The 72,089-nt window shown below is 37.8% G+C and overlaps 1 protein-coding gene and 1 long non-coding RNA gene across 2 annotated transcripts in view; one reads left to right on the top strand and one right to left on the bottom strand.

The window, feature by feature from the left end:
• The window catches only part of LOC311436514, a 21,634-nt gene extending 5,472 nt beyond the window's left edge, over nt 1–16,162 (bottom strand). Inside the window, exon 1 of the long non-coding RNA XR_014692905.1 lies at nt 15,170–16,162. This is a non-coding gene — a long non-coding RNA (uncharacterized lncRNA). The remainder of the gene's footprint in view (nt 1–15,169) is intronic.
• Nucleotides 16,163–26,565: 10,403 nt separating this feature from the next.
• Nucleotides 26,566–54,083, top strand: PPP1R3A (protein phosphatase 1 regulatory subunit 3A; the record flags this gene model as incomplete). The annotated part of the gene is made up of 4 exons (XM_084499994.1): nt 26,566–27,359; nt 48,548–48,606; nt 48,717–48,853; nt 51,136–54,083. The coding sequence occupies 4 exons, from the start codon at nt 26,566–26,568 to the stop codon at nt 53,686–53,688; spliced, it is 3,543 nt and encodes a 1,180-aa protein (XP_084356120.1). The 3' UTR covers nt 53,689–54,083.
• Nucleotides 54,084–72,089: the final 18,006 nt, after the last annotated feature.

Here is a 72,089-nt window from a genome sequence, read left to right as displayed (position 1 = left end):
CACGTTCCGGGAACAACAACTGTTACCGGGGCAGGGAAGAGCTGACCAGGTGCGAGCCGCGCCCTGGCAGCGCGCAGCGGGGCGCGCAGCGGGGGAAGAGCGGCGCTTTGGTGCCACCGCGTGGCTCACGGAGGAGCAGGGCTGAGGGGGGGCCGCCCCCCCCCCCCGGCCCATTCCCGGTGTTTAATTACTCCTCGCGAGGCCGTGTTGTTTCCAGGATGAGGCTGTGCGAGACGCACAGGGAGAGCTTCCAGGATTCTATAGCACTTAACATGAAAATTCTTTGTTTTTCGTGTAGAATTACATAAAACTTTGAAGAGCTGGGCTTGATAATGCCAGAGGAGGAGATGTGCTAGCTGCCGGTAATTGGATTTCAGCTTTACTTCAGCTGTAGCTGAAGTGCAGATTGGGTCATTGTGCAGCCCTCAGATAACGCTCCGCTCTCTATCTGCATGCAGATGTGCCACTACCAGCAGTCACAGTTTTGAGTGGAATTTGGGGTGGTTCACGATCCCTGGAACGCAGCACGTTGAAGTCTTATGTCTCCCTCCTCCCCTCTATTCCCCTCCCACCCCTCCTATTCCAAAATCCATCTGCTTCTTTTTTGCAGACCAGATATTCACAGGGTGCACCTCCCAGAATCATTGGGTGCTGCGTTTCTTGTAACACTTTCACAGACATAACAGGAATCTTACATAACCAGAGAACCCAGAGCAAATTAAGGGTAAACTTTTTGACTTCTGGAATTGGAAGAGTCTTGAAGTTAATCAGGTGTGTGACACCTCATAAGTATTTCATCTGGAAGCCTCAAGCCAAATTTGGAGAGCCTCAAGCCAATTTTTTTATTTCAATAAAAAAATGGCCAAATGAAGTTCAATGGAGGAGCTAGGAGCAAACATAATGCTTGCTGGGGAAGGAAGAGTGGCCACTACTTTTATTAAACCTTTCTACAAAGAGTAGCAAAAGCTTCTCATGGTGCAGTCATTTACCTATTTGGCCTAGATCTTTCCTGCCCTTCCTGGCAATTAGTGTCAAGGCACAGTATCAGCTATCTCTTCATGGTTAGAGTTTGCAGAAAATACTGTTGTCAACTGGGGGCCTTGAATACTCTTTCTTACAGAGTCTATTTTTGGATCTTCAGAGTTGAAATATGAAATGTGGGTTCCTACAGCTGAAAACATACTTCAAGAGCTGTTTTGTGTGTGCAGATATTTACAATGCTAAGTGGTGATACTCCAGGCTGCCTTGCTGCTTTTCCTAGTGATTTGTTAGGCTCTTCTTTTTTTTTTTTTTTTTTTTTTTTTGGGGGTGGGGGGGGGCGGAGTGGGGTGAAGGGGTGGGGAACAGAATTCTTAAGGCTAAATCCAACAGTACCTAGAAAAACTTGCAGTGAGTTCAGTGGCAAATTCCATTTGTGGCCAGGAAATTCTGATCGCATTGAACCCAATGGCAAAAGTTTTTTTCCTAGTGTTTTCAAGAGTGTAAGAGCTCCTCTCTATCCTTTGTTTATAGAAAACTGCTCAGAGAGAGTGATAAGTGTTATAGCATTTCAAAGTTACTTCTGGAAATAAATTGACCAGAAATTCATAGGTGTTACTTATGTTTAGTATGTTTGTGTGTATAATTTCAACATACAAATCACTTTTGAGACTAAAGAAAAGGCCTTTACATAAAGGGCTCTACTCCTAAGGTTAAAATATATGGTAGTATAAAGATTATGTCTTCTCAATCCATGTGTACATTTTTAGTTTACGAACAAAGACACTTATATATATATTTATCAATAGGAAAGTGCATTAAAAGATTCGTATTGAAAACAAAATGCAAACACTGCAAGCCATGCAAGAAAGACACTGGTACCATGTATTTCCTCCAAGTGAAAAGTGAGAATCCATAGTATTTTGGAATTCAGTGACGACCCATCTTGTATATCAGTACATCTCCACACTACTTAGAGTTGGCATTAGCTGAGTCACTTGCTACTTTCAGTTACAGCTCCCTCATAGAGAAGGTATATTAGAAAAATCAATAGAGAAATCAATACATTTTACCCAAGTTATCAGATGTGCCCCAGATGCTTAAGTTGTTAAATAGCATTTGATTCAAATAAAATGTATCTCACACCCTTTGTATTGAAGTGAGAGTTGGCATATATTTCTCTTCTCTCTCCTCTCCATTCCCAGTTGAGTAGCATTTGCACTCTGGCACCAATTTATGTGGAATTTCAATGTGTGTTTGAAATAAAATTGATTAGCATTTTCTCTCCTGAAGAACTGTCTTAAGATCATCCCAAAAATTATAGGAAATTAGGTTGTATAAAAAAGCTTTTTAGTTTTATTTCCCAAATAAAGAAATAATGCAACATAATGAAAGACTGTGCAAGAGAGAGCTGCTCTAGGAGTACTTTAAAAAAGCAACAGTCAGTGAAGTGGAAAAATGAGGGAACAAAGATTGGATTTCACAGTAAACTGTTTCCATTGGATTTCATCTCTAGATATTACACTGATATTTTATATGCATACAAATTATATTCCAAGGGAACACTACAGGGTAAATTAACAGTGCATTGCACATAGATTAGACATGCAAATTACAAAAATGGGAGGTAAGTATGTAGAAAATGTATCCTTAAATCAGCATGTACTTAATTCATTAACAAACAGGAACACCGGGGAAGCATTTTAAGACATACTACATTTTTCAGGAAGACACATAGCTTTTAGCAAAGATGTTGGTAGTACTCTTCTCAAATTCCCTCACAACAGCATTGTTTTGCAAGCTAATTCTTAAAGTAATATGTGAAAAGAAAATGATTTCTTGGTGTTAGCAGAACCCAGTATCTGCAGGTTAGAATAACACTTCAGTACATATCTAGTGAACTTCCAGTCGGGTGGGAGATTCAGCTGTTTCCAAAGCTTAACAATGACCAAAGAAACCTACTGCAAACTGCAATGGTAAACTTTGCTGACAGATTGTGTGACTAAGATTTGAAGGAATGAGAACAATGACAAGATGCAAGTCTGGGGGAAAGAAGGAGGTTATCCACATGTGTACTTTACCAGTGCAGTATAGATCGCATCTATTTAAGCAGACTTGGATTCACCAAGTGTAATTGAAGTGATGTAGCTAGCAGGTAAGTCTGGTATTTTTACTCCATTGGAGTAACCAGAAATTTCATCTTGAGTAAGTTAACTAGCACTGATGACTTTTGAGATCATGTATTCAATGCATACTAGTAGCCTATCTTAACCAGTTTATCTGAATGATCTTCACTACTTCACCACCATGGTTGCTAGAAGATATCAAGAGCTGGCTCATATCTGTGTATCACATCTGTATTTGTACTTTCAGTGAGAGCTCTTTGGGCATCTTGCAACTCCTCACTTACTTTGTAAAAGTAAAGATTAAGATGTCAGTTCAGAAGTCAAACATTTTAGAGGAAAAGGCTAAGAAAATGGCAGTGCAAAGTTTTCACTGCAGTGTCATACAGCTCTATGATAGTATAAAACTACTTTTTCAGCTGTATTGAAACAAATGGTGAAAAAATGTTCTGAGAGAAAGCTAAGGACTCATCATGTCTGAGCAGTTAGACTGCTGTTGACACAGAATGGCAGCACCATCCAGTATCTTGTTTCAGATATAGCTGATACACAAAAGGATTGTTTCCCCTGCTTCAGTCTTTTCTGTTGGTTTTGTGTCACTTGCCTCCATCATGGACACCAATATCAGGCACAATTTTGGATACCAGAATACTATTGATTCACCCAGACACAACCAGAACTTCAAAAAGATTGACCTAGCACCCTCTTCCTTCAAAACTGTTGCCAACCAGCCTTCTGCCTCTGAAAATATCTCATTTTGAGATGAATGTCACTGCTGAGAGGTCTGAAGAGCATGATTGCACATGCTTTAATTAAAGGTCTTGGGTCTGACAGGCTGTGACATTATCTAATATACAGCTTTTCCTTCAGAGCTGCAGATCACTGTTTTGTGAACTAGTACTTTTTCTGAGCACTGTCTCCAGTTTCCCAACTTGTGCCATTGACACGATGGACCCAAAGTAATGACAAAACTTCAGAGGAGCAATCATATGGTGTCATTTCAAGATTCTGTCCAGATCTGAAACATCTCCAAAATGCTGGGACAACAAACAACTGCGAGCTGATCTTCGCTGAACCAAGGCTAAAGCATTTTGAATCCTTTTATTCAAAGTAATTTTGTTGGCACTTTTAGGAAAAAGAAAATGGGTTGTTTCAAGTGTCAGATCATATATTTTGCCAAAAAGTCGAGTATGTTGAATAAATCTCTTCCATACAGTTAAGAAAGTATACAGTTCTACACAGTGGGTACTTCAAACCCTTTATTGAGTCTGCTTCTCCTATGAATCACAGAACATAAAAATTCATAAAAGAATATTTGAAATAAATGTCTTCACTCACGTAGCCACCAAGGACCAGACTTTGTGTCATCACTGACATAAACCCTTCAGTAAAATCTTGGACTGTTATGTTGCAAAGAATGAAGATTTGCATATGCACTTTGCTTGAAAGAGTCAATGTAAACTCATCTTAGGTATTTTTTAAGATACTTTGGAGAAGCCTGCCATCCTGCAGTCAAATGGGTAATTTTGCTTTTCAGAGCATCTGATGTAATAGCAGTTTTCAGGGGAAAATAATTTACTTTTAAAAAGCAATTTTCTTTTATTTATTTATTTATTTTTGGTAGAATTAAATTCTTGTTTCTTCTTTCAGTATTTGTCCCCTGTAATCTACTATTTAAAGCACAGGATAAATTCACAGCAACATCCACTTGCCGTGCTAGGCAATATTTCTTCTTTGATCTTTCAAGTGAGAGGATTCTATTGAAGCACAGTTAGAAAAATTAACCTTTCCAGTTGCTTTTCACATGTATACATCAAACTGCCATTCTAGGGAACAATTCATTGGCCTGGCCTGTTGGAACTTGGAAACTTGTCTCTGCTTTTGTTTGCTAACAGATTACTTTGTTAATTCCAAAGGTTTAGCAAGCACCTTGTTTTTCCAACAGAATTTCATTCATCCATTCTTGTTCTATATGAATAGATTTCTTCTGGTCACTGAGAGATAGGACTTTGCTTTCACATTCATACATTTTCCCCTGGCTAATTATTTGAAATGTTTGACACCCCAGATGTACAAACAGTCATTGGTCTCTGTGGAGTTTGTTGGGCTGCACATTGGTGATGGATTTAAAAAATGCACTTGGACATGTATTGAATCCATAAAAGAATGGATGCACACTGCATATAGTCGGGCCTGAACTCTACTGCACTTATAGTCATTCACATTAGCACAAAAATCTGAATTGACTTCCGAAAGTTAAAGATCAATCTGTTAAAGATCATGCTCCTAAAGAAAAAAAAAAAATAATTTGACAAATGTAATTCCAGTTTGTATTTTCAGATTTATCATGATTTTTTTTTTTTTTGGGGGGGGGGGGAAGAAGGTGAGGAGTGGGGAGGGATGATTGGTGGTGGTGGTGTTTTAATTTTCTGTTGCTTAGATTCAGGTCCCTGGAAGATTAGAAGATTGTCTTCAAAGTGGTCTGTTTTGATTGCAGTCTGAAACAAGCAAAGAGGGAAGAGAATCAGAAAATGGACAAGAATGAGTGAGCATCTGGGTTTGTGAGTACATTTGTGAAACATCTGAGAGGCAGAGGAAGATCTCTTCTCCAGTCCCTGATCTACTGTGTATTCAGAACTAACAGTGAAGGACATGCTGCAGCAGAGATTGCTTTTCAAATTTCTGTCCATGCAGGAAGCTGCTCCTTGCCTTTGGATTGTAAGAACATATAATATCTGGTTGAGCTTTTGTTGCATAGCTTGGCAATGGGAGAAGGAACAGCTTCAGGGGGGAGATCAGCATTCCTGAGGAATATCCCATTACCTGTTGAGTAGTGCATGTTACTCTAAACTGAGGTTCAAATCTTCTAGAAATAGGAAGAATGCAGTTATAGGCTTTGAAATCAGTAGAACCCAAATTTTGACTTCACATTTAAATAGATATACACTAAAAATTATATTGTTTCCCCAGCTTTAAGATACATCAGGTTTACCTAAGCCTCTATGCTTCTTATGCGGAGTAGTCATCAAGCTGGCTGCTGAATTATTTCCTTATAAGATCATTTAACTTCAAAACTTCATACTATACAGGTCACATGTTCTGGTGATATTCAGAAGGGAATTGTCACTTTCAGACAACTAATATCAGTCATTCTTCTATCTATATTTGGATTGCAGGCTCAGGAAAGTGTGATGGCAGTTATTAACTGCTCTCAAGAAATCCACTTGCAAGATGGATTTATTTCTTGATTAATGATGGAGATTATTCAAGTATTAATTCCAGTTTTTTATATCACAAACTTGATATCATCCTTGTTCTCTCCACCCTTAAAATTACTATGATTACTCTAATTGTTAGAAAGCTATTATTTGATTCAGATTTGCAAAGTAATTATCAGCTAGTAGCACATCTGCCATTTCTTACTAAATTTTGGTATGTATTGTTGTATCTCAATTAACAAAAGATCTACTAACTGAAGCATTGCTACATGAATTCTAGTAAGTCTTTCAAGCATGACATAAATTTTGTACTGATTGATTCTGACTTACTGTGTGCAGTTTAATTTGTTGCTTTGCATTTCAGAACTGTTCTGTGAACCCAGTGCTTGATGGTTTTTACAGTGATTTTCTAGTCTGCAGCAATCAGATGTACATGTAAAGGTTTTAACTGATGGAGCATCCTTTATGACATTGTTTTTACTCTTGCTTTGTGAGATGTATTCTCATTACCTTCTTTCTTTGATTGTGTCACAGGCTACAGGGATTAAATAGAATTATAGTTTTTAATCTCATCTTTGAGAATGTACTACTAACATAATGGGATAATTATCTCCACATGTCTAGCTTCTCTTTCATGAATATGAGGAACAGTGGAGGCAGCAAACATATCAGATATTAATACTGGAGCATCATTGATTTGCTTTTTACTCAAACCATACTTATATAAAGTTATTCAACTTGTTACAAAATTATAAACAATTTAAGAATTACAATATTTTGAGCATTTGTAAATATGTAAACATGCTTGTGTGCATGTAAACATACATGTATACCACAAATGTCTGTTAGTGTTTCTATATTAAACAATTTCAATAACGCACTACTACACTCTTTAAGAAGCATCTTGTACTGAAAAAAAGTACAAGTATACTAACAGTATAGTCTATAGTATACAAGTACGCAAACATACAAGTATACTAATAGTTCAGTTGATGTGTCATGCTTTTTTCTTAACACTGTAAACACTTCAGGGCTATGAAGTTCAGATTTTTTTTTTTTTTTTTTTTTTGTGAAAATACTTTCATGATCCTTTTTAGAAACTATTATCAGGCAAAACCCATTTCAAAACATCTGCAGACTTTTCTCAAACTCCTTCTGCTGTCTCCAGATTTAGAACAATCTCTGCTTACAATGGTTTTCTTTTGCGACTTCTAATTTCAGTAATTTATCTTACGGGTGGTACAAATAACTATAGCCATGAAAATACTATTAGAAAGTTAGAAAGAAAATTATTTTAATTTGGGGAACCATATCTAAGCTGTGAAGAGTGGAGTATATTCTGCTTTGTTTGTATGTAATGGCTGCTTATTTAGATACTTTTACTGTACTTGGTATTTACATGTACCATTATACCAGAAATCCTAGCATTCTGTATCAGAATTACTAAATAATTCTAAAAGTCTTGAACAGACTGGATTGTGATCCACAGCTTTGGTATTTTATGGAAGAGGAACAAAGAAGGATGATAAAATTTTCTCCCATAGTGGAACTGTATATACTGGCCTATAGAGATATTGTTTTATTTTAATTGATATATGGACTTATTTTTTTAAAGCGCAGTAGAGTATACTAGTTATATATTTTGATTTTTAATATGCATGTTTAAAAAGATGGAACCATATTTTATTTTTAATAATTCTGGTCTGAGCACATGTAGTTAATTCTAATCTGTTTACAGTACAAAAATGCATACATATCTGTCAACATCAACACTAGAAGACTAGAGTATTGCTCAGAGTAGAATGCTGTAGCACTAATTATTTCCTTTTAGACTTGCTGTGGAATTGGCTTCTACAACAGCAAATTGCAAACTGCTCAAATTACATGTTAAATCACTTTATTTAGGGTGAAATCCAGTTGTTATTTCTATTTCTCACATTCAAAATTCTGTTGTGTCAGTAGAGTAATTCTGTGAAAGAGGAACCATGCTTTCCTGTGCATAGAGACCTGGACTTCCCTAAGCCAGCATGGGGAAAGCTCTTGGGTGTCAGGATTCTTTAATTTCATAGTACTGCACAACATTCAAGATCTGCAGCTTCTGTTACAAATTGGGTGGCCTTGGGGGTCCCTTCCTTCTCTCAAGCTGTAAAATCAAATATATACAAGCTGATACCTAGGGATTTACTTCTTGTGATTGTGACTTTGTTAAGAATTGTATATTTACTAAAGCTTTCTCTTGCACACACTTGGACTATGTGGAAGCATGAAAACATTTTCCCAGCAGGCAGATTAATGCCTTTTGTCTTACTAATGAAAATGGGGAAGCTGTTCTGTTGCCATTCACTGCTTAATGTCTCCTTCTTCAAAATGAACCTAGTACTCTGTAAAAGAAGCTCATTAAACTGGCTGTTGATAAGTTTCCAGCCTCAGTCTGAAGCACAGTTACCAGGATATTTTTCACTATAACTTCAGACTTATTGGATATTTTTTCCTGATGCTGAGGATGTCCCCATTCCCTTTCTATTCTTTTACTTACAGAGAGGTAGCCATTAAAATAAACAAACAAACAAACAACAACAACAACAACAACAAAAAACAGCTGGCCAAACACTTTGGCTTGTTTCTACCTGTTAAGATGGTCCTTCTCAGCTCCAGGCATGCCAGAACTTAGAAGGACTAACATGTCACAAGTGTAGTATAAACCATGCACTGTCTTCAAAGAACCCAAGGAGGTAAGCTCTATGTGCTGAAAGCACAATATTAAATCAAATGGTAAAACTGCCTAAGATGCTATAGAAACTGTTGAAAGCTCCAAGAGGTTTTTTGAAGAGCTGACAGCTCTATCTGAAGACAAAATTTAACAGAACTTCCCAGGAGCAAGTCCTTTAACTGAGGCTTTGTTTGCTGAGCTATGAGGTTGACTCAAATCTACTACATACTCTGCTGAGAAGTCTATTAGGCACACAGGAAAACTGGTATGGTATAATCTTACAATAGAAATAAAGTCTGCAAGCATTTCTCTGGAGCTTGGATGCACCTGGTCCAAGCAAGTCCATGTTGAGAAAAAGGTTCAAAGCTCGGTTTATAGTACAAAAATTATGCATTTTAAGCCATGTCCACATGACCCATTTGGCAGAAACCCATACCTTAATAACAAGGATGGAATTATATTTGTAAGCAATTATCACTGTTTGGCATATAATATAGATAATGGATGTTACAATTGTTGCATATTGGTAACATACCCAGGCCGGATAACATAAACTCGGGAAGGTTCTAGTTAAAGCTACACTTCAGAGAAATTCAATGATTTGGGTACAGGAGAGCACATTTAAATGACACCAAGCTGGGGGGAAGTGTTGATCTGATGGAAGGTAGGAAGGCCCTGCAGATGGACCTGGACAGGATGGGTTGATTGGCAGAGGCCAATGGGATGAAGTTCAATAAGGCTAAGTGTTGGTTCTTGCACTTTGGCCAAAACACCCCCATGCAGCACTACAGGCTTGGGGGAGAGTGGCTTGAGAGCTATGCAGAGGAAGATCTGGTGGTGCTAATCAATGTTTGCCTGAGCATGAGCCAGCAGTGTACCCAGGTGGCCAAGAAGGACGACGGCATCTTGGCTTGTGTCAGGAATAGTGCAGCCAGCAGGACCAGGGAGGTGATCATCCTCCTGTACTCTGCTCTGGTGAGGCCGCACCTTGAGTACTGAGTTCAGCTTTGGGCCCCTCACTACAAGAAGGACGTTGAGGCCCTGGAGTGTGTCCAGAGAAGGGCTACAGAGCTGGTGAAGGGCCTGGAACAGAAGTCCTATGAGGAACAGCTGAGGGAAGTGGGATTGTATAGTTTGGAGAAGAAGAAGCTCAGAGGTGACCTTGTTGCTCTCTCCAACAAGGAAGCTGTGGGGAGCTGGGGCTTGGCCTCTTCTCACAGATAACTAGTGACAGGACTAGAGAGAATGGCCTCAAGTTGCACCAGGGAGATTCAGGTTGGAAATTAGGAAACATTTCTTCTCAGAAAGAATAGCCAGTCATTGGAACAGGTTACCCACAGAGGTGGTAGAGTCACCATCCCTGGGGGTGTTTAAGGAAAGGCTGGACATGTTGCTTAGGGATGACCATGATTTAGTGGGTGACCTTGGTAGTAGGGTGATGGCTGGACCAGATGATCTTGAAAGTCTTTTCCAACCTTAATGATTCTATGATTCTACGAATCAACCACAGCTGTGTCCTATAGTGAGATACCATCTAGTTAATTGTGATTGGAGTATTCTCACAATTTGAGCTTACACTCGCTGACTCTCCAAGAGACTTTCAATATTTCCTTTTTTTTTTTTTTTTTTTCCCTGACATGGTGTCCCTATAGGCCAAACCTGACATACCATCATGGATATGTATCCAAGCCCCACCAGGCTGGAAGAAGTGTTTGTGCTTTGCAGCCTCCAAAGGGGAATTGTCTTCCATGAACTGTTTCAGGGAGTGCAAGAAATGGATAACTGCTGGGTGAGCATAAATTACGGTGCATAGGTGTGAGTGGCTATACAGTTTAGAGGCTTCTTTTTCTACAGAGCTTTTGTTTGTGCCTCTGGGCAGGTTATGGTTATTTTCCATATGAAAGAAGATAAGTCTAAGTCGTAAGTTGTGCTGCACAGCAAATGTATCAGAAATTAAACTTTATGCTAACTTTCCGGGCTTTATAGGCTTAGATACATTACTGAACTTTTAAAATAAATATTTGTATAAGCTGGTGAAGATCAACTGCAAAATGAATGTTATTATTTGCCTTGATATGATTACCCATAAACTGTTGTTAATAAAAGGTTCTTATGCTCAGGCCTAGTTTTTTTACCAGTCATCATTAAGATGCAGTTTATTGAAAATGTTAGGAAATATATGATTCAAACATAACTCCATTATGCAGAAGTCACTTTCTTTAGTGCAAAAAAGAAGAGAGAAATTGCACTATTTATTTATGAGAGCATATGTGACCTCCATTCCAGCTATTTATGTCGTATACTGGCATTTCATCTGTGTACTCTCAAAGTAGATCAGCTTTAAAAAGATGACCTCTGTCTTATTTATGGGCAGAACAGAGGTGACAATAGTCAAAATGCTGAGATTATGATTTCCTGACATTTTTATCAACCTCGGTAATGCATTTCAGCTGGAGAATGCTGAAGTTGACAATATGTAATTTTTGAATACTGTGTTAATATAATATTTTCTGTAATTCAGCATTTGTAACTGTTGTTTTCACTTCTAAGGGAGTCTTTTACACCACGTACTGCTGCAGACATTCCTGCACAAGCGTATAATTCATCCATTTAATTTTCAAGAACATTTCTGTCTTCTCATTAAATGGTAATTTCCTGTATCAGAAATTTAATGTCCTCTCTAATTGTAGGGTGATCAAAATCAGAAAATTATGTATTTTTATATGCTAAGTGGAATTTGGGTTTTGGAATTCATGTAAAATATATAACTTGATTTGTTTCTCATTGCTTTTAAATTTTGAATTCAGGTTGTTTGCAAATTAGTACTTTGACATTTTCATCACAAAATGACATACTAACCCTACCCCTTCAGCTGTGATGAAAAACATTATTAAGATCACAATGTCAGGCTTTCACAGGCTAGGGAAAGAAATTGGCATCTTGTCTAAATTGTGCTTTCCTAACTTGGCCCTTACCTCAGTTGAAGGCATTACTGTATGGTCTTTAATTATATGAAAAGTCTATTTTTTTCTTGCCTTATTTAATATCCAAAGTAGATCTATTTTGTTGATGAATTAGAATTGCATAATGAAGAAATACTGGGTTTTGTTGAGGAACTTGGAAGGTATTTAGCAAACTGGGTTAGGGATTCCAGGAAGAAAAATGATTGTCTACTTTATAGCAGTTGAAGTTTACCTTGAAGAGATGAATTCCTCTCTTTCATCTGTTACAATATTTCTGGACAAGCTAAATCAAACTTTTCACAGATGGTCTGGTTTCCTTGTTGCTTGAGTTCATTGCAAACGTTCTGAACACTCAGAGCTAAAAACCAGGGCACTGGGAGCTGGGCTTTGAGCATTTGAGTGTTATAGAAGGATTTCACAAATGTGATGTCCAAAGCGAGCATGTACATTTGACCTCAGTCTTTTTAAGTCTATGTTTCAAGACACTCCTCATCTCTCAGGGCATTTAAAAGTAGATTGTGTTATGGCTTTGAAAGATAATAAAAAAAATAGTGAATGGATATTTTGTCTCTAGGTCAGTGTTTAAACTATGCACAGTATGTAAGCCACAGATACACATTGAATGATGGGGAGAAAAAAATAGTTGTTCATTACATGAGTAGAATCTTCCTCCACTGGGGCATGCAGGTGCTATACAAAGAAGCAAAATTTAAAACAAATTGGAAAAAAACAAAACAAACAAACAAACAAACAAACAAAAAAACGTAAGAAAGTATACTGATAACTACATAATCAGACTGGAAATATCTAAGATGGGAGTTCCCAGGCTACGGTATGTGTACTACTAGTGGTATGAAAACTATTTCAAAGTGATTTTCAAATAAGACCTGAGCATCTAGGCAGAAGAATGTTTGCACGTAAATTCCTGGTATTGCATTTCCACAGGAAACTGGGGCACAGATCTGGAAGCATGTGTATGGTTTAATACATGCTTCAGTTCCATCACCATCACTAATGTGGTAAAATGCAGTTCTCTTTCCAAAACAAACTAATTAGGTTATTCTAAGCTTAAAGGATGTCCTGTTAAGCAACAGGCCACATTAGTTCAAAGCAAATTACTATGTTATATGCTCATTCCTCTCCTCCAACTGTTGTTTAGCATGGAAAATTAAGTTAAATGGCATTGTGTCCTTCTAGGAATATCCTCAGGTGCACTTCACAAGCTTTTGCCAAGTGAGCTAATGGAGCAAGTGAGAACAGGAGTAGCTTGTTGTCTTGTGTAATTTTAAAATAATTTGCTGACAGCTAAAGAATTAAGTATTGCATTCCATCCCAGGCATCCTAGCATATGAACTAGTAGGCAGAGACTTTTCACCTGCTACTCCTTAAACCTGCCCTGACTTTTCTTATCACTAGCTTTCATTTTCATCTGATTAAAATTGCCTGGCATTCACAGTTTGTATTCCTCAGACTTCTCAGAGGTCCTGCCTCCCTGCTCAGTGAATCTAGGCTCATTGTCTCAACACCAGTTATTTCCTTCCTTTCCAGTCTTGCTAGCTGGCCACCCCTGAACTCCACCTTCCCCAGTCATTTTCCAAGTCTCAAGTTTTGTACGCATGTTAGGGCTCTGTATGACATCCTCACAACAGAGATTTTAAAAATTTACTACTCAAATTCACATTTTCAGTGAACAAATATTTCAAAGCAAGATTTTCTGAAAGTTTATAACTTAGCAAAAGCTGGATATTTTCACTGGAATGATTGCTATGCTTTCCTGATTAAAAAGTTCTCCATTAGCAAATTTTCTGTGCTGCTCCTATAATACATGCCCATGAGTCTGCTCATTTCCACTCTCATTGCCCATGTAGTTCTCAAAGAATTGAAACATTTCAGATGAAATTTAGAAAAGGAAATAAAGAAAAAAGGAAACAGAAACAAAATCAGCTGAAGGCAAATGTTTTAAAATACAGCCATATGTTAAGCAACTGAAAATAAAATAACCATCCATAAAACTAGAAGCACCTTTAATCAAAGTAGTGAACTTCCATATAATATAAGTCCTTTCAACATGCATCTCAAGCAGCCTTAAGTATAAAACTACTTTCTGTGCTTTAAAATGTCCAGTTTAATATAATTTTCCTGTTACAATGAGGTTGCTGGGTAGATATATACATAAAACAAATATATTTAAGTGAGTGCTTTATATCATCATATACTCTACAACTATGTAAGCACCCAAGTCAATATATATGACTATGTAAACTAAAAGCATAGATATAAGCTTGAGCAATTTCACATAGTTGACATTATCTGAAGAATGAAAATTTCTTAAATGGATTGTACCCAACTAATGGGCAAAGTAGTAATTAGTCATGCTGTCATTAACTAATCATTTAAGCAGGTTAATTGACATGTGGCCATGCATTTGAGAACCAGACTTGAACTTAAATACATATTAAAAATAATATTGCAATCCTATTTCACTTGAAATATTTATTGATCTGAACATTTATTCAAAAAGAAGCAAGTATACATTTAATTGATAAAAATATATAAATGTATAATGATTCTTGGATCAATACAATATGTTGGAAATAATAGTGCCAAGTGAGTCCAAGACAATGTATAAAATTAAAAGATTAGAAGAATAACTCACTTAGTATTTCCAACAGTGTGATAGGTTACAGGTAGCATTTCCAAGACATTCACAACTGACAAAGGAAAAAAGTATTAATGCTTCCTATTCAATATGATATAAATGTAATGTATGGGTGTGCATGTTTGATCATATAGTTATACATATGCATGCATACAATCTAATTTGAAACTAATAGAGCTGCAGTATACAACAATATGATTAATACAGAACAATTTAAAAATAATTTTATTGGGCAATTAGTGCTAATGGATTTACTCATACTTCATAATCTATGCACTGTCATTGACTAGTAGAATTATTAAAACCAGCATTAATTGCTATCGTTTCAAAGCTAATACTCTTAGGTAGCAATTATTGGTAATCACTGGCTTACATGACTGAGTAAGCACATTTGCTGTCTTCAAACATATACGAACATTCAAAACTGTGCAATATATATTAATATATTGTGTCTTGACAGGGTCCCAAACAAAGCTGCCCATGAAGTTACTGCACTTCAAGTACTTTCTAGTACTTACAGATGTGTCTGAATGCTTAACTTCACTGCAGCTTCTAAGAAGAGAAGAAAACAGAATTAGGCAATGCCTGTTGAATATTTAGGAAAATATTCTGCTGCATTGCTGAAGTAGAAGGAGATCCATAAAACCAGTCCACAGAAATGCTCTGTCGTTTATTAGGCTGTAGTGGAGGTAAAAACTTCCCCATGATTAAATCACTGTTTGCATTCCATTTTTGGTATTCTGGCATAAACTGCAGTCTGTCAGCATACAATATTTTCCAAAGAGGATCCAGAAAATAATGTGTTTGGTAAAACAAACTTGGTGCTGGGTAGGAGGGATAATGTCCCCATGGCATGAAATTATTCACAGTAAGGCAATGCTCTAGCTCCTTTTGATATCCTCGCTTTCGTGACCGTCGACGTTGCCTGAAGTCCCCATGAACAAAGTCATTTAAGTTTGATGGGTGGATACTCCAGTAGTTTCCCTTGCCATCCTCACATCTCCCGACTTTGATGAAACAATCATTTAGTGAAAGGTTGTGCCTTACACTGTTTCTCCAGCCTTGACTTTTGTTCCTGTAGAAAGGAAAGTTATCTTCAATATACTTGTAGATAGCAGCTAAATTCAATTTATTTGTAGGGGAAGAAAGAATTGCCTTTGCAATTAAGGCTATGTAAGACAGGGGTGGTTTTTCCAGAAATCTTCCTTCATCCATTTGCACAGAAAGACCATTTTTGGTGCATATATGAGAGCTGGAAATTCGTGGTGGAATCCTCTGAACCACTTTTCTTTCTTCTCCTCCTACAGTATGGATGGATGGACTTCCTTCATTATTTTGAGAAAGGTCTTCAGTCATTATAGCAGCATGAAGTATAGCATTTATTTTATTTCAAATGTTCTGATATTTTACTGCAAGTAGTCAGTTGAATATTGGTCTGCTGAATATGAGCAGCGGGAGAAAAGGAAGCAGGACTTTAAATATGCTGCTCTCACGTACCCAGATTCCTATTTTATACTTTGTTAAGTCAACATCCTTAACAATGAAAACAGAACTGCCAATGTTTACAAAAGTCAAGGTACGAGTCCTAGCTGAATGAAAAAAATATAAAATAATTATACTATGTTAAGTATGAAGATAAACAGACCATGACGTTAGCCTTTTACTTCAGTATAATCTGAGAAAACACCCTTCAGTGTTCCCCATTGAAACATAATGATTAATGAAAAAATGGTTGTGGCTAGATAGCGTTGTGAAAGGATTAGACCCTCCACTGATACGCAGAACAAATTGAAATCAACATGTTGGTTCCTGTGTTGTACACCTAGTCAAGCATGTTGTATTTAGTACAATAAACATTTGCTTTACGCCCTAAAAGAAAGTACTGTGTGACACTTGCTATCAAATTTGGTAGCTACAGGATACCTATTCTTGGTGAAATTGAATGAAATACACACACACACACAACCAAATTACTCCCCATTTATTTTCTTAACTTTCTGTTCCCAACTGTGCAACTAGTTTTCAAGCTGAGTATGCATGTGACTGCTCCTACTGACCCAAGAAACCACTTGAGGGAGCAAGTACTACTCAGAGCAAGAGAGTACTGTGCCCTGGGACTCCAAATGCTTGAACTATCACTTGAACTTTGACATAGCCCTCAGAGTCCTGAGCTCTGACACTATTAAGGACAACATAATCATCTAATGTGATTAGTCAAGGAAATTAATTAAACATGTTTAAATATGTTCTAAAGCAAAACAAAACAAAATGGCTTTGAAAGCTTTGAAAGCCTTGAAAGACAAACTTGCTCCTCAAGGGAATTTTTCTCTCTGGTATTGTATTCTTTTGGGTCACTTTTGATGTGTATGATATGTATTCTCAAATGAGATCAGAGTTTTAAGGCATCAACAGCAGCCTTGAAGATTCAGTCTTATGAAAATGAAGTTGATGTTATTCAGAATCACTGAATCACAGAATTGAAGAGGTTGCAAGGGACCTCGAGAGATCATTGGGTCCAACCCCCCTGCCAAAGCAGGTTCCTTAGAGCCGGCTGCCAAGGTAGGCGGCCAGACAGTCCTTGAATATTTCCAGAGAAGAAGATATTCCACAACCTCCCTGGGCAGCCTGTTCCAGTGCTCTGTCACCTTCACCGTGAAGTTCTTTTGCATGTTGGTGCGGAACTTCCTGTGCTCCATTTTGTGGCCATTACCTCTTGTCCTGTCCCCACAAACCACTGAAAAGAGGTTGGCCAAATCCCTCTGTCTCCCACACCTCAGGTGTTTATACACATTTATGAGATCCCCTCTCAGTCTTCTTTTCTCCAGGCTGAACAGACCCAGGTCTCTCAGCCTTCTCTCATAGGGAAGATGTTCCAGACCCCACATCATCTTTGCCCATCTCCAATGGACTCTTTCCAGGAGATCCCTGTCTTTCTTTTACTGGGGAGCCCAGAACTGGAGACAGTACTCCAGGTGAGGCCTGACCAGGGCAGAGTAGAGGGGGAGGATCATCTCCCTTGACCTGCTGGCCACGCTCCTTTTAATGCACACACACCAGTATCCCATTGTCCCTCTTGGCCACAAGGGCACACTGCTGGCTCATGGTCAACCTGTCATCCACCAGAACCCCCTGGTCCTTCTCCTCAGAGCTCCTCTCCAGCAGGTCACCCTCCAGCCTGTACTGATACTTCGGGTTGTCCCTTCCCAGGTGCAGGACTCTTATTTAACTTCGTTTGGTTTCTTCCTGTCCATCCCTCCAGCCTGTCCAGGTCTCACTGAATGGCAGCACAGCCTTCTGGCGTGTCAGCCACTCCTCCCAGCTTTGTGTCGTCAGCAGACTTGCTGAGGGCGGACACTATTCCCTCATCAAAGTTGTTGATGAAGAGGTTGAGCAAGACTGGACCCAGCACCAACCCCTGGGGAACATCCATCAGAGTCTGAAGTGCTTATTCAGGCAAAAAGAGAGGGATTAGACCACACATTAAACCAATCCTATTACCCTAGACCTCAGCATTCACATCTTAGTTGATTATCTTGATTGTACACTTGCAAGCTTTTTCTGAGGTTCTCAAATCCACCAGCCTATGATCCAGTTGGTAGCCACAATCTTTTTAGATCAGAAAACAAGACTCAGAATGCAATGCTGTTGTTCATACTGGTCTCAGGAATGCCTTCTTCTGAAGGCATTCATTTGCCCTGTTCTATCCCTGCTAGAAATTTTCTGCCTGGCACATCCATAAGTCGCCAATATCTTTCCATCATACTGGTGGCTTTTCATAACCTTCTTGTAGGTTTTTTATCCATTTTGTTCTCCTCCTCTCTTATTTGCAGCTGAACAGTTGCCAGCTCATGGCAGAGCTGTTGAGGCTAATTAGCTCCAGAGCTTGTGACTTGGCACTTTTGACTGTTTGATCACCCTATTTCTGTTGCTGCAACTGTAATCAGATTAGGCCTGAAGGGGTTCCTACAATAATAACATCAAATGTTTGATTTCATTCAATTCAAAATACTGGATTTCCTATAAATTATTTTGTGATTTCTGCTGCGATATGGGTCTTTATGGAGCAGTTGCAGACTGAAGAACAAATGCCTCACTGTGACAAGGACTACCTATTTTTTCCCCTACATTTCTAACAAAGAAGCACAAAATCAAACACGTGTTCTGCTATTTTAGTACCCACTTTATAAATGGAGAGAATTTTAGAGAAGGATTAGACATGAAGACCAGACATTGAGGGCTTACAAATACTCTAATTACATCAAGAATAAGCAAAACTATATTATTAAGGTTTTCAGATTTAAAGACAAGCTTTCAGAAACTGAGGAAAATGAGGTTATTAAAGGGAGCCAGACTGAAGTGTTCAGAAATTCAAGTGTAGTAAAGACTCAAAAATCAAAAGCACAGAAGTTGAACTCAATCCTAAGCAAGAAGAAAAAATATGTAGGAAAGGGCTCCATACATGAACGGATGAACAGTCCTTTCAGTAGATAATATAAGGAAAGAACAATTCTACAGGGAATGAAAGATAAAAAGGTGAACAAAAGAGAGACTTTATGAGGGGCTGAAAGCCCTGATCTCCAATGTAAAGATTTTATTTTATTTTATTTTATTTTATTTTATTTTATTTTATTTTATTTTATTTTATTTTATTTTATTTTATTTTATTTTATTTTATTATTTTATTTTATTATTTTATTTTATTTTATTTTATTTATTTATTTTTTTTAAATCATTATTTTTTTTTGTATATACCTGCAAAAAAAAAAAAATCATCCCATGCTTCTGGGTATATTGTTTGTTTCTCCTTTCTCTGTGTTATTTCTGGAATTAATTTTGTTTTCCTCTGAGTTCTATCTTTAAAAGGGAAAGGGTGAAAATCTCTCCTAAAATCAAGGTTTCTTACAAAAAATGTAAGGCAAATTCCCTGTTTTATCCTTATCCTTTGTGGGAGTCTTGTCACTGCCTGAAATGTCTGCAAAGCTTTGACATTAGAACTACCCTCACTTGCTCAATATCCAGTTTTATCTGAAAAGAAGAATCAAAGACAGAGAAAACATACTGTCTACTCTTCTTATACAGACTTTCTCCAACCTGGGGAAGCAGATTCTTCTTCAAATATCAACAAATACCTTATTAAAGCAGCATTTTTTTACTGCATTCTTTACAATGTTAATAAAACATTGCATACTTAGAAATCTCAGATTTCCCACAAAACAGTATAAAAATATCAAATTGCTTTATCAAATTACTTTTCTTTATGATTTGTCATAAATTAAATGTTCTTGAAAATATGAACCTGGAAACCACTGTATCTGGAAATTCTGTTACAGTAATATAATCTGTTCTGAATTTTCACTGTGCAAAGTTTGTCTTGATTGTCTTTTCCTTTGTCTGTATTTTGTTCTCTTTCATCAGTCTAAGTTAACAAGGGTTTTGTCAGTGATTTAGCTGTAATTGTATGAATGGAGGCTATCCCCTTAAAATAATACTAATATTCTTTATATATGTATATGTATTTATATTCTTACAGAGATTGCAATTTTTCCACTTGACACTGTGAAAATAACATGACTTTTCAAGAGTGAGCTGGTTTCTTCTCTGGGCCACAAATTAATAAAGTTGATACCAGCTGCAGTCAGTTCAAAGTCATAGGACAAAGTTTTGTAAAAACATTCTGAAAGTCCATGCAATCCATAGCAAGGATCAGAAAACAATTGAGGGTAGCATTTGTCCTCACTTAGCCTTTATATTTAGCTTCAATTGTGGAATTTAGACAGAATAAATGACATTTTTTTTTCTTACTTCTTTGAAAACATATTTCCTTAAAAGTACTTCCTTATTACTTTGAGAATGAATTGCTGTTTCAAAATGCCTCTCACAATATGCCAGCAATGTTTTTTTTTTTTTTTTTTTTTTTTTTTTTTTTTTTTTTTTTCCTAAAGGATATAACCTTTTAAATCTTTCTTTTCTTCTTCTAGCTCATCTACCTCTTGTTCAGCACTTTTGACCATTCAACAGTCAGCTGGAATAGTGTTCTCTGCAAGGAGAAAATGTTTTTATGCCTCATCCTAATAGATTTATTTAATAGAAGAGAAGTAAGTAATACATCTCATACTCTCAGCTGAAGAAGTACAGTTTCCTAGGGCACTAGGGAGTACACTGTTAGGAAGCCAAGTGGAACGAGATTTTATACTGCTCATCTTTAGCTGATGCTTAAGACATAATTGTATTTCAGTTGACACAGAAAGGTATATTCTCTCTCCTTCCAGATAAGGCCAAGAAAGATCAGCTGGCCAGTGCTAATAATAGACATACCAAAAACATAGGCAGGAGCAACTATTTTTTGATTAAAGGTCTATTTGGCTATTGCTTTTTGTGCTCTGCTATTTGTTTAATTAAAGTATGAAAGGAAATACTTACTCTGTTGTCTGATTAAGAGGGTTTTGGGCACCATATTGTAAGATGCAGAGAACAAAAAAGATATTATTTTTCATTACAATTATTTTTAGAATGTTAATGCAATTCCTATATGTGTAATTATACTTGCTTTGGTGTACCTGGTTGAAACCATGTAACTTGTACATGGTTGAAACTCTTGTAAAAGGTCCAACTGAGCATAAACTGTCCAGGCAAATCCTGGATCAGGTGGAGGAAGAGGCATAAATCTCCACCCCTCTGCACTGAAGAAGATGAGGCTTGTGGATAGGAAATTGCTTTCCACATAATTGTGGCTTTCTTCCATTCTCAGCTATGTTTCTTGGCCTCCACCCTTATAACCATTGAGATTTCTCTCTGGTACAAGGAAAAAATCTTTACCTTCTCTTATTTTGTTGTTTATTTCTTATACAGTGTTTTTCCTTATTTATTTATTTATTTATTTAACTGGCCTTACTGAATACATGTTCCTTCTCTCACTAGATAAGGGCACAACACTTAAGATTTTGTGACTCAGTGGTATCACTTAGGCCAAACTGCTAAATTACACTTTGGTTCCCAGCTGCCTTGTTTCTTTACATCCAGAATAGAAGTAAGGGAGTTGAACTCAGTGAATGACAAGGCAGTTACAGGTTCACAGACTTCTCTGTGCTGATTAAAGTCATCACCATTTCTTGTGTTAAAAAATAAATTAACAAAAGAAAAAGTAACTGAGTCATAGAATGGCTTGGGTTGGAAGGGACCTTAAGGATCATCTAGTTCCAACCCCCCTGCCATGGGCAGGGACACCTTCCACTAGACCAGGTTGCTCAAAACCCCAGCCTGGCTTTGAACATCCCCAGAGATCCAGAGATCCAGACATCCACAATTTCTCTGGGCAACATGTTCTAGTGCCTCACCACTCTCTGAGTGAAGAATTTCCTCCTAACATCCAATCTAAATCTCCCCTCTTTTAGTTTAAAACTGTTCACCTTTTCATATCACTATTTGCCTGTGTAAAAAGTCCCTATTCTATTTTATAAGCCCCCTTTAAGTACTGAAAGGCTCCAATGAGGTCTCCACAGAGTCTTCTCTTCTTCAGGCTGAGCAACCCCTGCTCTCTCTGCCCGTCTTCACAGGAGATGTGCTCCAGCCTCTGATCATCTTTGTAGCCCTTCTCTGGACAGGATCTAACAGCACATCCTTCTTGTGCTGGGGGCCCCAGACCTGGAAGCAGCACTCCAACTGGGGCCTCACAAGGGCAGAGCAGAGGGGCACAATCACCTCCCTTGCCCTGCTGGCCATGCCTCTGCTGATGCAGTCCAGGATTCAGTTGACATTCTGGGCTGCAGGTGCACACTGCTGGCCTATGTTGAGCTTTTTGTCCACCAGAACCCCCAAGTCCTTCCCTGCATTAATGAGTTCTTCTCCCAGTCTGTACTCCTGCCTGGGATTGCCCTGACCCAGGTGTAGCACCTTAGACTTGGACCTGTTGAACCTCATTAGGTTCACATGGGCCCACTTCTCAAGCTTGTACAAGTCCCTTTGGATGGCATCCCTTTCTTCTGTCACATCAGCTGGACCACTCAGCTTGGTGTTATTGAAACAGAAATAGGTGTATCTTTTAGGAATAATAAATAAGTTCTCCTTGTTTGCATAATTACTACTGTAATATTTTCTTAGATTATATTGATAGAAGAAATAAAGTTGCCATTAGAGCAAGAAGCCTCATTTTCCAAACTGCACCTTATTTGCATGGTGCAAAGCCAAAATATCCATATATCAAGTCAGCTGTGCAGCTGTGTGCAAGGCAGTACATAGGAGCAGGTAGAAGCAATGCTTCTGGGATTTCAGTGAGTGAAAGCTTGGACTCTTGCATGAGAGGAGCTCTGGAGATCTCACTCCCTTCTTAGGCCCTCATGAATACGTGGCTGGATAGCACCACCACCTGTCTTTAAAAAATAAGTCTTCAATGTTTTCACTGCTAGCCCTTGTTGAAAAATACAGCATTTTCCAGTGCTGGTTCAATATCAATAATATTCCAGAAATTTACAGGCTGTGATAGGATTTATTTAGTTTATGGAAAGCTATCTTATGAATCTCTCCTTTGTGTCTTGTGGAACAGCTCTCCAGAGATTAAGGCAGAGAAGCATTAGAAAGACCTGGAGGTGCTCTCTTGGTGTAGGACAAAAATTACCTGTAACAACAGGAGAAAGGATTCAAGACAGCCAGCAAGAGCCGAGCCATTTGAAAGTCCAAATATTGAATTAGATTTCTGGCCTGGTCCAAGATCCATGATGATGCCACCAACGCTATCAGTCTCTGGATTGTTTAATTCAAAGCAAGCCCTGTCATATTTATTAGCTTGTACTACACCATTAGATTAGAGTGCAGGTTTGCCCTTTTAGAGAAACTCAAGAAAACTAGGTTAAGTAATATGAAGCAAAAATGTGTCATTTTAATTTCATGATCTTTGCCCCACAAACACTGCATTTTTCCATGCATGGCATGCCATAAAAGTAGAAACCAAATGTTAACTGATTAAGTTGATTGAGAGTTTCGTTTGATATCATGGGAAGGTACCCTGTACAAAGGTTGAAAACCATTTAAACAGTGAAGTGTGTTTCCTCCTCCTGTTTATAGCTGCGTGGCACAGGGTTTGTGTTTCAGGGTTGGCTGCACAAGTTAATTTTGTGACGTGCTTTTCTCTCCATTTGGCTGGATGATGCTATATGCAGTCTAGCACTAGATAATTTCATAATATAATTAGTCGTGAATTCAGTCATATTTACAATGGTGTATTACAAGTTCATCTCCAGTGTACTCACTTTGATGTTTTATAGCATTCCTGGTTCATTTAAGTTTTGATGTCTGATCCTAGCTAGAAATAGCTGATATAGTCCTAGGATCTGTCCCACTGATTTAGCATGGTTTGAGGTCAAGGAAGAATGTGGCATTGTACTTATAGGCCTTAAAACACTGCAAAAAAAGAGGCCTTCAAAACATATACAGGAATAATTGAAAATATAGAAATTATTTACCTGATACATGCTAATCAGAGATTAATAGCTCCTTATTTGTGGAACGTGATCAGTTTGTTGTGCAGTCTTATGTTGTGTAACATAAGATGATCATCTAAAGATAGCTGTTTGTCCAGTTAGATTTTAAGTATTATTTTTCTTCATAGCACACAGAGCCACATAAAAATAGGGAATGCAATATTTGAAATGTATCATTGTGGTGGTTTTACCGTGCTGGGCAGCTAAACCCCACAACTGCTCTCTCACTCCCCCTCCTTTAGATAAGGAGGGGGAGAAGTAAAGCAAAGAACAACTCACGGGTTGAGATAAGGATAATTTAATTAAAGGGAAATAATTATAATAATTAAATAAAGACTACCATGAACTAAACAATTTAACTAAGGGGAAATAAAAGGGAAAGGGGAAAAAGGGAGGAAAACAAACAAACAAAATAAATGAAAGCTATATGGAAGTGCAGAGGAAAGAAATTACTCTCTACTTGCCACAAATGAGCGATGATTGACCACGTCCTTGAAGCAAGGCCTCAACGCACGCAGCCGGTGTTCAAGAAGAGGACCGACGTCTTCTCAACGAGAGCCCACCCCTCCCCTCTTCTTCCTGTTTCCACCTTTTATTGCTGAGTGTGACACCACATGGTATGGAATATCCCTTTGATTGGTTTAGGTCAGCTGCCCTAGTGATGTTTCTCTCCTCACTTTTTTGCCCACCCCCTAGGAGGGTTAGAGAAAGGCCCAATGCTGTGCCACTGCTGCTCAGCAGTAGACACAACACTGGTGTGATAACACTGCTGTTCCAGCTACAAGTACAGAATACGGCACTGAATGGGCTGCTGCCGGGAAAGTTAACATTCCAGCCAGACCCAGTACAACCTCCACCCCTTATTCCATAACATTTGTGTCACACTCAGATCCCCATACTTTAGCATACAAGCATTCTCATCATTATCCTTTGTCCTTTAACAGGACAAGGATTTAACAGGACAGGATTAATAGGCAGATGTATCTTTTCATTCCATAGGTCTTTCTTGGAAAATGTTCATAAGAACTGTTGATGATTAGGTCTTCATCTGCCAAAGTGGCCACTCAAGGCAGGCGGAGTTGGATGTCTGGACACCAGCACCAGCTTAGTTCAAGTCCTTGTTGCACTGCCCGGCTCCTTGCAAAGTTGACCTGTCATTGATCCTACAGCATCTTCCTACAACATATAACTTAGATTATAGATTAGTTTTCTCTCAATGTCAAATCTCCTTGAGGCACACACTTGATATCCCCATTCTTTTGCATGACCCACCAGGTATACCCTGGTCCTTGGGCGAAGACAATCCCACGAGTGGGTTTGCCTTTTCCCAAGGCAGGAGCAACCCACACTGCCTTCCCCATCCACCTTCCTATATGCACTACGGGAACCTTAGCTCCTTTCACAGTGTGTAGGGGTTTTGTTTCGGCAGGACCAGCACGGCTGTCAGACCCCCTATTGTTAACTAGCCAAGTGGCTTCTGGTAGATTTGTGTCCCATTGTTTCCACGTCCCAGCACCTAATGCTCGTAACATAGTCTTTAACAGTCCATTGTACCTCTCAACCTTCCCAGAGGCTTGTGGGTGGTAAGGGATGTGGTACACCCACTCAATACCATGCCTCTTTGCCCAGGAGGTAACAAGATTGTTTCGGAAATGACTCCCATTGTCAGACTCAATTCTCTCTGGTGTACCATGACGCCACAATACTTGTCTTTCCAGGCCCAAGATAGTGTTTCGGGCTGTGGCATGGTTTACAGGGTATGTTTCCAGCCACCCAGTAGTTGCTTCTACCATGGTGAGTATGTACCGTTTGCCTTGGCGAGTTTTTGGGAGTGGTCCGATATAGTCAATTTGCCAGGCCTCACCATATTGAAACCCTAACCATCTCCCCCTGTTCCAGGGAGATTTTACCTTCATGGCTTTCTTGATTGCAGCACAGGTCTCACACTCATGGGTAACCTGTGTGATGGCCTCAATGGTCAAGTCCACCCCTCGATCACGAGCCCATCTGTAAGTGGCATCTCTCCCCAGATGTCCTGATGTTTCATGGGCCCATCGAGCTACAAACAGCTCACCCTTACGTTCCCAGTCTAGGTCCACCTGAGCCACTTCAATTTTCGAAGCTCGATCCACTTCTTTGTTGTTCTGATGTTCTTCAGTAGTGCGACTCTTGGGCATGTGGGCATCTACATGACGTACTTTAACATCCAGGTTTTCTACCCGGGCAGCAATATCTTGCCACAGGGTAGCAAAATTATAACTCCTAATACTATCAGATGGAGAACAGACAAACATAGCTAACACACCATAGCATCTATTAATAGGCCTGACTCCCTTTTGCAATGTCAACTGTAACATTAATCCTTGTTTTAAATCACAGTGTCTCAAATATCAGCTGTTACTAGTTGTACAGTTCTCTTTCAGTTTATATCAGAGAGCCCAATGGAGTCTTTTGAAGGACCTAGTAGGGTTAGCAAGGCTAACTTATTAGAAGTCCCTACTGTGAATGATTTCTCTTCTGAAGATGAAGATGTTAAAACTGACATTAAACATCGTTTCTCTCCACTTCCCCGAAGGCGGAATTCTGCTTCTTCAGAGGAAGAGGAGGCAGATACCCCCACCACCATTGCAAGAAAAGTTTCATTTGCTGATGCATTTGGGTTTGATCTTGTGTCTGTTAAAGAGTTTGATACATGGGAAGTTCCAAATCCAGCACAAAATAATGACTTAGAAGATGAAGTGTTCCCTCAGGAGGAATTTTTTTTATCTCAGCTGTTTACATTACCTGCTTCCCAAGAAGAACTTTTGCAAAAAGTGCGAGAGCAGAAAGTACTGCTGGAGTCAATTGTGTTCCTGCCTGGAATTACCTGTATGAACGGTATTATAAGAGTCCTCAATGTATCTTTTGAAAAGCAGGTATATGTTCGAATGACACTGGATGACTGGGTCAGTTATTACGATATCTTAGCAGAATTCATGCCTAATTCTTGTGGCAGTGAAACTGACCAGTTCTGCTTTAAGATTTCTTTAGTGCCTCCTTATCAGAGAGATGGAGCCAAAGTGGAGTTCTGTATACGATATGAGACATCGATTGGTACTTTCTGGGCAAACAACGATGACAAAAACTACACTCTGATTTGTCACAAGAAAGAAAATGTGTCCAAGCTGGATAATAAACCACACAGAGAAACTACTGATAGACATCTTAAAGGCTGCTTAAAGACAACACCAAGCAGGTGAGGTTTCATCTTTCCTTTTGTTAACTTACGAAATAGCTGGTTAATTCTAACTTTCTAACTTGCTGAAGCCAAGATTCCCATGTTGATTATTGTTTATGTAATAAACCAGACCAAAACTTACTTTCAATAAAGCTCTTGCATATATTAGACAGTAGTTTTCTGCAAACAGTTGGTTGGAATCAAACATCATAGTTTTAATATATGACATGCATGCCTCTTATATGAAAAGTAATGTGAGGGTCTACAAATTATGTGCTGTGTACTGATTTTGATCTCTGTAGCATATAAACTGAGCTGACATCAGTAGTCTGGTGAGCCTACTTTGCTCTAGACTGAAGTAGCTGTATGGTTAAAGCATTTCACATTCAGTCCCTTGGTAAGTCAACAAGAATTAAAAAGAAAAAGAAAATCCTGGATTTTCACATAATTTATTTCATATTTCATTCTCTACGTGCAGCTACTAAAACAGGAATGGCAACAGTCAGGAAGCTGGTAACTCAGGGAAGGGTCCTGTTGCAATTAGAATAGCTGGTACAAACTTTTCTGCGATTGGCTGGGCTGTTCTGCAAGGTGCATCTTAGAGTAACAAATCCTTCTCCCTACCATTGTTTGATGTTTTCACAACTGGTGAAATTAATAATGATTTATAAGGCAGAATTGGTAGCATAATAAAAACAATACAATGTATTCAATATACATTGTTCTGATTAAACATAGCCATCAAAATCAACATTCTGTTGATTATAAAGTGACAGTAGTTAACTTATAGCTTAACCCCATATGAAGAGAGAAGCAGGAACAGTAACTTTTAGCTTCCTACTCTGTTTTTAACTCCCTTTGTTTCTGTAAGTAAAACAATGTTACCTGTGTAAATCTAATTCTCAGGTTTTGTTTAGTAAACTTCCTCTAAATCCATAGAAATTCTGCAGAACTGAATCTATATTTTACCTGCAGCATCCTCTGCAATACTTAAATCCCTGAACTGAATTCATCTTGATTTTTTACTTCCTGTTTTCTTGCCAAGTAAGATGGTGCTCTTTGATTTCCCAGGTTTTAACTGCCTACACTCTTCCACTGAACAGAACTGGTGGAGAAGTGGGAACAAACCTGTGGCAGTGGCTGGAGCTTAATGAGAAGGGAATCTTCCAAGGCTTCCCATAGCAGAGCCTCTCTGTTCTGTCTTCTCCTGTAGCTGAGAGCATCTGGCAGCAATAAGTGCATGAGTCCTGTGAGGGGATGTGTGAAATACAACTTAGTGCCTGTGCCACAAACATGGTGTAAGAGCAGGCCCCAGGGATAACCCAAGGTCCAGTTCATAGACAGTCCAGAGAGCTCTCCTGGCAAGGGTCTTTTGGGCCAGACCTGGTGTTTCCACAGGGAATGTTCTTGTACGTAAGAGCAGAGGGTTTAACGCATTTACCTGCTGTGTGGTCAGATCCTGACATTTGTGCCTGGTTCTGTACGTTGTATCTGTCCTTCAAGAAGTGTCACATGACTCATTCTGGGTAAATAAGATAGCCTGAGGTATTCTGTAGAAGGGCCTTGATATCAGATAGCACAGGCATATGCAGGCAGTGTGATTTCAGGCTGAGTTCAGGTAGCCTACAAGGAGGAGATGGATATGGAGAGCTGAGTCTTAATTTAGGGAACCCTGGGCTTCCAGCTGTGTTTGGGACTGACCTGTAAATTTAGATACAATTGGGCAGTTGATGTTAAGTGACAAAAACCAGTGTAATTCCCTGAAAACCCTGAAGTGATATATCTAGTGTTAGTATAAACTGTAGAAACATTTAATCTGGGGAATGCTCTTTTGCATGTATATGCTGAATATATTATAGATATCTCAGCCACAAACATATACTAAAAAACTGAAAGAAGATAACGTCTACTTCCTAACATCAAATTACCTTGTCCCTTATCAGAGATGGAAAGTTGTATCCTTCCATAACAGTACGTACCAGAATGCATATATGTATATATGTGTGTGTCTGTGTGCACACATAAATGTGTATATATATACATATGTAAGCATACATATGTATGCACACACATACCTATTTGTTCATGTATGCAGATGTACACACAACAATTTCTGACATTAAAAACAAAGTGATCAGGTTTTTGTTTACATTAAGATCGCATACACGTTTTTGGCAGTTACCTACATGCACTTTCAAGACACTTTTTAGTGGCAGAAGGACGTAAAGAGTCCTTACATTAAATGAAAAAAATGTGTTATAAGTATTTCTGGAATACAGTTTCAGTGGTCTCTATGGCTTCTGAAAACCAGTGCTGGCAGATTGTAATCCAGGACCAATTTTATGCTACAGGGACTTCATTGACTTCACAGGAGTTACAGCTTTCACCAGTGTAAATGAGGTCAGCATCAGGGCCTTTCGTTTCAAAAGAACTAAGATGCCAACCTCCATTGCTCACTTGTTTTTCAAAGTGTCTTTGTACATGTTGCCCCTTTGAGTGAGGAGGAACACCCTGCAGACATCTGCAAAAGTACCTCATTATTCTCCTTCAGACCCTCATTAAAACTCCTTTGCTTTGATGTCTATAAAAAATTGCAAGAAAAACAAACCCCCCAAAATTGGCAAAGTGAGGCTGATGATGTGCTGTGACTACTTCATATCATGTTGAGCAGCGCTGTCTTTCCTTGCTCTCCTCAAAAAGACCTCCCCCCTTCCCCCCTTTTTCTCTCTTTCTCCTCTTGTTTCATGCTCAAATTATAAACTCTACAGAGTGTATATGCGCTGTGCTGCATGTATATAGAGTATTTAGCAAAGTGGGGTCCTGGACCATAACTAGGTTGTCCTAGAAACTGCAGCAATGCAAACAGATATACAGAGAATTAGTAACAATTTTACCTATGGATCACACAGGTAAGTAATATTGTTATCTATGTCTACAAACTGGACGTCTTAAATTGATGATTCCTTTATAACAACCTAAATACAATGATATTTAAAAAGGGCATTTATTTAAGCCCCTAGTTCAAATTGAGAAACCTGTTATCATTTTAATTTTTAAATCTTGGCTTAAAGGTATTTATACTTTCTCTTAAATGTGCAATTTACCTTTTCAGTTAAAAAATAGGACTGTTAAAGAATTATGTTTTTTAAGCACATAGTCTGATCCACTCTAGGGCATACTTGTGTGGCTCATTAAATGTCATTAGTGAGGATTATTTGCGTTAGTTAAGTGAAAGGAATAATATGCACTTTCAGAGGAAGTTACTGAGGAAACACAATATGACTGTATCATGTTACCCTTAAGAATATGAACCAGGACAAAGTTGTGTGAATAAGGCCAATGAGATGGCTTCTGACATCATTATGAAAAAATAAAATCAAAATGGACTCAACCCTCAAAAATCACACCTGAAAAAAATGGTAGCAAAAGGCAAAGCTGCATAGAATAATTAATGTTGAAAACTATCTAGATTTAGATGATCAAAACCACATGCCTATTCATTCCATGTTTTATATGCTTTTGCTTCTATGCCTAGACAAGAAAAAATAGTCTTCTCCCAAACTTTCATAAAATATTTGCTTCCAACTGTATTTCTCCATGCAAAAATTCTCTCCAATATAAATTTTAATAATTTTTGTTGTTTTTCAAAAAACTTGAAGATTCATAGAAACAAAGTATAGTTTGAAACAATAGTGTCTGAATTAATTACTTTAGCTTTTAGTCAATCTGGAAGTGTGCATTTAACTCATATATTTGGGGGAAAAATTGGCTCCTAAAAATGTGAAGGTTGCCACTGGAAAAAGAAAAAAAAAAAAAAGAGAGAGAGCTTCTGTCAGAAAACAGTCCTCATTTCTATCATATATACAAACACATTAACATCAAGAAAAACATAATTGAATTGTATCAGCTCCAGTTTTTCCTCTTTTTGTTTGACTTTTGATTTTGGGACATGGATAATGATTCTGAACACAAATTTCTCCTGGTCCTCAGGTTTGGACCACGTGATTTTGTTGTGGACCCCAGGCTCCTGCATCGGTCTGATGAGACAGGGACTGGTTGTGTGTTGCATGAGGCAAAATCCCGTAGATCATGGTGCACGGCGCAGTGATAACGACCTGCAAACCTTTCCCCCCCCTGTGGCCAGTCACTGGTGAGGCTGCACCTTATTTCTGTGCTTGGTCCTGATTTGCCATCTGTCAAGAGAGCAATTGGAACAGCAACACGAGGAAAATGTCTGATAAGAATGAGAAATGTTTCTCAAAAGGCTAAAATGTATTCGGACTCCTGTCCTCTGACAAGGAAAGGGAAGCTAATATGTTTGTCATAACTGTTAGTTATCCCACTCTTAACTCTCTAAGCCCACAAAAGTATCACTCTGAAATGATGTTGGTCCTGTGTTTCTCTGGTAATTGCTGGACATACTTTTCTTTGAATGGTAGTACATCGATTTATTTCCCTCCATGATGCCTCCTTAGAACACAAAATAGGTGATGTCTCATACAAGAGCTGCTCTATGTAAAATGTGTGATGAGAAGGAAGAGATTAAAAAAAATATGGTCTGCAGGTCACCAATGCTAATTTTCATCAGATTAAATATATAATAATAGTAATTGTGAAATAGAATAATAGTAATGATAATATTACTTAGTAATAATAATAGTAATTGTCAGTTAATTTCTTCTGTGCATGAGTACTTTCCTGTCTTCATCTCCAGCCTCATCCACTTTCTGATGGAAGGCAAAGGAAATACGTTGCTGAAGACATGTGAACCAAAAATGTCCCCTTGCCACAAAGAAAGCCAATGGTGTCGTGGGCTGTGTTAAGCAAAGTATAGCCAACAGGTTGAGGGAGACGTTCCTTCCCTTTACTCAGCACTAGTGAGGACACACCTGTGTCCAGCTCTGGTCTCCCCAGTACAAGAATGACATGAACATACTGAAGAGACCAAAGAAGGGCTATGAAGACGATAAAGGGATTGGGACATTTCTCCCAATAAGGAAAGGCTGGGAGAGGCTGGGAGAGGCTGGTTCATCCTTAAGAAGAGTTGGCTCAGGGGGATCTTATCTGTGTGTATAATTATCTGAAAGTAGAAAGCAAAGAGAATGGAGCCAGACTCTTTTCAGTAGTGCCCAGTGAAAGAACAGGCGATGGGCACAAACTGGAACACAGAATGTTCTCTCTGAGCATCAGGAAGAACTTCTTTCCTCTGTGGGTGACTGAGCACCGTACAGGTTGTCCAGAGAGGTTGTGGAGTCTCCATCCTTGGAGATCTTCACAGGCTGTTCTGGGCAACCTGCTCTAGGCGGCCCTGACTGAGAAGGAGTGGTGGACCAGATGACCTCCAGAGGTCCTTTCCAACTTCAGTAGTTATGTGATTCTGTGGTACATCCTGGCAGGACTGCAGCATGCTCAGTCTTCCACAGGTGGATCGCAAACCTAAGCCTAGTTGTGCTGATAAATGCAGTTCTGCATCACCTCCTCTTGGTCTTTCCCACAAACCATTTAAAAAATGAGGACTTCTGAGGAAGATGTTTAGTTTTGCATATACTTTGCTAGGAGGAAAAACTGTATTATTCCCAGATGGTCCATTTAAAATATGACATTTAAATTATATTCCCTTTTAATCCTTGTTCTTTTGATTATTTCACATCATAATCAGAAAGGGAAAAGGAGAGCTGAAAAGGTGTTAAAACATATGTCTTCTTTGTGTACTATCATTTAATCTCAAGGTTGTTTCTGGCATCTCAAGTCACAAGTTACACCTTGATCAGCATACAGATATGGGATTTGACTAAAGTTTATTGCTATTATTAGCAAGTGATTGCAGTCACTGTTTTTACCAGCAGAGCAGCTGCTACAGAACCTATCCATTCACAGGGAGCCAGCTAAAAGCAGCACTCCCCTGCTGCTGACTCTAATCTGGTATTCCCAGCCCTTCTCCTGCCTCCTGGTCAATGCCAGTCTTTGACAGCTGAAGTAGGTAGCCATCCAAATAACACTTCTCCAGGTACTTCAAGAGTGTGTTTACTGGTGAGACAATTTAAGGTGGTCTAAAATATAATTTTCAGACAAGTGAGGTAAAAACAAGCTGTGGAACTAAGGTTGAATGTTAGGAACTGTTTCTTAATAGTGATGGTAGTTATCTTCTAAGGAAATTGCTATAGCCTTACTCTCCAAAGTCAATTAAAATAAGCTAAGATAAACCACTTAAAAATATTCTGCAGGGAACAACCCTACTTGGACAGGTACTACACTCAGTGGTTTAATTTTTTTTTCTTTCTTTTTTTTCCTATTTGTCTAATCACAATATTTCAAAAATCCAGACACTCTTAGCATTTTAAATATGAAATATCTTAAAGACCCTAAGGATAGACATCTAAGCTAATGGCATAAGGTTTTGAAAGCTATCACAGAAATGCCAAAAAAACGGGTGGAATTTATGGATGAAAATGGCATGCACATATCAAATAGACAGTTGCTAACCATACTTGTGACATACCTTTGGACAAATAAAAATGCATTGCTCCTGTATTCTATTGTTTAATGACTCTTTTGTTTAGTTAGATACCTGTTTAGCAAATTGACCCGAGCTAGTAAGGAATATTTCAATATTCTGTCTCCTGTCCACTGTCCAGTTATTGCAATTTATAAATGTTAATTTATAAAAATATGTTCTATTACATTCATCTTGACTTGGCTAAATGTTAGTCCTGAAAAGATGTTTAAAGTCAGTGAGACATTAACTGAGAGCACTAGAGGCATTTTTAATCCATGTACTCACTATGTCATCTGAGCTGTTTATTCTGATTAGGAACTTTAAGCTATGATCCAGCCACAGCTCTGCAGCTCTGAAAATTGAAGCAATTGACTCACTGACAGTGTAACTCCAGAGAACTGATTGTCTATCATATTGTTAACATAAACTGTTGATGGTTTATTTTCTCAGTTACATAAAATAGAAAAATATGTCCAAACAAATACTTTTTAACCTAAATGAAGTCCCTACCTCATGGCAAAGGAAAAGCTAAGACCTTTTAAACACTGAGGGAATATGTTAGAAGTGGTTATTTGATCCCTAGGCCTTCAGTGACACACACAAAAATATTAGTTGATATGCCAAGGCATAATGGGGGGCTTGGTTTTCTGGCTGTCTCTCTGCTCTCCTTCTCCTGATCTGTAGAGCCAGCTGATACTCTGACACTAAACCCAAAGATTTATTACTGCTGGTTACTAATAACAGCTCTAAAGAGCACTGAAGAGCACTGAAATATGCAATTGAATGTAGTGCTACTGTTAGGAGTCCATGTGAACTAGGTAAAGCTGGTAGTTTTTTTCTTATCTTGCACTTGGGTGCACCAAGTGAATTTGCCTTTAAATTTTTCATTGACAAGTAGTAGTTGTTCCTGCAATAACATTTATGGCTCCTAGTAGTATAAGATGTTCAAGCCTTTCATGTTGTGATAGCTGCGGAGTTTGTCAGTCTTTCTCTCTCCCCAGTTACTCCAGTAAACTTGCACCAGTATCCCTGAGGGTTTTTTTTTTGATTAGATTTTCTTCATAGAAATATTCATAGAAATATACAAAGTGTTCAAATTGCTAAATCATTTTGCACATGTGCAACCGTTTTGAACATTGACAAACCATGTGAGAAATATTGATATGTATCACAAAATGACCTTCTGGCTATGTAAGAATAAGATCGTGTATGGGGGAAAAGTTATAAATGTCTCTTCTCATGGTGATAACACTTGGAAATCTCAAACTATTAAGATATTTGCTGAGTTTAGAAGTGTTTTCCAAATTTTAGACTAGATCTGTTCTCTCTTGAGAATGACTGCCTAGGGATTTTAGTGGTCACCCATTCTGTTCTTCTGGTATCTGTGCTTTAGTCTCACCTGACTGCCATCTGTCTATCTCTGAGGCATCTGTCATCTTCCTGTGTACGTGCCTCAGCATACTGCAGTCAGCCTCTAGGAAATGACTGTCCCCTGACATGCTGGTAGAGGACTGTTCCTTTTTTTTTTTTTTTTTTTTTTTTTTTTTTCCTCCAGCTGAGCAGCTGAGTTCCAGGGAAAGACCAAGTGCCACAGAGCCTAAGGACTTTTTCTTCTCAGATCTACCCAAAATAGGTCCAGTTTGGAAGAACTGCAAGACCAGTTGATGGTACTTGCTTTTCTCTCCCTATGTCTTTTAAAACAGTGGGAGAAAAAAGCAAGAGAAGGACAAAAACCCTCCACCCCCAACTCCTTTCTACAACATCATTTTGATATTTGACCATGTCCCTTCCAGAAAAAATAACAACCAAAGTTCTCCTCTGACCTCAGACTGAGCTTAGTCCTTAGGAAACTTGACTCCTGGAGACAGGCACCCCAGCAGTAAGGTGTTGCACCACTAATTCACAATGGAGTTGTTGATAGATCTTCTAGCCTTTTCCAAGGGAATCTTTCCCTAAAAAACTTGTTGCTGAAGTAGCTAGCCCAATCTGTCAAGGGACTTTAGCAGCTTTCTAACACTTCTATGCACAAAACAGTGATGTAACAAGACTTCTGACCCATTTCCTTTTCAACATTTTTATGTAGATATCATAATAATGTACCACAATATCATGACAGGGCTATAAGAAAGCCTGACAAAAGTTGCAATGTGCCTTTTCATAGTTACTTAGTTCATAGTTCATAGTTTTGGATTAATTTGAGACTTCTGATTTTTTTTTTTTTTTTTTTTTTCTTTGCATGTGTGTGTTCTTCGTATCTGTAATAATGAGATTTGGGGATAGACAAGGCTATGTTAAAGGTTAGAACCTGGCATCAAATTGGATTGTGCTCCCATTTCAGGCACACAGGCACTAAAATCTTCAAAAAGACAGATATGCATCTGTATTAAAAAAAATAAATAAATGTATGAATGTTTTGGCATTAAAACTCAAGGTCTTTTTTAATGAGCTAGAAAATAAAGACTAATTTCTTGGGACTCTGTTTGCTTTGAGGCAGTGATTATTCTCATCCCAAACCAGGCCAATGCATTTTGTTCTGTGCCACCTATGTCCCTGCTTCAATCATAAACTAGGACTGAAAAATGAAAATATTAGTAATTGGAAAATATAATCCCCTGGATAGCACCAATCCAATAATCTTAATAAAAATAGGTTTATTACAAACATTGCCTGAACCCTGCTGGGAATTATCTTTTCAGAAAAAAAACACTCAAATTCCCTCACAGCTGCTCTCTTGATCAATTGTTCCCCTCGATACTATTAATCATCATACTATATACTGCTTATTCTTAGCATCTTTTTCCACTCCACTTTCCAAACTTCCTTTCGAATTTCTCCTTGTTTAGAAACTACTGACAGTCTTTTATTTGTCCTTTTGCAGGCCCAGCTTTTGCTCTTTTCTGGTTTCAGCCTTTTTTTGGGTCATGAGATGACCCAAACTAACAGGTATTTCCTGTATTTTCCAGGTAGGGGAATAAAACAAGTTAATATTCTCTTTCTCAAATTTCAAACACTTAAATAGAGGTTCTTTTAGACTCTATTTTTGTGCAAACTGCTTGTGAAAGTTGCTAAACTGACACTCCTGATAATGCAGTCTTCTGTTCACAGCATAGTTTCAAAATGGTAGTTTCTTGTGCTGGTCTTCATTGTTGTGCCAGTGTGCAAATATCCTCATCTACCACTCTAATGATGAGCGGGTCACTGTCTCCATGCCTCTATCCTCTGTGTCCTGACTATCAACAAGGGAGCTAATTAGTGTCAGTCCCATTTGTTTGGTGACACCTATTTACTAAGGACTAGATGGAGCCTTCTCTAACTCTTCTGGTAGTTGAAGGTCATATAAGAAAATCAATGCCGTCTAGATTTGTAATAAAGGTTCTGATTTTACATACAGCTTCATTCTAATAGGATCACTGGTAACAGCATAATATTTTTTAAAAACTATTCAGTAATTTCCACTTAATGTTCACATGGCCATTCATTTATGTCTGTTCATACTTTTTTTTTTTTTCTTTTTTTTTTTTTTTTTTTTTTTTTCTTCCAGTTTTTGCTTTAATTTCTGTAACTTTTTCTGTGTGGTCTCAATTATTTAGAATCTAACAATGTACTTTAAACAATCATTTTCCACATTGTTTAAATTATTTTCTTGTTGTGCTTCTGTTTTTCAAATGCTTTTTTAAAAAATGTAAACACAAATAAAAAGCAATGGTACTGCCACAGGTGGCATATGCACATTGCACTGATATGAAATAGAAACTTTGTGGCTCCAGCACACATAGCATCTCTACAATGTGGAATCACCTGAAGCTGAAAACTCTTAGGTAGGAAGCAGCCATATTTTTAAGTGGAGTAGTCGTGTAAGTAGAAATTCAGATGTGTGTTAGGAGAGTGAACTAAAAGACCAGAAATAAGAAATAGTGTTAGCTGAGCTTCAGTATCATTTGATCACTATATGACATGGCTGTGATGCTCCTAAGTTGAGCACAACCATTAAGATCAGCCCTTCTTAACAATAAGTAAAAGCCTTAAAATTACTTAGAACATTTCCCTGAAAGGTGGTACAGCTGAGCACTTAGTCTCTTGCAACTTTCTTTCAGAGCCACTTTAACTGATTTTTTTTCCCCTACTAATGGATTTGGTACTTCAGAGATCATATATGCTGCAGTGTTGACACTGACTGCCTTTTGCTGTTTGCTGTCTTTGTTCTGCTGCTCACATTGTCCTCTCCTCACAAACCAAAGACAGACACTCTGTCCAGTTTTGATTGTGCATGCCCAGGTTTTCTGCCTTCTTGGTCAATCATAATTGTCCAGTTGGCTATCACTCTCCATAGGGAACAATATTTGAATTTTATCCCTATGTCCTCTCTTAAAAAAGCAGAGGACCCTTTAATTTTCTCAGGTAGTAATGTTTCTTTTCTTATATTTTCTTAATATTTACCAATGTCTATTGCAATGTGTCTTCTTATACAGTGCACATCTTTTTTACTGCACCCTAATCTTTATTTGATGCAAATCTTGCTTGAATGATTGAAATTCTTTAGTAATCATAGGAAAAAGAAAAAAAAAAAAAAGTCTTATTCTGTATTTAGATGATTCCTCAGGAAAAATATATTCCCTTAATTTCTAGCAAATTCTTATCAATACCTTTATATACAAAATGTTACAAAGATAAGCTATTCTTATCTAATGGTTTTTAGGAGTTTGAGACAGTCTCAGCAGGAGTTGCTGAGGGATGAAACTTCTAATGATGATTTAAAGCAGTGAAGTGTGTAGGCTGAAACTGAAATAATTATTGCTGTAACCCTCTAAGCACTCTAAGTTCCTCAAGAGAAAATACTCTGTTCAGAACAGACCCCGAACAACAAAATGCTAAAAAAGTGGAAAAAAAAAAAAAAATAAGAGAGAGAGAAAACCCTTGGAGCAGGATGATAATTTAGAACTAGGATCAGTATAATGTGAGGATGTTCTCAACAACTACTCACAAATGCATCAGACATCACAATTAAAAAGGAATAATAATTATGGTCCCATTCTAAAGTATGTAATATTCTATTCCATTCAATAAGCCATGAACACTTTAAAACCATCAGTGTAATCCACAAACCTATATTTACAACATTAAACTGGATGTTCTGCCTTTTCAATAACTGTCATCTCATCTCTATTATTTTCACCTCAGACTCTAATTGTTTCTTTTATAGGAGCTAACCTACCAGTGTCCTTGGCAGTACAGTTTATGGCTCGTGCATTTACAGTAATTGTTTGGGCAATTTGCCACACAGTATAACAATCTTCACATCACAATCAGTTTTTATAATAAACAGCATTAGTTGTGAAAAATACAAGTGATGCATGATTCTTATGGTAGATAAAGGGCACTGAAGATGCCCTTTAGAAAAAGAAAGGAAAATGCTCAAGCCTTGAACTGCTTGAGAAAAATACTGATGTCACAATAGAGCTAATTAATTTGATGGTACAAACAAGAGGGGGAAAGGGCCTTGCATTCATTAGTGTCAATTCCAAATGAGAGCATACCGTTCATAAAAATAATATTCTGCCTTCATTTAGACAAAATGTTCAGGTAAACAAACGAGATATAAGCACCAGTTCCTGCAATAACAATGATTTATCTTCTTAGCTTTATCAAGACTCTTTCTGTTTAGCTGCAGGGAGCTCAAGTCCTGGGTAGGTACAACTTGCAGGCAGAGCTGGAGAATGAGGCCAGGTCCTGCTGCCCACCAGCCTGGCTGGTTCCAATGTGGCCAGCACTGCCAGGTGCAGCTACCAGGCATGGTATTGTCTGCTCCTTGGAAGCAGAGCACTTCAGGACTCCTCTCCACCACAGAGAGGTTGTTGCACATGAGGATACCCTGCTGCATGCAGCTCTGCTGCAAGCATTTTTTGGTCTCTGGACTTTCAGGTGCCTGGAAATAACAGGTGAAGCACTGTGCTATGGAAAGGCTGTTTGGCAGATCTCCAACAGGCACAGCCTCCTGGGTTAGAAATTCTCTAGAGTAGAAATAAGGTAAATACCCTCTTACACTGGTGTAGCAACAGGCATGGGAAGGTAATCCTCAGCCTCCCTGTCATCTCCATGCCATCTGACAGCCTCGGCTTTTGCTTAGGCACAGTGAAGCCAGGCCCCAGGGAGCACAAAGGTGGCTTCAAGCCAAGGTGGTGCCTCCCCTTCTTGAGCTATGCTGTGAATTCTCTGGCAGCACCAGAGCTTGGGACTAGTATTTATAGGATGTTGGAAACGTGTGATAAGAAATCCTCGAGAGGTTGTATTATAAGACTGTAACTTCAACAATTGATAACACGGTCATGAATCTTAAGCAGTAGGAGACTTGTCCCTGTGGTGAATTTTGGACTGAGCCTTATGGAGACAAGGAATGAGTTTATCTTTACTCATTAAATACTTGCTTCATATAGTCAGTGAGGGAAATAGAACTGAAATAATTATGGAGATCCCACCACTCGAAAGTGCACACTTCAGAGATCCACATACTGAGATTCTTGGTGGATCTTAAAACCCTTTCACAAGTTGTACATAGACAGACAGATTTGACAGGACATGATTTTCATCTAGATCCCAAAGGGTGGTTGGAATGTACCTTCAGTGGTAGTCTCACCATAAAGAGACTAGAATCAAGCTTATGTTTTTACTTACAAATAAAGCATTTTCTTCTCGGCATGATTTGGTTTTGTTATTATTTTCTCCTCTGTTGCACTGGTATTTTAAGGCCAATAATAGAGTAAGGTTTTAAAGGTAATTGTCCAGTAAGCCAAAAGTTTACAGGGTTTATATCAGTTAAAAAAAAAAAAAAAAAGAGAGAGAATTTTTACTCTACTGTGTCATACAAACAAATTTATAGAATATTAAAGCTCTGTTAAGAACTTCATGCATACTTAGTCTTCCTACTTCTTTCCCAAATTAATTCTTCTTTAGAAATTTGTTTTTGTTATGAGCTTGTGGGTTTTGAATGACATTGCCTATGATACAACTGATGCTGAGAATTACATGTGAAAAATCCTGATGTGAAGAAACTCAGAACTGCTATTTTAACCTAACTCCTTCAAGCATCTTGCAGTCTTTATGCTTTCCATACACACATAAAATTTTAAAAATATTTTTCATTGCTCTCTTTTTTTTTTTTTTTTTTTTTTAATACAAATGTGGCTATTTCATTTTCTACTTCATTCTGCTTCTAATACAACACAAACCAAGCCAAACCAAGAGACCATCCCTCCTCAATCCTTCCTCTTCTCTTTAGCTCTGAGGGATTACAGTTCTGCAGGATCACTGTTGGTCTCCAATGACATCTCAAACCTAACCACTTACTTTCATGGATTTGCTTTTTCCTCTTCTGGTTCTCAATAAAATATTACCAACACATTTAACTACTTCTTTTCAAGAATCTCATATGTTGTTTACATCACAGTGGAATAAATCTTTAGCAAGCCTGGCTAGATATAAAAGGACAAATTGCATTGAATATAGATAGTACATTAGGCTTCTCTTAGGTTTAGAAATTAGACCTGATATTAAAACAGAATTACTGTATAGTTAACTTTTAAGTCTTGCCAAGTCCTCTTATTTTAGCTTCAGCTCTGCTTCAGAAGGATCATTTTGATGAGTACGCCTTGAAGTAAAATCCAGAAGCATGAAAGATTCTGTGATGGTCTAATCTTATCTGGATTTTAAAATAAAATAATATCCCCAATTTTTCTCTCTTATATATAACTGATTATTTGAGAAATATAATTTTAAATATCTTAACATCACCATACCTCCTTAAATTTCAGACTGAATAAAATATTTCCACATTTAAATAGTATAAATTTTTTATTGTTACATTAATTTAAAGAAATTGACAGGTAACATTTTATCTTTCCATACTCTATATTCTGACAATGTTAGTTTTCTTTCATATTCTGTAAAATAAATATCTTGTAATTTAAGTGTAAAGGTACAACATACATGGATGTAACACAGAACAATGCAAACTGTGTGGCAGGTTATACAAACATACAGACACAATTTCTGCCAAATATTTGTGTGAATTAAAACCATGACAAGCTATAACAACTCCACCCATTATGAAGAGATTAGTAGCTCCTGGCTATAGGCCCAATCCTAATGTAGCCCAGACCAAAGCACCTGCTGTTCTGATGAAATGAGCACTAACTCTCAGGGCATATAGCTATGAAGGAGTGCATAATATAGAGCTGGACTGGGACTAGGGGACCATGAAGTCTTATCCCCTGGGAAACATGTTGTACAAGCCCATTCACAAAAGTGTGTTTCCTTACCACTCAATTGCTTCCTACCTTCAGTTGTTTCCTACCTTCTCAATTGCTTGCATCTGGTACTTGCACTGAAAAATTGGTCCAGGATATGCTTTTCTAATGCTTACAAATCTTTTAAGTTTCCACAACAAATGTTCTTGGCAACTCTTTCTATTAATATATTAACAGTCTTGTTGTTTAATATCTTTTTTGCCCTCTCAGTATTTACCTCTCTGCTATTTAAATAGAGGACATTTATTTCTCCTCTCTTTTCTATATTTTGCTAAACTAAAAATAGAAATACTGTTTGCCTCCTTGGTTATGATTTTCATCCCGCTTGTCTTCTTGTAGTTCTCTTCTGCACCTGTTCCAGTCTGAAATAATCTTTCTTGAAATTCTTGAACTGGTAAGGAGTTCTTACTAGTGCCTGGTGCTTGGACATGAGCATTTCCTGGAAATCTTTCGTTACTGGGACATATTACTCTCTGACATATTACTGCAGAACCCTGCTCACTGTGTTGTCACAGCCAGCTCACAGTTAGAAATGTTGGCTTGGAAATGTTGTCTGACAAAAACAATCTCAGATTTTTCTTATTCGTCTGTTTCTTCCAATTTGTGAACCCTCATTTTGTAGCAGAAACTATTTCTAGTCCCTAAATATATAACCCAGCACTTTATAATTTTGAATTGCGTCCCTTATCTATTATTCTTATCCTCCAGGCCACCCATTTCTTTCAATCCTCTCCTGCGTTGGTGATGTCTCCCAACTTCCTATCTGCCACAGATTTAATTTAACTTTGACTTTTGTGCCGTGGTCTGTAATAAAATGACTGAGTGATCACACGGCCGGTCCTCTCAAATTCCAGGGTGATGTCTGCCAGCTCAGCACAGCCTGTCTTGCAGGGCCCTGCTTGGCATCAAGCCTCTCTCCCACCTCTGAGCTCCTGCTCTGATCTCCCTCCTCTCCAGTTTAATTAATAAATTTCCCAGGTGGCTGCATAACAAATGCTTTAATGAAGTCCAGATAGATCAGATAACTGATTTTTAGACAAGGGAAATACAGTAATCTTATCAAAGACAGATATTATCAGGTGAGTCTGGCATTTTTATGTCATTTGCCGTTTTTCTGTATTTATTCTCTCCTTTTTAGTTTTATTCTAAGTCTATTGTGAAAACTTTTTGGAGATACCTGGGTCTATAGTTGCCCAGACACTACTTCTCTCCTTTTTCTTTGATATAGCTACTACTTTTCCTAGTCTTCCAATACTGTTACAATAGTATCAGTACCAATCTGATGGATTTGAATAGCAAAGAATTTCAACTTCTCTTTTTTTTTTTTTTTTTTTTTCCTCTTTTGGGTCTGTCAATATTTGGGGTTGGAGATTACCTGCTTCTCTTAATTGGAACATATTTAAACAAGTTCTGCTCACAGACTGAATTAAATAATATAGTTTTCTAAGTCCGTGTTCCCATCAATTATACCCTAATCATCATGTTCTTCTGAATGAGGTTCTGCCCCATTAGCAGCAGTGGGGTAGAACATTTTCAGTCTTTTGATTGGAGAGTTGTACATAGATTCTGAAATCTTAATCAAAACTTACTTCTAAAAAAAAATCCTATTTGACTCAAAAAGGTCAATTCCAAAGCCTTGATGTATCCTACTGTACCCCAACACTTTCTGAAGTCAAAACAATACTTTTTATTAACTTTTTTTTTTTTTTCCTATTCACTCATACATTCTCTACCTAATCTTCACATCTTTAGGTGATCGTCTTTATGGCTCAAGTTTATCTTTTTGTTTGTTTGGGATGCAAACAGAGCAACTTTGAGACTTCTGAACTCCATATAATGTTCATCAACTTTTCATAATGTCCATCACTTTTTCAGTCCTCTCAGTTCTACTAACTAGTCCTTGATTTTTTCATTTGTTCTCTCTAAATGTGAAATTATAGTGATAACCTATTCTCATTCCTGCTTTCTTTTTATCACTCAGTCCAAGTGAATGGTAGTTCCATCAAGAATGAATCATATGAGCATAAGTATTTTTTGAAGCTGGTAGAAATTCTTAAGTTCCTGATATACTTTATGAAGATGTATTCCATTCACCTGAAGGAGAAAAAACAACTGAGCTTCTACAGGTACAAAGGTATTTATTTTGGAGGGGAACTGCACTGGCTGATATCATTATTTTTTCTAGCCTGATTTTTTATCAGAATATCTGGTTTCACTTAAAAATAAAAAGATTTTAAAACTGAACACAAATGTTGTGTCTCTCAATACACAATGTACATACATTTAGATCCTCCCAAACCACAGTGAAATAATTAACTTAGAAAATAAAAGATGAATTATAACAATTAAGAAAAATACATCTGCTCATGGAATTCTAATTGTGATCTAGGTGCTTTTCAAAAACTACAGAGAAAAAACTGTAACTAGACAAATATGTTCCATATTATTGTCAAATAATTAAGTATTTGGTAGTAGAGATTTTATCCCATCTAACTGTCACTGCTTGTTAAAGTGGCTAATATTTATGGACTTTGGGGAAATATTTCTCTCTTTAAGTTGCACTTGTATTTCTGAGATTGTTCTGTGATTATACCAACCTATAGACTCAACACCTTCATACAATTTCTTAGATTAAAGAAGTGCTGTTAAATTGCTATTGTTTTATGTACATTGTGATCCTCAAAGACAGTAGTGTTAACATCCTCAATTTCGGATAATTTCAGATTTCCCACTAGGATAATTACCTGAAGATAAATATTTCTGATCTAGAAGTAAAATAAGGAAAATACTGAATTTCCTCCACTGCATTTCCTTTCAGCCAGGCATTGGCAGGACAGTGGTGTACAAATTATGGGCTACAGACTTACATATAATTTATAAAATTCAGTGCAACAAGCAGGTGAAACAAGTCATGTTAGAAGTCCTGAAGTGGTGCGCTCTTGTCTTTTGCTGTGGATCCAGGCTGTAAGGCTGTATTATTGTTGATATTTATAACCTTTGTTGCAGCTATGAAAAGAAACTTGTGAACCAGGGCTCTATATGCTACCAGAATAAGAGTTAAGGACAAACACAGCACTAGTCACAACAGAAGAAAAACTGGGTTGCTCAGGTCACATGTGGTATGGTACAGTCCAGCTGCTAAAACTCATTAGCTATGTTCCAGTTTGAATTTGAAGTCACACTGTGGGATTCACTTCAGCTAATTTTTGTTACCTAAAACATATGGTTCCAGTCTAAGGCAGTCACTGCAGTCTTTTCCAGAGGCAGAAAAGCTCCTTCAAAGGATATTTCTTTTTATCTTGTGAGAAAAATCTCAATAATTTTTTCAGACAGGGTCTTCTGTGAAGCAGAAGTATTTTAGAAGAATTTTATTCATAACTGCAATGGCAAACATCCTGCAAGCAGGAGCGCATGGTAAAAGTTTATCATAACCTTATATTCCTATTGCCCAACACCTGATTTCTCCCATTTCCTCATTGACTGAGTACTATAGGTTCACAACATACTCAACACCCATACCATATATGTACAATTTTATTTGACCAAACATTATTTTCTCCTTTTCTTCTTTTCTTCCTTCTTCTCTCGTGACTACAGGGCTTGTGATTTTTGTATTTACTGATTTTGCACTGCTCATCCTGTTTTTCTTAGCTATCCTCCTTATTTTGGGACAGTGGGACCTTCTCCTTATCTTCTTAACATACTCCCCACTGCTATGCTACTGTCATGCCTGCACAATCACTTTTGAATATGCAAGGTTAGTGGAATTTTACATTGCAAAAGCACCTTCTTTTGCAAAAACACAACTTTATTTCTCACAATCTCACTGGTGATGTCCAAGACAGAGGGAAAGAATCTCTCCTCAGAAGTGTTGGTCTCTCATCAGTGATGATATGGGTAAAGTACACATTTGCCTGAACACAGGTGTTTAGAAAACTAAGGCTAGATGATATAAAACCCATTCTGGCATATGTCTATAAGCATACAGCTTAAAGCAGCTTTATTCTTATACATTTAAATGTTCAGAAAATAGGTGTTCCTTTTTAATAACCTTATTCAAAGACTGTGTCTATATTTACACAAAAAAATTTTGTGACACCAGAAACACAGAAACCAAACATATTAATGGAAAAGGAATGCAGGAGGCTAGGAATACAATCCAGATTTTTTTTTTTTTTTTTCCATGTAATGAGAAATAAGGTAACGAGTCAGGATAGTACATCCAGCTTCAAGAGCAGTTGGCAAATCTGACGTCCAGTTTCTCACAAAAAGGTCTACACCCTGGCAGTTTGGATTTTGGATGTGTGTGCAGTGTTTTTAATCTCCTCAGGCTGTGATAGAAGCCGAATGTGCCACTGCATCTTGTATGTAAGCTCCAGCTGCCAGTAGACTATTACATCAGATAGGGGAATCCCTTCTTGTGGGAGTGCTTCTTGAAGGACAAGAGTGGGCCAAACTCCATGTCTTTAAGGAGCAAGTGAGGGCCCTTTCTAGCAGAAAAAGATGCCATCCCTGCTTCCTGAGAGTTATGTCTACGTAGCTGAAAGCTGCATGAGGCCAGTTGTATTCAAATAAAGACTTTGAAAACCTTTTTTTTCATGTCTATGTGGTTCAGGATCATTATTTTTGTGTGACTAACTCAGCTCATGTGTTATACAGAGTTTTGGCTCCTAATTTTGCTTTTGTAGATACCTAGATTTGTACCTAAGCTCTTGTATGAATCTATCTCATAGTCAACCCACAACTTACTTGTCTAGGCTTATGGAGACAAGTGGCTGAAAAAGATGCAAAGAGGCAGAATGAAACTGGGGACTAGGTGTAACACTAAGAGAAGCATTTGAATATCACAAAAATAAAAATAAAAATAAAAAGATGAATAAATATTAAAGAGTGATAGTTTACCTTAAAAAAACCCGCAGATTTCCTGAAAATAAAGGCCTTGCTCTGCCAGCCTTTTCAGGAAGAAATGCAGATTATTCTGATTATAGCAACTGTTGGCAGAGGAAAGTACAACTTGGTGTGAGTAGGAGAATGAGATATTTGCGGAGGCTATGCATTTAGCAGAACTCAAAAATGACATGACATTCATATGCATATCAAGAATATTCAGCATTACCACAACTAATGGTGAAAAAGAACTGTTGAAAGAGTGTTAAATCTTGTGTCTCAAGGACAACCTCTAACAACAAAAACCCAAGAGGATATTTAATAGGGCAATGCAGTTTATCCCATGTCTTTTTCTACAAGAACTTTACATCTTTCCATGAAGTACCTGATCATGGCCAGTATCAGAGATCAGATGCTAAGCTGGAAGGATGTTCTGTCTGCTTTTGCCTGGCAATCCCTGGAAAGGCTGTATTTTAAAAAGTTGGTGACAGCCGATGTCTAGGTTCTTTTAATGAAGTACAAATTTAGAAACCTCCTTCTGAATTAAGCATTTTAGGTGGCAGAGTTAATGTTATATCAATTTGAATGAAAGAACCTAGAATAAAATAGAAAGGGAAAAGATTAATATTTGAAAATTAGAAAGTAATTTTCAGTAACACAGGTGGACGGCTGGTTGAAAAATGTATAAATTAAGACCTACAGGAAAAAAAAAAAATCTACCTCATAAAGAAAGCATTAAGAGTGATATAATAATTTACATTTTACATAAGTGACATTCTTTTTAGATTTTCCCCCCATTATACTAAAGGTTACATCCCTATAAGCACACAACTCCAACTGCTATCACTTTCATTGCATTGATACCGATGAAGACAGCAGACACTCAACATCTTTCTGTAGGTGTTTGTTGTATTGGACCTGGCCTTTGTTTTCACAGCCAGAAAAGCAACAGCAAAAATTGCACCAGCTGCAGGGAAGCAGAATTCATTCCTATCGGCCAGCCATAGCTTAGCAACAGGATTTATACTGCATGCATGCAGTGAGAATCTTTTGATTTATTTCAGGTAAAAAAAGATAACTTTTTTTCCAGAAATCTCTGTATACAAATATTTGAAAAATATAAGCAAGAGAGAGGCCCAGTCTCCTAAGCACATACATCCTTCCAGACCCTTGTCTGACCTCAAAGTTACTCTCTCTTGTCACTGACCCATCTAATCACCTTTGTGCTGCTTTCTCAGAAAAGGCCTGGGAAAACCCATCAGCTTTGCAATGTAATCTGAAGGTCATCACATTTTCATTTTCTTGGCCAATTCTTTCTTTGACCAAGACTTAATATTGGGTCATTCAAAAAAGCTACATTTGATAAAGCAGTTATCTTCAGAATTTCAAACTGCTTTTAAAATGTTGTGTAATTAACCATCTGTCTTTATAGCTGAGTCTAAGAGGAATTAGAACATTTAAAAAAAAATTTTTTTTTTTTTTTTTTTACAGAATAACACAATAAGTTTATTTTTGTTTAACAGCAAAGAAGAAATATTGGCAACGTCTGATGATGACATATGGAATAATTCAAGAACTTCAGGTACAACACCTGGTTTAATTAGTTTTCCTTACTGCCCTTGTTAATTAAAAACATACTGTAACAAACAATCCCATGGAAATTATTCAAGTATGTTTTTGTTAACTCTTCAGACAAAAGCATCCCAGAGATTGTTTATTCGCAAGCAGAAGACAAAGAGACTGATCCACCTAATGAAAATATAAAAGATAAAAATGCAGAATACAACCAGGGTGATCATGAAGATGATGAAAAAGAATTAGAGTTGCTGGTAAGTGTTATACAATTATATCTACAGTTTTAAATGATATGAATCCATTTACTCTTCAAAGCTGGTGAAATGCCCCCTTTTAACAGAGCTGACTGATGTACTAATTTACAAATGTAAAGCCTTGGTCTGTACTTTCATTGAATCTCTAACTGATTCAACAATAGAAGGTGCTTTGATTTCAGCATAGTGCATCAACTTTTTCTGGTCTTAAATTAATGACTTCTCCCTTTTACTTCTTTACCAGAGGCTCTAAGTGACAGTTTGAAGGAATTAGACGACTAATATTTCAAAGATCTCTCATCCTAGTATCTAGGATGGGTATATTCTTACACAAGTGCTTTATATTTGGTATAATTCTTTTATTTATGGTACTGTTAGCCTTTTATTTTTTTTCAACAGATACCTATGTAATGTGCTATATGAACAAAATGCATACATATATATATATATTTTATATAACAGATTTTTCTATGTCAGTATTTGGCATTACATTTGTTATAATAAATTTCACACTCAGTGAGCATTCAATCTATTTGGATTTGTGTGTGTGCATGTGTGTGGTTTGGCTTGCATTTTTCAGTATGAAAGAAAAAAATGGCAATAAATGAGACACATACAGCAACCTATTATTCTCAGTGTCTGTTCTCAGCTCATATCATTTGGGTGCATAGATTCATAATCATAGATTATAATAGCTATCACCTGTGAAAATGTGAATGTTGAATCAGGAGAGGAAGATGAGAACCATTCTTTTTTTCTTTTTCTTTTTTTTTTTTCTTCTTTTCCTTATTGATATATAGAGAATAAATTTGCCTTATATGAATATATTTTTCTTGCCTTTTCTCAAAAAAAAAAAGTTCCAAATTGTTGCCTATTGTGGGACATTTCACTGCCTGAAAGTCAGTCTCTCTCTCTCTGTCTCTCTGTCTATCTCTCTCTCTCTTTTTCTTTTATGATGAAACATAAAAAAGGAGGACCTCTAAAATCCCTTGTTGTTCTCAGTCCACTCTGTTACAGAAAGCAGGATCAAATATAACCGTTTGTTTATCAATTGCCAGGATTGTCTGTACAATAAATGAAGGGGGAGCTATAATTTAGATGTTAATTTGCACTATGCGCTCTTTAATGAATTAAACAATGAAGGCTTATAATAGATGGAAATACAACCAAATCTTTGAAACGCACAGGCATTGGCTCACAAGACAGCTGTGCAGTTGACAAGTAACATGAGCCTTATGTGAGAAGAAGGGGAAATTGTAAGATTTGCATATAATTATTGAGATCATGCAAATGTCAGTTATGAGGAGGGGAAAAAAACACAGGCATCTCACTGTTAAATCCTGACAGTTGGCATCACCGAAGAACTCAAATACACTTGAGCACCGGTTGGCAGAGGGTCATTAAAACAGAATTTGCAGAGACATTAGCTCCCTCACTTTTCTTTGAGTGACGTTTTGCTATTAATAGTTTGCAGAGGCTTTGCAGAAAACATATTAATAAGAGAAACTGTAATGGGGGTATCTACAGCAAGTGCAAATGCATAAAGGGGTGCCCAAGAAGCTAGCCTCTAATTGATCAGCTAGTGCTATCACTGTGACTATGCTAAAGTGAGAAGAGAGTGTAATGACAAGCAGGCATAACTGAATAATACAATATGGTATTTGGAAGCTGGGAGGGAGAGTGATTAGTTTCTGGCCTTTTACTTTGCTAATCTCATTTCCAACTCATGTCTTACTAGATTGTCTAAAAACAGACTGGTTGAAGCCTATAAAATGGTCCCTGAGAGAAATGAAGCAAAGATAATCCTTACAGTATTTGTCAGTGTGAAATATGTCTTTGTTTTACTGGACAATACTGTACATTACCAGGCTTTGATGTACTGTATCAATGCCCTCATTTAAGCGCCAGTCCTCCCCCCTCCAATGCCTCCCTCTCCCCAAACCTAGAACTGAATGTGCAGAGAATGAATTAACTTCCCTTTAAGGGAAAATTCTCTTCAGATTTAATTTGTATAAAATGCACTAGCAGCTTACTGAACTCATGAATAAAGAGAGAGGGTTCTGAATTCTATTTTATTTCCTGCTCCTTTCAACACCACTATAAAGCTCATTACCTATGTTAAAAAATACATACAATGCAAATTTTGCAAATGGTTTGGAACACGTTTCCATAAAAGCTTTGTTACTGAAAACAAAACTTTCAATAACAAAATCCTGCCTCATTCATTTGGCATATTTTTGTAAAGCGCTTTTTGATCATTCTTTTCTATTCTATTGTTTCAGCTAAATCAGCACTTCACAGGAGCTAAAGGTACCTCTACCAGAGATGAAAGGAATTTAGACACAACAGAACCAGTTAATTTTCCAAGTGAAACTGAAAGATTGGAGAAAAAGCTAACCAGTAGAGAAAGAAGCAGTGACTTGCTGAGGCACCCTGTGCCTATCGGTTCCTCATCTGAAAATACTTCACAAGAGATAGGAAAAGAATTAAAAGATAATGCTAACTATTCCATAAGAGATTGTAATAGTCAGCCATTAGGAAAGGAAGTCACTGCTGGCTCAGCAAACAGCAGAAAGCAGTCTTGGGATCATACTGGTACCAGTGATACCCTTTCATCAGCAAAATATTTTCCTGGAGCAAAGCAGAATGAGGCTATCGATACTGTGGCTACTATCTCAAGCCGACAAGGAGAAAGCCACACAGATATTTCAAGAGGTGAAACAGATAGTGCCTCAGGAAGTAAGATGATGGAGAGGTTATTCATCAGTGAGGATGCTGCTGATACCTCAAAAGAGACCTGTGAAATGAGACCAGAAACCATTTCTTCAGTGCATGATGAATCCCTGCAATTAAATACGTGCATAACAGAAACGCTGGATGGCAATGCTAATCCAGCTCCAGAGCACCAGGCGCCGCAAACGACTCACCAAACTCTGGATTCATTGTTGTCAGCCACTGACAAAAATGAAGGAAAAATCAAGATGATTGAAAGCAAAGTTCGGGTACATTTAAAAGGAGATTTATATGCCGACACTTTTGCAAATGCTGATGGCTCAATAGATTCCACAAAAAGCCAATACACATGCACAAAAGGAGCTGGTGAAATGTCAGAAAAGAACTATAGCACTGATACAGAGAAGGAGAAGAAAGTCATTGAAGTAGCAGACTTAGCACTAATCGGGGAGGAAGAAGCACCCAAGTTTTTCAAATCACACAGAAAACATTCTACTAAAACCTTCAACACATCATCCCTGTCTGCTGAAGACAACAGGCATGCACCCGGGCCTAAGCAAGCAGATCCCAGGGCCTGCTCCCTGGGGGATGAGAGCAGAGCTGAAGACATTCAGGAACAAAGAGGATTCACAAGGTTAAAAGACAGAGGAAAGTCAGACAACAGAAATAATGTAAGACTTATAGGGAAGGAAAGTGAAGCAAATGCCACAGGACAGGTGTGGAAAAAAGCAGATAGTGGGGTTCGGTGGGAAGCGGGGGGTGATGCGAGGTCTCAGAGTACGGCTTACACAGAAGAGCTGTTTACCTGCCAAGAGACAGAGAGTTGTGAAAAGTCTCCTGTCTCTGAGCATGGTATTACAGGGAAAGCAGAGGCAGGTACAGCTTATATAATTAAAACAACATCAGAAAGTGCTCCAGAAAAAATGTCTGCCAGTGAAAAAGCAGTAATTGCTAAGCTACCTCAAGAGACCATACTAAGTGACAGGCCCACAGAGGAAAAGGAAACAGCGTTTGATACACATGAAGGGAGAAATGATGGTTCACATTATGCTCTTTGTCAACTCAACACAGTGGGTGTATTATATGACACCGAATTTGAAAAGGAATCAGTTTTAGATACTTATAATGCACGCGTACATGAAACACTGCAAAGAGAAATGATGTCTGTATGCAATAGCAGGGAAAAACGTGCCAAAGCAAAATCAGACATTGGCAATATTCTGCCTGTAGGAGAAGCCATAAAGGCTTCTGCTATGGGAAAGAAAGATGGCTTGGGGCAGGGTTTATATTCAGAAGAAGTATCTAAATGTTCCTTGAGCACCCAAAAACACCTATATGGTGAGGAAGTGGAAGAGCTCTATAGGGAAGAAAGCTACCTTGGAACACCTTCCTATCTGCATGCTAAAGCTGAAACAAAAATGTCACCCTCTGGTACAAACGCTATGCCCAGTTACCACTATAAAAGCTCTTCAGTGGCATCTTCTGAAGGGTTCACTGTGGCAGGAGACATGGGCCATCCATATATTCACTCTGATTTCAAAGTAATTGAAAAGGTTTTTGCTGAGTCAGGATGTGATTTAAGTCTACCAAATGAAATGACATGTATTAACAAAAACCTCTCTTCTGAAGCTGGAAGAAAAGAAGTACCTTCCACTTCAGACATGGCCATTTCTAGGGAAGAAAGAGGGAAGAATATAGGTCAATGTTTCCATCAAGCAGAATTCAAACAAGAGAAGTCATTGAGGCCAGAAATTTCAATTAGTGAGCCTACCAAAGAACTTGGCAGGAAGGGCTCTGATTCTGACCATTTAATAACTGAGGAGAAAATACGAAATTGGCTTGATGACTCACAGAATGAAAAGCAGCATGTTTCTAATTCTGCAGATATTTCTGACCAGAGAAGTGAAGGACATATGCTGCCTAATGAATCTCCAGGTTTAAAACATATTGGTTACAAAATCTTTTATTTCTTTTTCTTTCTTGTGTTTGCTGCAACGCTCTATCACTATGATTTGATGGTTTGTCTTGCACTCTACCTGTTCTCCTTGTATTGGTTATACTGGGAAGGAGGAAGAAGCAAGGAGTCTGTCAAGAAAGAATAATATTCTTTGATTGTCAGCTGTGCTCAGGATCCATGGTCAATATTCTCCAATTCCTCCAAAACATTTTCACTGTTAAAGAGCTTATTCATTGTTAGAACCAAAGCAAGGTTTCCACTGAAGCATCTTTTAAAAAAGATTACATATGAAGTTGAGCCTTCATATAAGTAATTATACTATATAGGACCATTATGTTTGGATCATTAAATACCTACATGAATATGAGATCTGAAGCACGTCAACTTAAAATGAAGTACAGCTGTTGCTCCTTAGCAGGCTATGAAGAGGCAATGCTTCATATCTCTTTAGTACTTAAAAACACCATTTTCTTGCATTAATTTCTTTTGCAGTAAAGCTTCATTTTTTTCTGGGATTTTTTTTTTTTTTTTTTTTTTTTTTTTTTTTCTAAGGAGTACATAACACAGGGAAAGGTGTAATAACTAACTCAGTATTTTGCTACTGATATTGCAGCTGATAATCTGTTAGTGTAATTAAGCAATACTCTAAGAAATATGACATCTGCTGATAGGTTATTTTCTTCTTCCAGATTTTTATTTTGTGCTTTTGACTTAGTGCTACATTGATACCCCTGTTTGAAAACTGTAAAGTTAGACTCTAGTTACATCATGAAACTTTCTGGATATACCTGTGTAGAGGAATGGACATGTTTTCCACCCTGAAGAGATAGAAGGTCACAGCCAGAGGCCTCTTACAATTCATGCACTTGCACAAATATTTTTGTTTTATTTGTAAATGACGATTGTGTAACACAATTGAGAATTTCACTGAACTGAGTGTTATTCCAGGCAAATGCTTTGAATGATATTTTTTTTTCACCAGTGTTGTTTGAGCATATCTAAAAATCATTAAATAAATTTTACAAAGGAGTGCTATGACTGAGCATGTCTGAATTAGGCTTATTGCTTTTTTCTATGGCTTGTTACCTAAAGATAATCATGCACCAAGAGAAAATTCAGGAAACAGCCCTGGTGTTTAGTGTGATTTAGGTGAGACTAAAAGCCTGGTGTCTGCCCTAAGAAGAGCCCAGAGAAACAGACCTCACACAGCAGGCATCCTGTAGGCCTCTGTTTACTGCAGGTATGCCAGAGACTCCACTGCTCCAACATCACTGGTCTCTCATACAGGGTCATGCCCAAAGTTTGTCAGGGAGGAAAGGATGGACAGGTTATGTTGCACTACAGCCATTTTCCAGATGACGGCCACAAATGCTATGATAGGCTCTATATTAAAACAAACACCAAGGCTGTATGTTACTGGAAACCTAGAATTTAAGAAGAAAAGGGATGTTTTAAGCCTTTTTTTTTTTTTCCTTTTTTTTTTTTTTTTTTTTTCTTTCTTCTCCTTGGCTCAATACTGCCAGTGTGAAATTATTGCCAGTGTGAAATATCACTTTGACTGTGAAAGGTTTGGTTGTAATACTTGGCTGAAGCTCCATAATAATCAAGTTATTTAGTTGTTAGCTCTGCAACAAATCTTTTAAAGTTGGTTTAAAACTTATTGACATGTTTCAGGATGTTAGGACACTCTGTTACAGGAGGGACCTTGACATTCTTGTTCTCAAGGCAAAGTAAAATTTTGGAACTTTGTGGGAATGATGCATTCAGTGGGAGTGAGCAAATGTGTGGGTGATCTGTTGCTGATGTGCATGCTGACAGCTGGATGCCTTGGCAACTCTTGATAGCAATCCATAAATGAGTTTTAGTGATGGGCTGGAGGCACTGAGGGGGTATGCAGAAGTCTGTAATACTAGTCTAGATCTTCAAAGGCATATAGAAGCCAAATGCTCATTGAGATAAAGAAATTAATTCAATAGGTATTAGGAGCTAGATTCAATAAAAAGCTTAGGCTTAGAGTTAAAGCTGGATTGAGGTTGAATCTGTGTAAGTCCAAAATAATGATCTCAAACTCTTCTTTACCTGGAGACCACAAACACTGAAAGAATCTAGCCTTTTTATGATGAACCTAGGCACTTTTTAAAAGAGCATGACATTCCCTTACTTTTGGCGGTTGCTCTCTGCAGTTTGACAGGTCCCTGGTCTAAGTGGTTCAGCATTTAAACCTCACTAGGGTAGAGAACTTTGGTGTTACTTCACTTCCCAGTACGTTGGGAACTCTCAGGTAGTGCCTAATATATTCTGACAGGGTCAAGGTTCTCAGTTGGAGGGTTAAAAAGGTGCAGAAAGCACCCTGCATCTGTCATGCTGAAATTGTCACTTTGCAGTCGAGTACCAGACCCCTGGGGCCTGAGAGACCAAGAACACAAGAAAAATCATAGTCTAATAGTTTTAAAAAACAGACCAGAAGAAAGAATCTTTAGTTTCAGTTCCCAGTTCAAAGTGTTTCTCAAACTAATTTACACTATAATGTTAAAAAAAATAAATAAATCAGAAAATTCAGAGTGAGGACCAAAACTGTTTCCTGTCCTGTTAGGTAAATGTAGTCTACTAAACTGCAGGATTCAAATCCGTGTTTGAATATCTTCAGTTTTACCAAATTTATGCCTTCCACCCATCAGGATATACTTTGATAATGAGACTACTATTGTTTTCAAGAGGAATCTGGTCCCCAGGGCTTGGAAGTATCCATATGCATAGGTGGGCTCTTACTTTTTCAAATTAATTAGCTCAAAGTGGTTCCCTGGCCAAAATTATAGCTACCATTGGCTTTCCAATTTGAGGCTAGAGAATTTGCAGCCCACATTCTGAGAGAGTTTTATTCTCTCAGAGCTATTGTCCTGAAAGAGATCTATAATACGTGAAAGATCTGATTTTTAGAAAAATCTAAGTCAGACCTACAAATGCCTGAGAGACCTAAATAACCTTGAACACTTTGGACACAGGCCTTATTGCAAGCAGAGCTGAGCAGCCCAGCCATCATGGAAGTGGACAAGCCTGCTTGTGATTTTTGTTGAATATTGGGGAATCCAAGGAGTACATACTTTGGGACTCTTGTGCACTTTGACCTGGGAGCCAAGATATCCTGGAGCCACGGGAACTCTTGTGTGGTAGTCTTTGTTTGTAGTACGGAAGTTGAAAGTGGTTTCTCATTTATTTCAGCCCAAGTTATTTGGTTGTTTGACAAAGATTCAGCTCAACTAATTGGACAGCAATAAAAGAGGTCAGGGATAACTGATCGGTCCAGGAGTATGGGTAGAGGAAAGTTGTTTGATTGAATCAGTGTCTAGAGAACAGCAGAAAAATATTCTGGAGAGCCCAGGAAAATCAGTATGATCTGAAAAAAAAAGAATGTAGATGATAAATAGAGAGGATATACTAGTACAGACATTCTTTAAAAATTAATGGGTTTCAACAATGTGTCATAATACATTTAAACCAGTTGCTAAATATTAGCTAAAGTTTAGCTAAGTTGCTTCAATTTCTACAGAAAGCTAGCTCAAAATAGCTGTATTCCTGTGTCCAACAAATTAGTCTGGGTATGCCTTTTTAACAGGTACAGTCATTCAGAGTTGGAATTTACGGTAAATATTTGAATGTTAGAATAAGCATATTTCACCTACATACAAGTGGAATACTGTTAGCATTTCTCAGATTTGGAAAGGGATTTTTATGTTCTATGTTTAAGATATTTAGTCAGCATATCGTACGTTATGATTGCAAAATAGGACTCTAGACTGATCTGTGAACACAGGTGCCTGAACTTTTAAGTACCTATGTACTTAAAACAACAAAGCAAGTAATTTTATCTTTTTTTTTTTTTTTTTAATTATTTGTCATTTGATAAGATATCTTTTAAAAATCCTCTTACTTTTGTTTGTAGTATGAAAACAACACCATTAAGACATTGGCAAAATATTCATCTTTTACTTATTTCAGGGAAGAAATAAGTAAAATGTGTAGGTTTTTTTTTTTTTTTTTTTTGCTGTGATTCATTTTGCTTGCCTACTAGGCCTCAGTAACATATTTATAGTCAATAGTTTCATTTCTGGTAGTTTCTAGTTATTTCTTCAGGCTACACTACAGAAAGAAGTTATGACTCTCTGTGACAGGCCCATGGCCATGAAAGGTTCAACTCTGATACAATACAGTGGAAAAAAGCTTGCTTGTATTGCTACATGTATATGAGGTATATACATCTTATACCATGGGAATTATGTCCCATGACTATTATCTGAATTGTACATGTAACAAATAAACACATTTTTGTATTGTGGCATATATAATTTATTGAATTTACTTAAATAGAAATATGGGGCAGCAGGGAAAGGAGTGGGAAGAATGTCTGTATCCACATACCTTGCTAGGAGATAGTGAGAACAAACTACATCATTAATTTAAAAAATATTTGATGTTAATTGCTTGTTGCTTCTTATCCATCAGTAATTTTTGTCTTGACACTAGATAGGCTGCACAAACAAGCTATAGGCTTCTAAAGGTCAATGTAATATTGAAAATGAAAAATAAGGTGGGCAAAATATGAACTAGAACCATAAAGGAAGGTTAGTATGGTAATTTTCTGTGTCACTATACTAATTTTTTGGTACCTGAGTGGTATATACACTGCTGAAGTAAATGCCTAAGCTCTCTAGTCATCAAACCTAAGAGAATCAAAATAGATATTGTGTTGGAAAGGAAGCAGACTAAGTTATCTAACAGGAGAACCTGATAGCAGGGCTGGGTCTTACATCCTTGCCCTGTCAGAGGGATTAGGTACTTAATTCTGGGCTGCAGGGGAATGTTTTTATCAGATCAGGTTTCATATCCTGCAGCCTTCTTGTGCAGTGAGGTACCTAAACTGCTACTTTCAAAAACAGAACAGTTTGCAGAAAACAATCCCGGAGACTTGGGACTGAGGATAGGAAAAGTTTAACTCCTTAAAGCATGCACTAGGACATTCATGTAAGGGGGAACATATGGATACAATCCTTGTTCCTAGAAAAACTCAAATATTTTATGTGAAATTCTAATAAGATAAGTAATAAGTACAAAACTGACACCAAGATTTCATATATCCTCAGCTAGGTCCGCTTCTTCCTCAGATTATAAAATCATTCTTCCAGGCCTACACCAGTGCCTCATGAATCAGTGCTGGAGAATTGTTCAAGTCATGAAGGTATCATAGAAAAAGGGGTAACATCACCAGTGGCTGAACCCATTGTGCTTTTTGAACACCTTGAGCTGGTATCTGTACTCTAAGTTTAGGCCTCTGATTGGACCAAGTAACTGGACTGGTAAAATGCTTAAATGTCTCAAAAGATAAGTGGAATTTGTGGATTCCTCCTAAATCCCAACACAGGATTATATCTTCAGGACATTATATGTCCTTTTGTGGATCTCTGCTAAGTTTTCTAAAACTTGTATTTTTTTTTTTTTTTTCTGAAAGCACTGTCTGCAAAGCAAACCATAGAGATACATAGATAATAAGGGAACTCATGATACTTTGCTGACCTAAGAGGTCTTGAAGCTGCTGAGGGTTCAGAATTGAGGTGGTAGTTCGGAGTTCTGGTCTTTAGGTATAGGGGGGGAATTTCAGACCAAAACTAAAAGCTCAGATATACATCTGAGTGAAGACAATATTTGTGAAACAGGGTAGGTAGGCTGAAGGGAACTGATAGTTTCTCAGTTCTGAACAGACATGAAGTAGGTGAGTTGAGTCATTTAATGAGTGAGGTATGTATAACTTGGTGGTACATACAAGGTATGTGTGTGCATATGCGTAGGTGGCACTAGGACAAGTGGGTGGAAAGGTGAGAACTAGATTTCATGGGTGAGTGAAGAAGAAATAATAAACAGCATGGATAATTGTAAAGTTTCTGAACAGCCTCTCTAAAAACACGAGAGTTTAATAAGTTCTGAGTAGGTTGGACAGATAAATATGGTATTAGCTATATAGATTAAAGTACTAAAAATGAAAGTATATGCTAACTTCTTTCAGTAACTGTTATCAGTTACTACTTAATAGCATTGCAGTGGATTATATCTTGCCCTTGAAGTTAATATTCAGTGATTTAAGATCAGAGAATGGCTCTGAGGACCAGAAAAAAAGACTTTCTCAGGATGCTGTACCCTCCATGAAGGGACTGCTGCCAGCTGAGCTGGAGTGGGAAACTTACCTCATAGCCTTTTTCTCATCTCAGTCCCCAATGACAAGCACCTATGGGTATTAGCAGTAAACAAGGAGCACATGGTACACATCAGACTATAAGAATGTAAGGAAATTCAGTGAGGAAATACAAAAATATCTTAACTAATTAAGCTTCTGTACTTCCTGTGTGGCCTTGTAAAGTTCTGAGCCACCTAGGATTTTCTCTTTTTTCCCCCTCTTTTTTTTTTTTTTTTTTGTTTGCTTTTTTTTTTTTTTTTTTTTTTCCCATTTGTTTTTGTTGGTTAGTTTTGTTCTTTGGCTGTAAAAAGACATTCAGATTCCAAGGGACCACAGGGCACGAACATGCCTTGCATATCCTCTTATCTTTTATAGCAAGTAGATCACAGAAAAGTAGTCTCATATGAGCCTCTATACAGGTTGTATTTTTGTGGAAATTTCTTCTCCTTTCCACCAGTGTAATCTTTCTGGGCCTAAGCTTGCCAAGTATTTGTGTTTCTGGCACTGTCTTCTCCAAGACAGAAGACTGCTCCATACTGCTATACTTCCCAAAAAACTCCAAAGGGGGAATGAGAACTGCCAAAGGATAGATAGTGAAGGAGCCATCTTACTAATTAAAGTTCTTTATTCCAGGGCAACCAGGAGCAGATTGAACTCTTTAAATACAGCAACAGTGATCTCTTTGGGGAAAAGCCCTGGTCAAGCTCCTTCATACAAGCTAAACGCTTTTCTGTCCCTCTGAGTATTATGGATCAACTGAGATCCATGACTGACAGGTGGCAAGAGTAGGAGGTCTTTTGTGTACATTTCTTAGTTCTTAGAATAGTCTAGGCTGTTGAATGGTTCAGGGACAGAGGCAATAAAGGAAGAGTGACAGAGAGAAAGCAAGCAAGCTTGTCTGTACTGTTCCAGAGGAGGAAAGAGGTTCAGAAATAGGCAAATTATCTTCTGAGTTCATTTGAGTTTGTGATCAACACATCACTGTTCTCATGCTGCACTTTGGAAAAGGACACAAAACCAGATGTGCCTTTTCATTTTCATTTCCAGTATATTAGTAATAACAAAAACATAATTAAAAGACGGCTAATTGATGAAGGTTGTGATCCTGGCTGTAAAGGCAATGCCTCTATTGGCCTTAGAGGTGAAAGGGACAGGCTGCCGTAAATGCAGAGCATTTGGATGGAGTGGCCAGGACGTGCTAACTGCCCACTTTGCTGGGATTCTGCTTCCATGTTTCACGTACACCCACTCACGTGACCATTATCAGTCTCTTAAGTCACCTATGTCCTGGAGCACAGACACTTGTCTTCAATCTTATTTTAATTTGCATGGTAAATTTCCAGTATAGTAATATGCTGTTTTATTCATTACATGATATATAATTTGATATAAAGAAACATTTAAATAAGCTGTTCATTGTCTTGAAATTGTAAAACATTGCAAAATATAAAGTACAAGAAACTCAACACTACGAACTGCTACTGCGACCTTTTAGACTAGCTGATCTGGACAAACTTACACCTGTAGCTGTACATCATCTTTAGCATAGATATATCGACTGAGAAGCAAACATAATGATTTTTTAGAAGTGTGTTGTCTGAAATTGCATAAAGCAATAGCATGACTTGCCATGTAATAAATGGATATTCCTTTTACTTCTGCAAAAGTAAAGAACTTACAAATTTATTAAACACAGGTTATAAATTAATGACAACTGTATTCTCATCAATACTAATCTTAATAAAACAGTGCTAAACCATTTCTATTTTGTGGATGCAAAGCTACACATTTTACCATGTACAAGACATCACAATTTTCATATTTCTTTGATTTGTGGAATATTTAAGTCATATTTTTGTGAGCAAGTCTGCTTCACTGGCCAAAGGGCTGGACCCAGGAAAGGGCTTAGGTGGCTACCAACGAGGAGTGAAACCCCAGGCGTCTGTATAAGACCTTTGTGTTCTCTATGCAATGCAATGAAAAATGAAGCACTTCTGAATGACATCTTAGAAACCTGACTATAGTTTATTTTCTTGTTTTGAAAAGAAAGTCATCTGGAGAGTCTAGACAAATTCTGAAACATAGAAGTCACAGGTCAGTGGGCACAGTGGGGAAGATATCTTACCCACTGATACCAAGATATCAATACTCTGCAGTCTTATCCCCTGTGAACAACCTGTTCTGAACTTCAGGTGGGGCATTTGGCTGCCCCACCACTACTTGCACATTTGTATTTCCTTCTCCAAGGTCACAGGGAGGAAGAGATATCAGGTATATGTGAGGTCTCCTAACAGGGTTGACCAGGGCAGACCATGGATCCTGCTTCACAGTCAAAAGCTGCCATGAACCATTTTGATTTTGGATTAACATAACTAAACTGCACCTAATACTTCTTTTAAACACTTGAGACCTTTATAGGATATAAGCTAATGTTATCCAACCTATTCAGTGCATGAGAAGAGATAGCAATTTGGAATAGAACTTTGGAATGTTACTCTTAAATAAGTTAGTAATAAAAAGTTACAATTCCGCTTCGATACCTACCTTCTTTCCTGACAATATTTTGCCTCCTGTTTGGTATCAGAACTATAATTAAGAGAACTTTCTTATTAAGTGCCCTGTTCTTTAATACTTATGTCCTTTTAACCATTCATATTCCACAAGTACTCTCATTCAATTCAACCTTATGATTAGTGCATTTGTCTTTTTATACTTCTGATGAACACAAAGACAAAGACAAATATTTATTCAAAGATATAACAAATGTATTAATCATATGCAAATAAAAAGATTATTTAATTTATTACTTTTACATTACTGGTAAGCAAATAATGACCCAAATCAGACAGATGCCAAATAGGCTGGTGCTGGCAGTCAAAAAGATAAAGCTCTGCCATGGAGAATCTGAAGAGAAGTGACTGCAAAAGCAGCAAAGTAAAACTCCTGACCCTGCAATTCTATTGAACAACTACTCTCCTAAAAGGAGAGTAACTCTTCTAGTACTACAGATGCTCAAAATTTCAGGGAGAACTTGTCTAACCATATATAAAAAAAAAATTACAGTCCTTCAAGTGCCTACCATGTTGTCTTCACAATATTTTTCACCTAATTTAGCATCCATGGTAAAGAATATTATTTCTGCTATAATTTTGGCATGAGGGATCCTGCAGAGGCTGTGCTGTGACTGTAGATACTTTTAAATAGTGCATTACTGATAGATGAAGGCTTGGTCAGCATGAGGCTGCTCACCTGCAGGGCAAAAATTGTTAAACACTGCCAGTGTGACAAGTGAGCCCTCCCTGTGAAGAGTTATTCTGATCTACTGAGATGGGAAAGTGGTTTTTGGTTGTCTTAAAGTATGGGACAACTAGCCCACATCTGCTTGGAGGAAATAGTTCATATGTTGACTGAGTAATGCTTAAGGTGGCTGGGGAGACTTAAAGTTACTGGAGGGATTTAAAGTCATCCAAACCAAATTATTTCACAGATCTCAGTCTGGAATATATAAACTTTAGACAAATTCTTCACTTGGTTTTTGCTTATAAAATCTTATTGAATTCATATAAATAATAAAGAAATATAAATTATAAGTTGCATTGTGTCATTCTGTAGCTCAAGAAGTTGATGAAAATTCACATTGATAATTAATTCCTTTAAAGTATTAATGGAACAACTTTCCCATAAAAATCTACGCATTGGACAGTGCTGAAGAAAAAATGCTTAAAGCAGCATGCCTTGGACATGACCTGTGGAGATTGTCTATGTTGCCCACCATAGACTGGTAGGTCTAACAAATCACACTGTATTACTTTTTAGGTAATTTTGGCTACAGATTTTATTATATTCTACAGCAATTATATATTTCATTACACAGTATTGACAACACCTCCTTGTTATTATCACTGGTGCTCTATATGCATATTTTGGGCTAAATATTTTCCCATAACAAGATACTTAAAAACACAGCTGGATATTCATCCCTTGAAAATTAATGGAAATTAAAAACACCATAGAAAATCACAGACACAACAAGGACATTTTTTGAGGATCCTGGCTACTTGCTGGGAGCTGTAGACATCTCCTTTGAGCTATGAAATGAGAAAAAAGCAGATGAGAGGGCAGAGGAAAAACAGAAAGAAACCATTGTAGCACAATCCCCTTGTGCATGGGTGAATTTCCAGACAGCAATCCCTACCTGTCCTGCAAGCACTGATTAGGCTGGCAATAGCTCCCCTATTTATGATCTATCCTCCTGCAGTGCCTGGAGAATGGGACTAGGGTGGGTTGGATTTGTGGGCCAAATCCTCAGGTGGCTGGCTCTTATCATTTAGTGTGGGGATGCCCTGGGCTCCTGGGCCCTCTGGTTGTTTAAGACAGAAGAAGGTCCAGTTGGCACCCACAACCAGAGCTGCAGGGGATAATATTGAGGGTAGAAATGGGGAAAAGTCTACGCTGGAGTGGAGTCTGGCTCTTTTCAGCAGGTATGTAAACTATTCATGCCTTGGACAGCTTTTAACTCAGTGTTTGAGCAATGCTTGGCATAACAAGGCCCAAATTTTTGAGTCTAAGGAGTAACAGCTGTGTTTTTAAAGGTATTAAGGTAGTGAAATCAATGAAAGGTGGTTAAATCACCTTTTAATTGGTCTCTTACCTCTTAATAAAAGATATGGGATACCTTTTTCTTTTGTAAAACATTTTCAGAGCATTTACTATATTATTTTTATTCTAACAAGTAAAGAGATTTTAAGACCAGGTGGAAGTGTGTATAATAGGGGCAACGTGAGAGACGCTGGCCAAATGGGGAAAAATATCTCTAAAACTTGCTGGCTGTTTCATCTGCAGGAAAGAGGAATTGCAGGCTGATGGCAGCTGACAGGAGCCAGAGCTCAGGGATGTGGGATGTGAGTGTCCCAGGAGCCAAAATGTTCTTTGACATCTCTGGCAAAAAATGACCATCATCATTATGATCTCCTGCATAGCACAGATCATGGCACTTCAAATAATGATCCCAGGATGAGACAGTGTCTTTTAAAAATGGACCAATTCTTGATTTAAGGTGGAAGAATGAGAATATATTGTGTCCTTTGATAATCTGTTCCAGTGGTTAATTATTCTCACTGTCAAAAACATGTGTCTTTTTTTTCTTGTTTGGATGTATGCTAATTTCAAACAGGTGTTTGGTTTTATTGTGCAATTAAAACACTGGAGAAATCTACAAGGCACTTTACACAAATGAAAATTCTGAAATGCTTTTTTATTATAAAACTTTTCAATAGTATAATTATGATAAAACAGTTTTTCAACTCTCCTTCTAACTGGCTTGTAATGATTTTGGAAAGAATTTGGCACTTTAAAGCTATAATTAGGAGGTAAAGATGTAAGACATTTTTATTTCTATAAAATGAATTTAGCTTTTATTTTAATTGTGAAAAAAAAAAAAAAAAAAAACACACAATATTTTAAGTTAGTGTTTTTTACCAGCTTAACTCTTACAAGAACACTCCTATAACATAAGGATTGTCTTCTGCAGTCAAAGTGGGACTACACTAAGCATGGGATAAACAACTCTGAACCAACCCCAGAATAAAATTATTCTCAGAGCCAAAGTGAGGTTCACTTCTCAAAGAATGGGGAAAAAATGGAGCTACAACAGGATAAGACCCACGTGCTCTTTTTGCACGGCCATTGCATCCCATTTTTCTGCCTGAACAGAGTCACTACACACACCTGCCCCCCTCCCTATGGCCCAAAACACTGCTTTCTCCTACCACCTCTACCATCCTACAGCTCACCAGCAGCCACCCCACAGTCTGCCTTCCTTCTTGGCAAGTGCTTGGCAGCAGCAGTGCTGCCTGCTTGTGCATGCTGTCTGCAGAACCACGTGGCTGCATCCAGAACAGGGAAAAGAGGTAATTCACAGGGACATTGCCTAAGGGTCAGAAGCAGGCGTGGAGATCAGCCACACCTGATGGTGATGGTGTCAGTGGTTCAGACTAAAACCTGTACAAGGCTAGAGTAATGTGATATGAAATGCATCTGCTGGCAGCAGTGTGGCATGGGATGCATTAGCCCCCACCTTCTGCATGCTATGGCTGGGGAGAGACTCACATTTTGTGTGCTGTTTGTGTTTGTTTAGTACTATGGCTCTTCTTGCCAAAGCTCTGCCTTATGTCCTCATATAGATAACTAGCATATCTCATGTGGAAGATCTGTGTGCATTTCCTTTCTTCACATGCATTATTAGCGATGAGAGTTTGTAACATCTCAGGGAAGAGCAGAATTTTCTTCTCTGGATTACAACCAGATCTTGATATACAAGGCACAGCATTCAAACTTGGTAAGATTTGCATAGCTCACTTCTTTCCTTACAGTTCAGGAGGTAGAAGGGAACCAGCAGCATGGTAAGCAATATGTCCTGCTGGGCCAGGCATATTTCTTTTGTGAATCCAAGCAGCTCCTGTGGCAGCTTAGATAAGCTGAAATGCAAGCTCTTCAAGCAAAACATCAGGTGAAGATGTGACTTTAAGCTGGCCAGTAGGAAAAAATGATCAGGGAGGTCGCAAGTGAAATGTCATGAAAGAGGCATACCATTTGGCACGTTAGTGAAGGTGCCTTGTGATTTTGGGTGCTTGGCTGAAATAGAATATGGGCCAGGCATCTTTGGATGGGCACAGGAGCTGCTTTTGGAAATATTAGCTGTGATGTCTCACACATGATGTAGTCACACCGTACTCAACAGGGCACTGGGGGTCATGACACAGTACAGAATTTGCACCTACAGTGTATGCACAGAAGAGCCCATTGCTGCTTTTACACCTGTGTCAAGCATGATCCTTTCCTAGAGTTAGGATGTTGACTTGCATAAAATTAGGACAAATAATATCATGTACTGAATAGTTGTCATAAAAATCTTCAATAATTATAGTTTACACTAAGATATAAAAACATAAATTAAAGTTTGTATCACTGATTTCAAAGTCTGATGTTAGATATTTGTAATTACAACTAAATCTGTAATAAGCCAGGCTAAATGAGAACGAGATTTACAGAGGGTTAGTTTAAATGCTAAATTTTTCTTTTATTGTTATTTTTACTTCCCAAAATGTTGTTGCATACTGCATTGCTCAGAAATTCATTTAATTTATTTTATAAAAGTATTATCTTTTTACTGTGAGATGTGCTTGTGAGTCACACTGCAGTGAGACAAACAATGCTATATTCGGCAGCTCAGCAGCACTGATGTAGCTGTAGAAAGGAGCTGTGTCCCAGGCAGTGCATGAATCTTTAACAAGGCTATCAGTACTCCACCTAGATGCTATAGTTATGGTCACATTAGGAATAACAGCTAAAACTGTACAGATATGTGGTTTCCAAATCGTTACTGCTGATGCTTATGTACTAGATTTGGCAGAAAGAACACAAATTGAATTTCAAATTTCCAACATGGCAAAGCTGAGCTGTCAATGGAAAAAATTGCTTTTTACTTTGTAAAGTGAGCACGTTTTTTTTAACTGAATTTATTCAAATTCTGCATTTTAAAATATCATATGTACACCTATAGTTGCAAACTCTAAAAGTAAGAATGTAAGAAGAAATTAAGAATGCCTGCTGTGTTAAATGGCACAAGTTTTTTTAGCGTGCACAATCTCAGAACCATTAGTCTCAATCCTTTTTAGTCCACCACACCAGAGAAGTGAGCTAGACAAAGTGAGTAAGTGAATTCTCCATCATTCACTTCTTTATGTTATTTTGAGGATCAATAAGTACGCATTCAAAGGAACTGAGGTTAAGCCACTCATTAATCCTGCCTCCCAGAGATTCAAAAATATGATTTCCTTTTCTTTGTGATCACGTTTAAAGCATGCAAAATGAAGTTTATGAAAAGTGGGAATAATATGGAAAAGAACTTGATGGAAGATTAAGCAAGAATTTGTACTGGGAAAACTCAGTGTTCATTGAATAGGTCTTCTTGTAATCTGTTGTTTGATCACTTGTAGTTCTTTATTCTTAGTAATATTTTTGCTCTAGAAACTGTTCTCTATCTGTGTTTAGTTTTCTTTTTTCCAATATACAAGTGCTGCTTCACATTCAGAAAGCATGTTCTTGAATGTAAACAGCACTTGGACAACATTTTCAATATAATAAATCTGGAACATAAACAAAGAAACTGTCAACTCATGAGACCAAATTCAATGAAAAGCTGCTTAGAACTGCCAGACAGCTCAGAATGGCTTTACTCATGCATCCCAATATTTTTCACCCTATATTTTTTTTTCCTTTTTCTTCTTTTGTCTCTATCTTTTCAGTAAAGAGGGAGTGACTGCCACTCAGGTTATACAGCAAGGTCCTCAGAACAGCAAGGCATGTGACTGCTGCAGTTCTTTTCTTTTTATCCCTGTAACCAAAATGTTTTACCTTGCAATGCACATTGCTGTGCATTTATGCTTTTCCACATGGAGTTTCTAAGTTGGGACTCACAGCAGCAGGTGCTCCATCTGTTTGAACAGTACTGTACAGACTGGCTATCAGGAAGATCTGCTTCTGTTTGATTTTGTGTTTACTTTGGCAAAACACCTCAAGCTAAAGTTTATTATTCTGAAACAACTTTAAAACTTGCTTGGGACTGAATGTTTCAGGGTTTGTACAAACAGATATATATCTGTGCTGAAATATACCTCTGGCTTGGAAACAGGATAATTACATATGCCTGAGCTAATAACCTACTTTGGAATATGAATAAAGAAAATTTGATTTGGTTTGCATCCATCTGCTTAGACTTGACATAAATTGTCATTCAGATCAGTGTCTACCCAGAATGACAGAAAAAGTGATGTAACTAACTGAACCCAGTTCACTGTACAAAAAGATGTTCCAATATGAAGAGAGGAAGGAAACATGCACATGGGGCTATGGGGACAAGGCGACCCACCTTTCGAGTAGTAGTTTCCTCTAAAATCAACTGTCAGCATGTATCCCAACAATCTAATTTGAAAGATTTCTTGTAATGTAACATTATAAACTAACATTTTAAAAATAAATGCATAACAGGCCTTAAAGAGAAATTATATTACACTATTATTATTATTATTATTATTATTATTAAATGTTCTAGATTCTAACTTTCCTAGAGAAAGAATTTACATTTTATTTCTGTGAAAAGTTGGTGAATTTGTATGAAAGTCTAGTCACATACCCTGCATGAGTGATAGAGAAGAAAATATAGAGCTTCTTGTCTAGATAATTCATTGCAGTACCAACCCTATTCTGCAATGTTAATGGGATACTGTACAAGATTCCACTGTATAGGAAACCACTCTTAAACCCATTCATCTCCTTTCCATCACAACCACAGGAAGAGTAAGACAATGGCAGGATGGATTTTATGTCTATTCAGTCACATTTTGTACACAAAGAGGGTACCAACATATTGTTAGTCTTGCTCTTTATTAATTGCTTCACTGGCTATTGACTCAAGCTCAAGTGGTATATTTTTTAAAAGCATTAATAATCTCTTTGTGTTCCAGGCCAGTGTTCCTCTATCTTTTCAGGATGATGGCTCTTATTTCGAGTCAATATTAAAACCATCCTTCCTACATTTATTGTAGAGTTAGAATAAAAATATTTACACATGATAACAGTGATGAGCTGCTTTAATCCAGTGTGTTTTGAAAGAATGACTCTGTCCATGTCTAAAAATAAACCATAATAACATGTCTTTGATCCCTGTAACCAAAATGTTTTACGTTCCACACCCTGACCCCTTTTAGGCTTCCACACCCTGGCTGCCCCAGTCTGGAGCATGACGCATTCCTGAGGAGGTGTGTAGCTTCTCGATCCACACGGTAGGACAAGGCAGATGCCATGCCCCCAGCTCTTATCCCTGCTGAGACAAAAGAATAGATTTGCACCCAGGATGGAAAGCTAGGTAGCACTATGCAGTTCAGCATTGATTCTAGACAGAAGTCATTGGTCTTTTAAAGCTGAAGTCCTACAGGGACTGAAATAGCAGGGAAGGATCTTTTGTAGTGGTTGAACGGAGCAGACCTCAGGTACTTTGAATGTTTTGACCCCCTGAGTTATTCTGGGACTCCTTTTCTTTGACATGATGGTAGTCATACTTTCAGCTCTTTGCAACACCCCTAATTTTGTAGTCAGTAATGAAGTATCATAGGGTAATGATGATCCTGCTTCTCCTGGCTGATGGTGGCTGCTGGCTGAGGAGGTGTCTGATATCCGATTCTGCAGATCTCCCCCCTACTCACAGAGCCCAGCATTTTCTTTGGAAACCACACACACATGTAGACTCAGTCATGACCAGAGTACTTATTTCACTGCACCTTAGACTTCATTTGGCCTTTTTATTTTGTGGAATCCCATAAATTCTCCTCCTCCAAGCTGAAACTTTTGGCACCAATTCACTGCAATCACCTTGGCAAACTAGGATGTTTTTCTGTACTTGAATCCCTCTCTCTTTTAAGCCATTACAGAGCAATTCAGTCAGACTTTTAAAAGCACGGTAACATTAATTCAGCCCAAAAGCATATCAGAGTAGAAACAGCTTTCTACACTTATGAAATAATGGGCAGCTAATACTGCTGTGTTGTATGAAAACTCCGATCACAAAGCTGAAGAGATTATAGACACTGCTGTCTGTGCAAGAAGGCTGTTGGGTCCAGCTAGGCTTTCTGATTCTGATTTGCAGAGGGACCTGGACAGGTTGGATTGATGGGCAGAAGCCAATTGGATGAGGTTCAACAGGCTAACTGCTGGGTTCTGCATTTTGGCCATAACAATGCCATGCAGAGCTACAGGCTTGGGGAAGAGTGGCTGGAAAGCTGTGCAGAGGAAAAGGATCTGGGAGTGTTGGTCGATGCTCACCTGAACATGAGCCAGCAGTGTGCCCAGGTGGCCAAGAAGACCAACAACATCCTGGCTTGTATCAGGAATAGTGTAACCAGCAGGACCAGGGAGGTGATCATCCTCCTGTACTCTGCTCTGGTGAGGCCACACCTCAAGTACTGTGCTCAGCTTTGGGACCCTCACTACAAGAAGGACATCAAGGCCCCGGATTGTGTCTAGGGAAGGGCTGTGAAGCTGGTGAAGGGCCTGGAACGGAAGTCCTACGAGGAGTGGCTGAGGAAACTTGAGTTGTTTAGTCTGGAGAAGAGGAGGCTCAGGGGAGACCTTTTCGCTTTCTACAACTACCTGAAAGGAAGTTCTGGGGAGCTGGGGTAGGCTTCTTCTCACAGATAACTAGTGATAGGACTAGAGGGAATGGCCTTAAGTTATGCCAGGGGAGGTTTAAGTTGGAAATTAGGAGACATTTTTTCCCAGAAAGAGCAGTCAGGCATTGGAATGGGTTGCTGAGGATGGTGGTGGAGTCACTGTCCCTGATGATGTTCAAGGAAAGGTTGGACATGGTGCTTAGGGATATGGTCTAGTGGGTGATATTGATGGTAGGGGGATGGTTGGACCAGATAATCTTGGAGGTCTTTTCCCACCCTAATGATCCTATGATTCTATGAAATTGAAGTTCTTGGAAATCTTCTGTTTACTATTTTTTCTTTCCTAGTCTCATTCTAACTGGGGAGGAAACCTTTGCTAAAAGTGCTCTATGAATAAAAGAGGCATAGAATGAGCAACTATTATACATGATTTCCTCACTCACATGGAAACCCCTATAAATCACTAATGAGGTCAACACTTGTGAGTTACTAATGTCTCTTATTGGAAATAGGTTAGTCATATTTTATGGTGAATTTAACGTATCCTCAATTCATGTATATTAGCATTTCCTGTGTACATTACTATGTTTATAGTCCAGTTCTTTATTTTGTTGCATTACAATTTTAAATATTCTGAAGGTCTTTTAGATACAGAAAATATGTATAAAATAAGGCTGCAATTTACTGATTAAATACCCTTAAAGATTACTAAAAAATAAAAATAATTATTTTAATTCTATTTTTGTTTCATTGTTACTTTCAAATGCTTTTATCAGCTAATGTGAAGAGGCCTATCAAAAGAAAAAAAAATTATATATCTAATTTTATTTTGCTTTTCTAAAATCCCCTAGAGATGTAATGCAAACTGCAGCTTGGCTGATGTTTTCCAGAATGTGTTATGCTGTGACATGGCAACTATGCAAACTCTGTTGAAATAACACACTGCATACTGGTTTCAGACAAGCAATTTTCTGTAACGTACAATTCTATTTTATTTTTTGGGACTCCATTCCTCAGTATGTACTTGTTACAGACAGTAAGAAATTCAATAAGGGATTTTTTCAGTACTTTTTGCTTCATCTAATACAACACAATTTT

This window comes from Aythya ferina (assembly GCF_964211825.1).
Source record: "Aythya ferina genome assembly, chromosome: 1".
Classification (NCBI taxonomy): domain Eukaryota; kingdom Metazoa; phylum Chordata; class Aves; order Anseriformes; family Anatidae; genus Aythya; species Aythya ferina.
The sequence above is the reverse complement of the archived record's forward strand: the minus strand, read 5'-3'. Positions and strand labels throughout refer to the sequence as shown.